General features: G+C 38.7%; 1 protein-coding gene across 2 annotated transcripts; it reads right to left on the minus strand.

Moving 5' to 3' along the window:
• Nucleotides 1-10,514: 10,514 nt before the first annotated feature.
• On the minus strand, nucleotides 10,515-60,310 carry mctp2a (multiple C2 domains, transmembrane 2a). 2 transcript variants are annotated; one of them, XM_039683805.2, is made up of 23 exons: nucleotides 60,205-60,310; nucleotides 55,761-56,490; nucleotides 54,856-54,915; nucleotides 54,659-54,770; nucleotides 48,080-48,222; nucleotides 47,639-47,715; nucleotides 47,419-47,530; nucleotides 47,129-47,164; nucleotides 41,771-41,917; nucleotides 40,938-41,068; nucleotides 39,693-39,879; nucleotides 39,476-39,569; nucleotides 39,280-39,382; nucleotides 39,094-39,196; nucleotides 38,899-39,000; nucleotides 38,733-38,807; nucleotides 38,348-38,467; nucleotides 23,200-23,319; nucleotides 21,732-21,773; nucleotides 16,868-16,977; nucleotides 15,893-16,002; nucleotides 14,492-14,589; nucleotides 10,515-11,103 (listed from the first exon to the last, which is right to left on the minus strand). In XM_039683805.2, the coding sequence occupies exons 2-23, from the start codon at nucleotides 56,451-56,453 to the stop codon at nucleotides 11,035-11,037; spliced, it is 2,844 nt and encodes a 947-aa protein (XP_039539739.2). In that variant the 5' UTR covers nucleotides 56,454-56,490; nucleotides 60,205-60,310; the 3' UTR covers nucleotides 10,515-11,034. The 2 variants fall into 2 exon arrangements, with proteins under 2 accessions (XP_039539739.2, XP_088972598.1); XM_089116472.1 differs by lacking the exon at nucleotides 60,205-60,310 and adding an exon at nucleotides 56,596-56,824.
• Between the last annotated feature and the right edge of the window lie 3,430 nt (nucleotides 60,311-63,740).

A 63,740-nucleotide genomic window follows, 5' to 3' on the forward strand; every position in this document is an offset into this window, starting at 1 on the left:
TGTTGCATATATATTTTAAACTTATTACATACAAGATCATGGAAAGATACCATAGTTGTATGTAACAATCATAATGACAAAACAGAAAATATGAGGATCATTGGTTTGTGTACATCATAATGTGACATCATAAAATTATATTTAGACACAGGAAAAAACAATAACAAGGCTAAATATCTTTATAATAGTTCTTCATACATTAAAAAAATGTGTTATAAGTCTGAGGGATGAAACGAGGTAAATTCATCAAGAAAAAGAGGAAAACTTTAAGGAGAAACTTTTTTTTGGTATAAAATAAAGAAATTAACAACATATTCAAGAGATGACGATTTTGGGGTTTCTTAATTAAAAAAAATATCGCTATAAGAATAAACTGTGGGTCACAACAGTAGGGTTTAAAATATAACAACTTAAATCAACCCTAAATGTATTCAAAAAATAAATGGGAAGCGGTTTCTTCAACAATACCACAACAAAATGAGCAAGTTTCATCAATATCAAGATATTTATAGATAGATGAATTAAACGTATCTTTATATCCATTATCCATATATTTTAAGTTGTTGCGCTTGTGATAACGCTTAGTAGGTCACATGATAAAGTCAACATGGCAGATGTCCGGTTCTCATTCATACTCAGCGAGATTTGGTTATAAAGTACCAACTCTTTTAGCGCTCGTTGAGTAAGTACTTATCGAAATTAAGTACCTACTCATGAAGTATGCAGTTTGGAACGCAGCCCATATCTCAGCTCTGGAAGGGTCTAGAGCCTCCATTTTTGCACTCAGGTCTAAGTCCCATGGCCCTCTATCAGAATCCAGAGATTCAAGAAGATCAGAGAAACTCAAAATTTCGACCCGCCAAAAAAAATGACAGTGTTACCCCTGTTGTTGTTTTTTTTGGTGTGAAAAAATAAGTTTCTCCAATCTTCTTGAAACTCTGGATTCTCATAGAGGGCCTTGGGACTTAGACCTGAGTGCAAAAATGGAGGCTCTAGACCCTTCCAGAGCTGAGATATTGAGATCCCACAAAGCATTTAGCCATTATAAATATTTCAACACCTCAGCTCTGGAAGGGTCTAGAGCCTCCATTTTTGCACTCAGGTCGAAGTGTCAAGGCCCTCTATGAGAATCCAGAGTTTCAAGAAGATTGGAGAAACTTATTTAACACCAAAAAAAAAAAAAAAACGACAGGGGTACCACTGTCGTTTTTTTCGGGTCGAAATTTTGAGTTGCTCTAATCTTCTTGAAACTCTGGATTCTGATAGAGGGCCATGGGACTTAGACATGAGTGCAAAAATGGAGGCTCTACACCCTTCCAGAGCTGAGATATTGAGATCCCACGTAGCATTTATGCCATTATAAATATCTCAATATCTCAGCTCTGGACAGGTCTAAGTCCCATGGCCCTCTATCAGAATCCAGAGTTTCAAGAAGATCCTGAAATTCCACCGTCCACAAACCCACTATTTTTATAATGGGATAAATGCTAGGTGGGATCTCAATATCTCAGCTCAGGAAGGGTCTAGACTCCATTTTGCACTCAGGTCTATGTCCATGTCTCAGCTCTGTGGTTTATGTTCTTTGTAAAGACGACTTTTCAGTTTGAGATTTTGTCTTCCACATCAGTCAATTAAACCAAAGCTTCAAACACATCTATAACTACGTAATTCGAGTTATTAACATTTCTTGATCATCATACCGCAATTTCTGTGATCTAAACGATGGCACGACTTACAGTGAGAGAGGTTCTAAGACAGCAAATGTCACAGTCTTTTGACCAAAGATAACCTGAGACCATTTTCCAAGAGTGTCAGGAATTTAGCCTAATCGTCTCACTGTTTGCTGCTACGACATATACGTTTACTGACAGCCAATAAAAATGCATCATGAAATCCTGAATTGATCAACGCGACATGACGTTAAAACTTAAAAATACTCACGTCACTTTGAAAAAACGGCACACCAAGATGGCCTCTTTTCCTTAGCCACAACCGCCTCTATATTCTCCTCTTTCGTTTCCTCCTCTTTTTTACAGCGCACACAAAAACAAAATTGCCAAAGTGTGATCCATCTTGCTTTATCTGTTTACCACTAGCGCATGCTGATGATGTTTTATTCATCTATACTAACTTGCGCCATAGCCCGATTCAGTAAGTGTCATCATAGTACAGTCTACATACCCAAGTTTAATCACGTCCTACAGTGAAATCGCACAGTAGAGAGAACAATTGCACATAGAGAACAAATAAGAGTTAATTATGTATTGCTAATGGCTCTACCTGTGGGTACCAATATAGTCTTAGCCAGAGTCTTGCCATGGAGAGCTCATAAATAGCTAGCTTAATTACAATTTCACACAAATCAAATGAAAGAATGAAAGAATCAATAAATCAGTAGATCTCTGGGTAGGTGTCTGTGCAGACCTTATTCCTTTATTTGTTTTCTCTCTTTACCACTCCTTCTCTCCTCGTCAGTAGGGAGCAGGAATCCCAAATTATCCACGGGGTTACAGGGCACACTGCCCTGGAGCCCCTCACCCCACAGCAGAGGTAACGTATTCAATGGCCCGGGGCGAGTGGTGCTGAGAGTGAGCCCTGCTGCATACTGATGGGTGAGTAAGGGAGGCAGTAATTGGTGCAGTGGAGGAGAGGGGAGAGGAGGGCAAGCACAGGGAGATGATGGCTTTGTTTCCCCCTGTCTGTCTCACGCCGAGACTCCTCCCCCCCCTGCCATCATCCACCCCGTATCCCTCCGACACTCACTCACACATGCTTCTGTCTGTCAAAGTCCTTAAAGACATAGTCACTCAAATATTAAAAAAGCAGTCATTATCAACTCACCCTTGTGTTGATAATCACCCAACTCACCCAACAGAACACAAACGGAGAGTTTTCAAGCTTCCTTTTGTCCATACAATGAAAGTCTGTGGAAACCTGGCAAAGCTGTGGTCACCATTCTTCAATGCAACTTGCAAACTCAAAATAACTAAAGCTAAATAACTCTGTCTCATGCAAGAAAGAAAGAAAGTCATACAGATTGGAAATTTCGTGAGTAAGGATATAAGTAGGATTGATGGATTATCCCTATAATAATAATAAAAAAAAGTATTTGTTGTCAGATGATGAACTTGGTAGACATTTAGAATACGACAAATCATGGAAAGTACATACCAACATGCAGTACTGGACAATGATCAGTCTTCTTCAGAGTTTGCTTTAAATCATTAATCTCGAAGAACCAAAAATGTATTCCAGATGATGATTTGGATGTTTAACAAGTTTTAGAAATCTTCAAGCGCTAAATTATCTTACTTTATGGTGTACATTAACTTCCAATTTGGCATACAAAACATTTTATTGTATAAATATCAAAATATATACACAAATTGGAACACTCCAGGCATCTTATTATTCAAAAATATTTATTAAAATATATAAATAATTCTTTTTTACAAATTGAATTCATTCCGTTTCAAATTCATATTCACAGATATTATCCTCATTTAAATCCAAATAATTATTTTATGCAGCAGACAGATAATACACATATATATGTATTGTTCTGAATTGAAGAGGAACAGAAATGTTTGTAATCCAGGAATCCTATATTTGACTATACGTTACTGTCACCATATGTCTGAACAGCGTAAGGAAGCACACCGCGGTTGTAGTGTAGGGGTAAGAAGAGAAATATAACCACACGGGCCTCCACTGCTTGTCAAGGCTAAAGAGGAGAAACTAACTATAGGCTTCTGCTCGCTGGCTAATTGGGCCCTGGTGGCTGACATCGTAGACTCATGAGCAAAACAAACATCATTTCAATATCTCCACAACTGGACCCTTTAAACCATGATCACAGAGCAAAGTGGTTCCAATGCAGGACCACATCTAATTAATCTGAGTCGGGAGCTTTAAATGAAGTTAAATCCCTTTTATATATATATTTATCAATGGTGTGTTCAATTACGATGTGTGCAGTGCCACGCTTTAGATCTGGAAGATAGTTCATATGGCTGTAATTAGCAGGCCTTGTTAATGAAAGACGAGGCCTGGAGATTGACTGTGCTATCAGTGTCAGTGGGCAAAGACCTCTGTACACCTCAGTCTCCAATTAGAATTGACACGTAGGGTAAATTCAATAACTCTTAGTTGATATTTTGGTGTAAAACAGACATTTTTTTACATTGTAGGAAAGACAAATGTAACACCTCTTTTTTTTTCTTTTTTTTTAACCAGAGATGAGACAGGAAGTGAGACCAAACCCTACAGTAATTGGTAAGAGGGAATGCATGCTTTTATATGATTGTTTTCATAGAAAAAAACGCAACGCTAAAGAATACAGAAGTACACTATTAGAGAATACGCTTCGCATGCAACATGGCTTAAAGGCGTAGTTCACTGTAAAAAAAAAAAAAAAACTTTTGCTGATAATTTACTCACCCCCATGTCATCCAAGATGTCCAAGTCTTTCTTTCTTCAGTCGAAAAGAAATTAAGGTTTTTGATGAAAACATTCCAGGATTTTTCTCCATATAATGGACTTCATTGGGAACCAAACGGTACAAGGTCCAAAAGACAGTTTCAGTGCAAACTGTTCAAAGGGCTTTAAATGATTGCAGACGATGAATAAGGGTCTTATCAAGCAAAACGATCTGCCATTTAAAAAAAACAAAACAAAGTTTAAATTTTATAAGCTCAAATGGTCGCCTTGCTCTGTTCTTTGACGCACGTTTGTGACTCTCCTGTTCGAACTCGAGTCAATTCGTTCATTTCGTTCGTTGAATGAACCAAATGACACGAAAAATGTTTTGTTCATTTTGATGAACGACTTCGAACAGGACAGTCACGAACACGCATCACAGAACAGAGCAAGGCGACCATTTGAGCTTATAAAACTTAAACTTTTTTTTTAAATGAGTGATCGTTTCGCTTGATAAGACCCTTATTCATCGTCTGGAATCTTTTAAAGCCCTTTGAAGCTGCACTGAAACTGTCTTTTGGACCTTGAACTGTTTGGTTACCAGTAAAAGTCCATTATATGGAGAAAATCCTGGAATGTTTTCATCAAAAACCTTAATTTCTTTTCGACTGAAGAAAGAATGACATGGACATCTTGGATGACATGGGGGTGAGTAAATTATCAGCAAAAGTTTTTTTTGTTTTTTTTTTTTAAGTGAACTACTAATTTAAGTTGTATATTTAAAAAAAAGAGTATATTCTACACCAAAATGCGGGTAACCTAAAATTGTTAAATAATAATAAATAAATAAAAAAAAAAAACATTTTTTACTACCCATTAAAAATGACTTTTTTGTTGCCGGTTTGATTTAGTCAGTTAAAACAACATTTTTAATACAGAGATTTGCTACATGTTAAAATTGGTCACTTTTTGCAGCTACACTGCACCTTCGCTTAAAAACTATTTGTGCTGCGCAGCTTGAAACCGACCGAATTGTTTGTCTTTTTGTGCAAGTCTGATTTCACCCTGTCGCTTTTAGTGCAATGGCACATTCCAGAACAGCAGATATACATATTCATCTGACTCCTATGGAATGTGTCAAATAGAGGTGTCCTAATTGTGTCCTTGATGAAAGGCTATTAATATTGAACACTTCTGTAGTCACCCACGTGTCTGCACCTTTTTTTTTTAAAAATGCGAGACGGAAAGCAGATCTCTGCTTATCTCTAATGATACCTGAATCCCATGAGGTGAGAAGAGAAACTGCGAGTGGCTCCAGTAGATTCATCAAGCCAAATATTGTGTTCTTTCCTCTGGAGGCTGAGAGTCACATTGCATTATATCACAGTTAATTAAAATGAAATATGCGGTTAAATTATTCTGTGTATTGTTGCCTGACGGGGTGTGCGCACGCTAAACGCAGACCATTGAGGCGACAGCAGATAGCTAACAAAGGTGTCTTTCTCTCTTTCTTTGCGCCTCCATATCTTCCTTTCTATCGTTTCACCAATTTCCACTTTCTCGCCGCTCTGTTCTCAAGGTCTAACCTCACGGGGTGTGCGACGCAATTCACGCTAGAAGGGAAAAAGAGAGATTTCCCATGTTTATTAAGCTACATTTTTTCTTGATTATTGTCATAATGCGTCACCAAGAGGGCTGTCCGTTTCTATCAACATTGTTTAACATTGCATTGCTTTGACGATAAGAGGGAAAGAAAAGGACGTAAAGTCAACACGCTGCACGCAACCAGTTATCAGCGCTGAGAGCTTGTCCGCTGCAGTCGCAGAAAGGGTGACTTTGTTTCGGAGGCGGTCAGCGGCCCTCCTCATCCTCCTTTCATCTAAGCCTGGCCTCTCTGATCCCTGTCAGGGCCGCACCTGTAACAGAGGGACCTTTGGCCGCACGCTGCCCTCAGACTCGCACTCGGCGTCTCAGCCCCCGAGACTGGCCACCCCAGCTGTTAGCTACATTCTAATGCACTCCGAATAATATTAAAGCCAAATCCATTGAATTTATTAATCCAGACAGGGCCCTAAGAGAGATGCTTTTAAAGGCCAGCGACTTAATTTAAGCTCTTAAAGGCTACCCCTGCACACTTGATGTATTGCTAGAAATTACGTCTCGGTGTCAGTGAGCGCAATACGCCCACTGTATAAATAACAAGCCAACAACAGCGGCGAGCACCCGCAGGCTCAATTGCAGTCATGACTTTAAAATATAATTAATATTTGTACCCGCTACTGGTTGTAATCTTTGCTCTCACGTTGGCTGGTGTTTGTTCGTCTGCGCACGTTGCGGATTGAGCCACGGCGGTTTTCCTTCAAAAGAAGGGGAAGCGGGAATCTCTTCGACAGGCTGTGCATGTAGGTTAAGGTCCTCGGCTGGTGCGGCCCACCCCGAGAAGAGTAAAAACAATCAGTCTTGTCATTAGTGATTCCAGGAAAGCCCTTCAGATTATTGGAGGAACTGAGGCCTGATCTCAATACAGCGATGGCGAGGCCCACAGCAATTCTGACTTGCTACCAAAGAAAACAAATCAGAAGTAAAAGAGACATGCACTTTGCATTAACAAGAAACTTCAACTTATGAAGATTCGTCGAGGGAGGGTCGTTTCACCTTGAAAGCACCCTTGTAACAATCACTGAGGAACAGGGGCATCTTATTCTAATGAAACTTGGCTGGCATTGCTTCTGAAAGAGAATGCGGCACCTGCAAAGAATGTATCGCAGCACTCTCACTATTTGGCGTTGTAGTTTGATGCCCGCTTCGGGGCTGCATATCAGGAAAGGAAAAAAAAAAAAACAGGTTGTAGGGGTCCTTGCACACAGTCTGCCCATGGTGCTGCCTGAAGGACTACCATGGAAACAAGGAGTGCGACAGGCTCTGGGGGACCTGCCACAGCTGCAGGCTCTTCCTTTCAGACAGCCTGATGAAGACATCAGCTTCATACTCACTATTGAAGGAAAACAGAGAGAGAGAGAGAGAATGATGCAAGCAGTGTTAACTGCTGTGTGGATGAGATGTTCATTAGTGAGTTTGGGGACCATATTGCCTTTTTAGTAATCTATAGAGATTTGATGTTCCAATCCCAGGAGACCGAGGCAAACCGATCATTTTTAAACATGATTTTGTTTATTAGAAAACACAAAAGGAGAGGGGGAAACGAGATTACACAGTGTGTCCATTGTCTTCGATCACTACCTCTGTTTCAAAAAATTGAAATATTGTAAAGCACGCAACATTTATTTATTGTGTTTTCAAGAGTGTAATATAGTCACTTCTCTGGGCAAATTGTCAGAAAAAGTAGATCCGCCTCAAGTGAGTGTATACATTTTTTTTTTACATGTTTCTATTCATATTTTTGTGATCCCAAAATTCATATAAAACGGTAAATGGTTAGTGCATTTAATAATTAGCATCTTTATTTTCAGGATTTTTTTTTTAATTTACTTTATAAAAACTTGAAAAGGGGTCATGAACTGGCTTTTTAAATTTTTGTATATTGTTGTCTGAGGTCAATTTATAACGTTCGCTTATTTTTTACATTAAAAAACATCACAAATGAATAAGTAATAGGCTATTTTCTACCCTAGTTTAGAAAAGTACTCTAGTTCTACCCTTAACGCTCGGTTTTAATGGGTTTTAATACAAATTACAAACATGGCTGATTCGCACGAGATTAAGATCACAGACAAACTCCGCAATTATTACAAAATTACTATAGGTCACCAGGTAATACTAATTATTAAAATTTGATTTCTCGTTTCATCACCCCTTTAATAGTAAAATGCAATAAGCAGCAAAATATTCGGGGTTTTCACTGAAAAGGCGGTTCACAGTTCGTAAGAGCCGAGTGTTAGACGCAACACTAATATTTTGTGTGTTCGTTTTTGACTATCAAGCTCACAATTTGACTTTTTAAAATGTCGTATGCATCACAGCACGATTTTAATCAAGGCAGTTTACCCGAAAACACTTGTCAACATGAGCTCTCTCTATGAGAGATTCCAATCGGCAGCCTCTCATTTCATCTGCGTTTTGGAGACGGTGGTCTTGAATTTTTGAAGACCGTTTCTCTCGTCGAGCACAAACACTTCACATCCACTTAGAGGCTCGCTTTCAAGTTTCGGTGCTAACCCGGCGACTAGAGCGTTCCTGCAAGCATTGTTTAATTGGTTTCACCTCACGCAGACATCTGATGGGGTCTCATTTACTGAGCTAAGGGACACTGGCCCTCCCCTCCATCCTCTCCCTTCTCCGTGGCCCCCCAGTGGAGACGGTGCAGGAGTTTGTGTGTGGGATTTCTCTCATCAGAGCATCGCGGGTCACCTCCACTCCCCCTCGCTTTGAATCGGACCCCCGGTGGCAGCTCCTGGGAGAGTGCCGTGATGTCTCTATCAGACTGTCAAAAGAGATAGCCCCAGGCTCCGGCAGGTCCCTGAGAGCCAATCAAACTCTTCACGCTGCACCAACCGATGCCCTTTCACCAGCACCAAACTGCAGAGGAGTGAAGGGAGGGGGGCAGGCTGGGACGCTGAGCACTCCAATCAGTCTGAACAAACTCCCTGAGCTGGGGTCTAGGGCTCATCTGTATTGCTACGGCTATTTTTACAAAGCGTCCGCTCGGTTATTTACCTCGCTCGCTAAATTATTGAGCGAGCAGACACCTTCTGGGGAACTTTTACGTTTCTTTGAACAACTTTTGCCTGTAAAGGACCAAACTGTAACACTGTTAACTTGGTTAATATCTTAGTAATCGCTTCATATTTGTTTCAAATCAACACTCCGAATGCCTATATTCAAGATGCACCACTTTGGAAATGTTGCTTTCTATAAAAATGACTCTCTGATAGCGGAGAGGCTGAAATATGTCTGTAATATGAATAAATAAGTTGATGAGGCAGGAAATCTCCATTTGCTCTACTTGAAGCCCCATCACTGGTGCTAACACTACAGAGTGATGGGTCTAGTAGAGAGCCATTAGGCACTGGAGGTGATTTTAATGAAAATGGGAGACGCTAAGTGCGGGGTATGGAGTGTATATACTCACTCTCTCTCTATCTCCCTCCCTCTTTATGAGAGATGAGCTCTCTCATCTGGACCTTGTTATTGTCAGCGAACTACAAAAGCGGTGCATTAGCTGACTGCTCTGGACACACTGAGACTTTGATGTTTTCCTCCAACAGTGACCAGCATCCTCGTCTGAAGTGTGGCCCGGTAATAATCCTGTGTATCCTTCACAAATAATGCAGAGTTAAGGATGCGACAGAAGAAAAAACACATTTAAGAAGTCAAACTTTTAGTCATCTTCTTCATTTCATCTTTATCTGCAGCATAAAAGTACAAAACATGGAAGATTCATATATAAAACAAAACATTACGGAATAAAACATCTTGAACAGTAGGCTGCTTTTACATGAATAACAATGTTTAATGACGTTTAGTATTTTCGATTGTATTAAAGGAGTAGTTCACTTAAAAAAAACAAAAAAAAAAACAATTGCTGATAATTTACTCACCCCCACGCCATCCAAGATGTTCACGTCTTTCCTTCTTCAGTCCAAAATAAATTAAGGTTTTTGATGAAACATTCCAGGATTTTCTCCATATAATGGACTTCAATGGGAACCAAACGGTTCAAGGTCCAAATGACCGTTTCATTGTAGCTTCAAAGGGCTTTCAACAACACCAGACGATGAATAAGTCAGTGTCTTATCTAGTGAAACAATTTGGTCATTTCGAAAATAAATAAAAACAGTTCAAGTTTTATAAGCTCAAATGCTCGCCTTGCTCTGTTCTGTGATGAGTGTTTGTGACTCTCCTGTTCGAAATCATTCATCAAAATGAACAAATCTTTTTTCGAGTCATGACTCGAAGGTTCCTAGATAAGACCCTTATTCATCATCTGGTGTCGTTTAAAGCCCTTTGAAGCTGCACTGAAACTCTCATTTGGACCTTGAACCGTTTGGTTCCCATTGAAGTCCATTATATGGAGAAAATCCTTAATTTCTTTTCAACTGAAGAAAGAAAGACATGGACATCTTGGATGACATGGGGGTGAGTAAATTATCAGCAAAAGTTTTTTTTTTTTTTAAAGTGAACTACTCCTTTAAGAGATATAAATATTTTACCCTCATTTAAATATTTCCTGCTGTAAACACAGTCAGCAGGAAGCACGAATGAGCTGTAAGTTGAGGCTAATTTTTCCTTTGTTAAATGAACCAGAATGTGGTCTCTGAAAAGACTTTAATATATGAATAGGCTGTGTCGTATTTCATTGCATTTCAGCGTGACCACATGCAGAGGCTGGTGAAGCCCGCCTTTACCTTCATATGCTCAGATACTGTGACCGCGAGTTCGTGAGGGCCAAAGACCCCGTCACCCCATCTCTCTCTCACACACACACACACACGGATACAAATATAAGCACACACACTCGATGAATACACCTCAGTGGCAATGCGGATGGCTTGGCACAAGGGGGCTCCTCCTCCACTCGTACAGGGGCAATATGACTTAAACAGACCGTGTCCTGAAACGCCGCCCGTCCCTTTCATCCGACACATCCATCGGGTTTCAGCGCAAGCGTTTCTTCTTCACCGGGCCCTGGTTGCCGAGCTCGGCTCTCAGTTCGCTGTACTGCACCTGTAAAAACAAACAGCTCTTTGGTCAGACGCAGGTAATCGGAGCTGAGGCCCGCTCACGGTAATGGCTCCCCTGAGGAGAGCCGGTGCAGGGGGAAAGCCAGGCGGGCGCGGCTGTAATGAATCATGTTTTAAACACAGGAGCAGAGGGGATTAATCACAAGGAGGAAAGATTTGAAAAGTCAAGGGTTCCGTACCGACACAGCGGTGACTATACCACCCCCACCTATAAGGGAACTATACTGGTTGAGCAGACCCGCTGTCTTAGGTCCTCGCAAACCGAGGAGTTGCGAGTTGTGTCCTTCCTGAGAAAAGTTTGTTGGAGACTAATTATAGCAGCTTGTAGGCAGGAGTAAGTGCCTGTATGGCTCCGGCTGGGGCATTGCGGTTACAGATGATCACACACTTCCCTCGTTTCAGATGAACATGCTGTTTACTTTACTTAAAGCAGGGAGTGAACTCGGGTCGGAGGTGAAGGTCGGTGTGATGAAAGTAGAGTTTCTCTGAGGTATGAGAAACTGAATAAAGATTTTTTTCCAAGGAGCTCACAGCGTATCCACGTACAACTTTTAGACAGCCATTAAACATATTCAGATATTTGGAGTTAAAGGAGTAGTTCACTTTTAAAAAAAAAACTTTTGCTGGTAATTTACTCACCCCCATGTCATCCAAGATATCCATGTCATTCTTTTTTCGGTCGAAAAGAAATTAAGGTTTTTGAAGAAAACATTCCAGGATTTTTCTCCATATAATGGACTTCAATGGGAACCAAACGGTTCAAGGTCCAAAAGACAGTTTCAGTGCAAACTGTTCAAAGGGCTTTAAACGATTTAAGAAGATGAATAAGCATCTTATCAAGCGAAACGATCGCTCATTTAAAAAAAAAAAGTTTAAGTTTTATACTTCGAACGAGTTCGAACAGGAGAGTCATAAACGCATCACAGAACAGAGCAATTTGAGCTTATAAAACTTAAACTTTGTTATTTTTTTTTTTTAAATGAGCGATCGTTTCGCTTGATTAGACCCTTATTTGTCGTCTGGAATCGTTTAAAGCCCTTTGAACAGTTTGCACTGAAACTGTCTTTTGGACCTTGAACCATTTGGCTCCCATTGAAGTCCATTATATGGAGAAAAATCCTGGAATGTTTTCATCAAAAACCTTAATTTCTTTTCGAGAAAGAAAGAATGAAATAGATATCTTGGATGACATGGGGGTGAGTAAAATATCAGCAAAAGTTTTTTTTTTTTAAGAAGTGAACTACTCCTTTAAAGTAAATCTTGTGTTCAATTATTAAGAAATTGCCTTTAAAAACTGAAAAGTCAGCCCTTCTCTTTCCGCAAAATGTCATAATGTGATGTTTCAGCATATGAAAAGGACACTTCCCATGACTTTAAATGGGCTGATGTACCACATTTAGTTTTACACTCCAGATGCAAAACTTGAAATAGTTTCGACCGATATATCACACAATATTTGCCATTTTTGAATTACTGGCAAATAAGGGGTTGGAAGCACCAGGAATTTTATTTTGACAGTGCTGGGAACACCAGTTCCTGAGTGCAAACACACAGAAGATCCTTTCTCCATCTTCACTGCTGTCAGCAAGTAAGACATGCTTCTGCTTTCCAATATAACATACATGAATTACCCAAAGCAGATTTATACAGGTGGAGCTAAGGAAGGTGGAGAGTTTCTGAAAGCACGCTACAAACTACTAAAGCAAACACTGTCCAAGTATTTGAAGGTTGAACGGCAAGCTCATTGGCATTTCAGACAGATTATGAAGCCCAGGTGCTCCTGGATCGCAAACCTCCAAAAACACTCTGATTTTCCTTTCACAGTTAAGAGTAACATCAGCCTCTGAAAATGGCATTAAAGGCATCTTTTCTTGTCCAAGGCCACCCTTCAGTCCAAACGACGTACACAGAATCGACAAATTGTTAAATATGGCATGAGGCTGATGGGACTCGAAAGTGTGGAGAATGCGTCCAAATGATTTTCTTGTTTGTTTCTCCTCGAAACAATCACCTGGAGGTGTATCTGCAAGGTAGGGACTGCACACTAATTACCAGGCCCTGATTATGAGAATGGGAGATGGAGCACAAGGGAACAAAGAGACGCGGCAGCCTCTGAACATGAAACTGTCCTCAGAACTGACAGATGCTGCTTATTTTAGGACAGAGGGCCACTGTATGAAGTCCAGTTTTGAGGGTTTGTGTTTGAAGAACTGCACAGGCACTAATTGCCAAGTCATTTTCGGAACCGTGCGATAGGAGTCAATTTGAGCTTTTGTAACGTGCTGTTTATTTGGTCAATCCTTTTTTTTAGCATTAAGGTTCGAACGTTGTAAACTTAACGGGGACAGCATGGATTTGCATACCTTTTTGGTATGGTTAATGGCCACTGTGTCGTTTTATTGGCATTTTGTTCTTTAAAAAGTGGCTTGCCTTTATTTATTTATTTTTTTTGCTAAAGATCATTCTGTCTTCCCATTTTTGGTGCGTTCCATTTAAATGAACAGCAGGCAGTTCATCCAACCACGAAAACATACTTCAAAAGGCTTAAAAACTCAGCAATGGTTTCCATCTTGTTTTGCCAACTTGCTGCTTCCACATGCCAAAACCAGTGTGTCATGCTGGCTTCATCTATCCACACTGACATATGTTAACGTAAAGTTGCAGAGGTTCATCCCAGGAGGTTTGTCTGAGCCAATCACTCAAGCTCTCCAGTATCTGAGCAGGACAGGAAGCCCTGACAACAGTTAAATAGCCATGTTGACGGAGAAAAGCATCCTATGCTGAACGCTTTATCACAGTAGGACCTGCTTTGGATCCCGACTTCTGAATCGCACTCGAGGTCCGAAAGACTCTCAGCGTTTGGCTGCACATCCGCGGGCTTATGATGTAACCCTGAATGACATATCAGCCATGGATAATGTTTCATCACATATGGCGCCCAGCAGGACAGCGTTGGCTCAACACTTCATTAATCGAGTCCTCCAACCTGATGTGACGGGGGCCGCCACACTGCCAGTGTGCAGACACCGACCCCTTAGCAATCCCTGAACCCTCTACAGCACCCTTCTTTTATCACAGGCCGACAAAACTGATAATCAGGGACAAGGCTGAAGCGTTACGGCCGAGGATAGATCAGAGCGGACCCCATCCAGGCAGCCGGGTGACTCCATCAAGACATGCTGGGAAATAATTGGGCCGGGGGCCGCCTTTAAAGGCACGAGTCCATTAATAATCAAACACAGCCAGAGGAAATATCCTGGGTAACACTTGGGAATTCTGTTAGAGCAAATAATGCAGACATCTTCAGGGAATTCCTTCCTTGTCTCCGTCCCTCCCTCTCTCTCTCTCTAAATGTAAAACTGGACCCTTACCTTTTGAACATCAGAAGGCACCCTCTTGAGAAAATCCAGTATTTCATTTGTGTTTACGGCATTTGGGTTGATAAGCTTCTTGGTAAATTTGGTAACACCTGTGAAAACAAGCATGCGTTAATAAATGCAGTTACCCGCTGCACTTGCAGGTATCTTACTGGCAAATCAAACCTTGACCAAACACACATTTGTCACTTTATCTGCTGTAATTCATATCGCCATGTGATTGGAAGTGCATATACATAAATACTAGGGCTGTCAAACGATTAATTGCGATTAATCGCATCCAAAATAAAAGTTTGTGTTTACATAATATGCGTGGGTGCACTGTGTATAATTATTTTGTATATATAAATACACACGTTATTAATATATCAAATATTTATATTTATGTATAATATTAATTTGGTATAAATATATATAAAGTATATACATGCAAATACTTCTTAAATATATACATGCATGTGTGTATTTATATATACAAAATAATTACACACACATATAATTATGTAAACACAAACTTTTATTTTGGATTAAGCGATTCATCGTTTCACATCCCTATTTTTTTGTTATTATTATTAAATAAAGAAATTATTTACTTTATTCATCAAGGACACATTAAATTGATCAAATAAAGCTACAGTAAAGACACTTATAATGTAAAAAAAGTGTATTTTAAATACATGCTGTTCTTTTGAACTTTGTATTCAATGTGTCAGTTTACACAAAAAATATTAAGCACCACAAATGTATGAATGTATGGTATGAATAATAATATACCAATAATACTCGAGCAGCAAATCAGAATATCACAATTATTTTTGAAAGATCATTTGACATTAAAGGCTGCTGAAAATTTCATTTTAAAATATATTAAAATAGATTTTTTTCTTCTGTATTTTAGATCAAATAAATGCAAGAGACTTTTTTCATAAACATTACAAAATCCTACCGACCCCAAACTTGTATATATTGTATATTATTCCATTTTTTTTTCAATCTCTTCCAATCATCAAAACTAATCATCATATACGTGAAACCTCTAATTGACATTTACACGGCAGAATAATGCCTATGCTCGCTACCTCTTTCTTTCTAACTGTACATACATCAAACTTTCACACGAGCCTCAGTGCAGCTGGTCTCAACAGCGGATCATGTTCATGATTCTGATCAGCTGTCACATGTAGAGTTATGGAAATGGATCACTTTTTAAATAGCTTTCGTCAGGCATCAGTAAAGGAGTCCGAGCTCAAAGCTCAGAGACAGTAAAGTGTGATTCTTTCTAAAACACCTCTGCATGACTTCCATTTAAAGGAAAGTGGAGACAGCTTAACAGCAGCACTGGAGTATCACGCATGATTGGGTGAAAGGGCTACACATGGTGTCTCACTTACTTACCCCACACTAAAACTATGTAGCGCAGTGGGATGAAGTACAAGGAGGTAGTCGCCAGAAACAGAACCAGGCAGGCCAGGAATGACAAGAACGGCACTGACCAGTTGAATGTGCTGTCAATGGAGACAAGTCATTAATTCATTTTCATAAATCATATATGAATAAATACATGCACTTAAAAATGCTGGGTTGTTTAAACCCAACTTTGGGTCAAATATGGACAAACCCAAACATTGGGTTAAAAATGTAATAAAAAAAGGTAACCCAATGGCTGGGTTTGTCCATATTTGACCCAAAGTTGGGTTAAAACAACCCAACAATTTTTAGAGTGTGTGTAGGCTATTTTTGGACATGTACGTTATTGACAGATCAGGTTCCTTGCTATAACAATGTTTTAGTGCAAAGTAAAATACAGATTTAAGACAACATAACATTACACTCTAAAAAATGCTGGGTTGTTTTAACCCAATTTTGGGTAAAATATGGACAAACCCAGCCATTTTTAACCCAATGGCTGGGTTTGTCCATATTTGACCCCAAATTTGGGTTAAAAAAAACAGCATTTTTTAGAGAGAATGAAGCTGTAAACATTTGAGAATAAATTCTTAAATGTGGAGATTAAAGGAATAGATAAAATAAAATTAACATTATATAATGAAAAGGCATGAATAATTACAATAGTTCAGCCAAGTAGTGGCAAAAACGCAAGAAATGGATTTGAAGATTTAGATCATTCTTTGGGATAGTTTACCAACAACGAAATCCTTACTTATGGTATATCAGTTATCATTAGCATGCATCTCATAATAATATGACTTAATTCTGAAAACGTCATAGATTTATTCTCTATTTATTCATTTAAATGTGGCACTAAACATAAAATGCGTTTAGTTTTTCTATTAATTAAGCTATTTGACAAAGAACAAGTACAACTGCATATGTGAGCTTCAGAAGAGGTATAAAATCCTCTGTTCTTACTTTTTCACTCTTTCCCCGATGCAAGCCACTTCATCTAAAGTGCTCTGAACTGTAAGCACAATTTCTTGAACCATGTGGATTTTTTCCATCAGTCCTCTTTTCTCTGATTCCTGAAGAGAAAGAAAAAAAGACAGAGACTGATGAGGGAAGTCAGCTGCTAGAAGCCTACAAAGGAAGAGCAGTTTATTTCCAGAGTGCCATCACCAGTATTTCATCTAGTCAATGGCCTGTAATGAGCTTCTGTAACATCTCCTCAGACGTGAAAATGTGTCAGCCTCTCCTCCAGAGCTGTCACGAATCTAGGAGTATTTCAGCATTTGTCAGGCGCAAACAATAAAGGTGCATCACAATCAAAGATTAAGCGGAGGAGGAAAAAGATGTAAAAATGGCAATCAGAACGCATACAGAGAGAGAGAGAGAGAGAGAGAGAGACGGACTCGGGAGTTAGAGAACACAGACGGCGCAAGACGCCAACTTGCGAGGTCGTCTAATCCACGAGTCTCTGCCGGGCAAGTCTTGGCTCGTTTCCTACGTTGCAAGCTTTTTCGAGTACCAGTTCTTGGCGTATGAAAACTCAGAGTTGCCCACCTTATGGCAAGATTGAGTGCTGGGTTGAAATCATTGGATTTATCGTTTTCTGTATCTGAGCTCGTGGGAGAAAGATTGCAATGTCTGAGTGTAATCATGTTATACAAAGCAATGTTTTTACTTCTTGTAAGAGAGATGGGAAATCCCATTGTCTTTTTGTATTTTGATGCATCACACAGTATTGGGTTGCCATGTAATTCAGAGACACGGGCTAAATGGACTTTCGATGAAAAAAAAAAGAGAGAGAAATTCTATTCCATTTTACTTAAAGAAGATTGCTAGGGTAATCTAACGTCCAAAGCAACATGATCACATCAGAGAAATCCTCCAGCATAAGAGCCCATGAGTATAGTTCTCCAAAGGGGGGAGAGAAGAAAGAGAAAGAGAGAGAAACGAGAAGCCCTCACATCAAAAGGATGGAGTAATGACAGGGGTAATGATGGATAGTATGGGGGGTGGGGAGACAAACGTGTGATCGAGCGCTATATATGTTTGTATTAGCAATCGTCCCCCAGACAGCGGGCCCGGTGAGTCGGCCCCTGGGAAAGCTCAGCCCGGACTCCCCACTGTCGCTCTCCATTCGGCCCCAGACACAGGGAACCATGGGAAGCACAACCCGTCGACTCCAGCGACACACAGCGTGTCTGTACACAGAGACTTGGATATCAATCAAGAGAAAATCAACATGCCTCCTGTTATGAGTCATTTCAAATCCCTCATTTGTGAGGAAAGTGTCAAAGGAGGATAAAGTGCAGAAGATGATATATTCTTTCAGTGTATCAACTGTGTTTGATTTCAGCTCAAATGTCTTTAGCGTTTCTTTGCTTAATGAGTCTCGACCAACCGCAAGAAAAATGAACTCGCAGTGCTCCCCAAAAAATATTTGAACACTTAAGCCACATAATAGATAACAAAATATCAAATCAAGTGGCGATTATTTAAAAGAAATAGATCCCAGTTTATTTTCGAGCAAAACGAGACGTTTTCTAGGTTTGCTGGTTTATTTAAAAAACAATAATAATTATGCTCAGAAAAAAAATCTGGTTCTTTCTACATCTCGTGTTTCTTTTTATTTCCTTTTTTTCGATTTTAACATTAACAAACAGATATTTGCATAAGTAAACTTATGAGCAATTGAGCTGGAGTAGTTTAAAAAGCTCGGTTTTGACTTTTTCAATCTTTCCTCAATGCAAGCCACCTAATATAAAGAAGGGCTGTGAAACGATTAATCGTGATTAACTGCATCCAAAATAAAAGTTTGTGTTTACATAATATATGTGTGTGTAGTGTGTATCATTGTTTTGTATATATAAACACACACATGCATGTATATATTTAAGAAATATTTGCATGTATATATATACACAAAATTAATATTATACATAAATGTAAATATTTGATATATTAACACATTTTTCTTGAATATATACATGCATATGTATGTATATACACACTACACACACATATATTATGTAAACACAAACTTTTATTTTGGATGCGATTAATGGTTTCACAGCACCTAATATAAAGTGTTGTAAACTGTAAGATTATAAAAGTCGCTGTTCAAAAATAAAGTGAGTTCATGCCTATAGATAATGTGATGAACTCCACGTATTGTTTTGTTTTGCAGGTGTCGACTTCCTTTAATATTATGTTATCAAACGATATTTTTTAGTTTCCAAAACTAAGGTTCACTGTACATGTGAGGTAACGTTTGTCACAGATTGCTTTGATAAGGCTGTAAAGTCTTAAAATGACAAACATGAAATATCCATATTAATGGCGACCAAAAGATGACAGTGAAAGCATGTGTGATATACACGTTCTCTGGACTTTTGCAATTCATCTTTCGGAACCCCCTTGAAGTCAAACATCCTTTTTTTTTTCGCCTCTAAGGTGGAAACACATTTTTTTCGCCATAAATAAACTCTCCGCGCTACATGTCTACTGATTAGAAAACCTGTGTCAGATCATATTCTCAATTCAAATGAAATTGTCACAACTTTTATGTTGGCTTAATAGGGAACAGATTGCACAAAGGCAAACAGAAAATGCGGTTTCACAGGGATGCTCGGCACAATAAAAAAAAACACATCATTTAACATTCCTGTAATTGGGTAAATGGCATCAAATTTGAATATTCATTCAAAGCTGGTGCAAATATTCGCGACTCACTTATTCCACAACGGAATAACCAGAGGAACGCACCTAAATAAAACACCTGCGTTATTGGCTAAATGTGTTGCAAATGGGTTCGTTAAAGCCGACAACCACCGTACAAACAAGCACAAAACACCCAGCGCTCCCTAATGGATGTGTCACAGGATTGTGCACTCTGGAATACACAATGATTATGACATCAACACTCTGTCCTTGTGGTGTGTGCTGAAGGTGATATGTTAGATGTGAGGGGGGAGAGGGCTTGAGGGTTAGAAGAGCCAAAGCCTGGTACTCTTAGGTGACCTGAGCCCAGGGAACAGGGCCTCTGGGTCATTCAGGACACGCATCCAGGGGGTTGTTTTCTCTTCAATCCTCTCGTTTTCTGATCTGATTTAAACCAGTGTCTGCGCGCTCAACACAATTGATACCGAAAGCCGAAGGGAAGTTACGTCGTGACTTGTACATTTCTCTCTCCCCCAGGACAAGATTCGTGCTCGTAGAGGAGATCTGTTATTATTTCGTGGCTTCTCCCATCAGCTTCATTCCATCGCAGCTGCAGGTTTACATATTCTCTTCCTCCAGGGGAAAACACACTGGGAAAACGGGCGGTAATCGTAACCTCCTCAGAGGGGACAGCCTTTATCCCCGTGTTAACCAAAGAGTAGGAAAAAAACGGCACCTTTGAAGCGATCAAATTTAACACCGATCATTCTCCAAGCCCAAAACATTAGCTGCGATGACTTTGATAGGAAGTGTAACGCTACACTGTTTGATCTGCCTGCGTGAAACTGAAGTCAAAGTGAAAAAACATAACAGGACTTTGAAACAAGCCACCTTAAATTAGAGCTGACAACTTAAAACAAACATGGACATCTGGGTAATTTGATAAATGAAAGGAGATATTTCATTTACACAAGACGTGAAAGGGTGTAAAAACATCTCGCTAGAAAAATGTGTGTAATTTTAATGAAATAATACAAATAAATACATGCACAGGCAGTCAAAGAACGGACATGCTAGGTCAATTTTTTATAATATTCCAAGCTAATTATACGTCATCCTAATTTAAACGCACATATTCCCAAATCCAAATATTTATAAGGCTTGTAAGTCGTTGTTTTTATATTTCATCTTGTTTCTCCCTCCAAGATATATTACAATTGTTTAGCTGCTGGGCGTAAACTAATGTGCATGCACACACATATCATGCGTTTCATCCGTGAATTATCTGCTTGGCTTGGATAGGATTTGGAAGAGGGAGCTGTTTTTAACAGAGGGGTTCCTCTCAACAGATGAAGCTAGCCTGCGGTCATCATCGCAGAATATATTGAGCACATTATGAATATGAATCCTAGGCCCTAGCCGTACAGCGCAAGGGTCAGCGCTCGGAGGCTTAGAGCTGCGCACTTCCGCACATCCGAGTCAGAAAGCAATAACACATTATCTTCCTGTTAACTCATTCTTCTCTGGACCAGACAGCGTGGCCTAAAACGATTATGAGCCTGCCCTGCCTCATTATGAATTTATTCAGCACTCAGCATTCAGATTTTTGACCATTATGACAGTTTACCATCCACAACGAAACCATACCAGCTTAAATGTTGTTAAGGATGTTTCTTTTCTTCTTTTTTTTTTAATGAGTGAATATTTTAAGAATAATTGGATCTAAGCAGATTTGGGAGAATATGTAATTAGCCTAATGACTCATCTTAAGCGTAAGAAAAAATAAAATGCTAAAGGAGGAGTTCAACTGCCGTCCAGCCTCCCTATTTAGCCATGCCTGCCTCAAAATCCTTACAATGCCTCTATTCCCCAGCGGAAGGCAAACTTCAATTAATGATGCCGTTCTGTGCTTATTTCTGCGTTTCAAAGCACCGCAGCAAAGCAACCAAATCCATTTGTTGTCTGAGCGAGGATTCCCAGAGGACTGGTGTGAAAGTACTGGAGGGAAAATGTGCTTGCTGAATCGTCTGTCCTCATTTTAAACGTATTTAAGTTAACGTATAATTAAAGGTACAGCATACAGTCCGTCTATGCAGAGCCCCAAGGACAGCTCAGAGAAGCTCTATGAAAGTCAGCGGTTGATCAAAAACCACGCATGACACCGGCAAAATACCTTTTCATCTTCGTCCTCGTCCTCAGCCACGGACATGTTCTCCTGTAAAAGAAGAGGAAAGAGACAGAGAACGGATGAGATTGAGACACACGTGGGCAATGGAGCATTTTCTTAACAAACACCTCGTAATGAAACCTTCGCTTGTATATACACCCCCATTGGGAGAGGCCTTGTTGCCGTAGCAACTGCCTCTCGGGTGACCTCGCACAAAAGGAGGAGGTGAATGAGAAGGGCCTTCCTCACAAGAGCGATGTCACAACCAAGCAATCTAATCTTCTTCACAACAAACACGTACACACAACTCACACATGCACCTGAAACCGAAAGGAATGCATTTAATCTTGGCCGTTCGGGTGCCTAGACCGCTCTTAAGTCATCCCTGACCCTTTCTGGCTATTGAATGTAACTGTGGCACTCTTTTCCGCTCGGTGCCCCGTCCCGAGCCTGAGATACGGCACATACACAAGAGTTTTGCTCAGAGACTCAAATCCGGTTTACACAACCCACTGGAGATGAAGGTCACGTTCAAACCTACGACCAAGAGTGATAGACAGACATCTTAACCCTTGTGAATGTTGAATTTATAGATGACGTGGACCTAATTAGGAAGGGCTGACCAATTAATGTCTTTGGAAATGGTGTGGAAAGAGTCTTCTAAGGTTTATAATGTGCTGTAAATTGTCTAATGACTCCCTAGAATACTTAATTCTGAGTGTTCCATAATATATACACTATATTGTGTTTCCTGCATTGCTGTTGCTCGTTTCATATCATCCCACAGTCGCATGCTCACGCTTTCAGCACAATCTTCATCGATGCATTAGTCTACGATCCATCAGATATCATTCTAGAATGCTGATTTGCTGCTATTAATTATTAATGTTGAAAACATTTTTGTGGAAATGGCGATTTATTCATTTGCATTTATTAAATCGAAATCTTTTGTAATATTGTAAATGGCACTTTTGATCAATTTAATGCATCCTTGCTAAATAAAAGTATTGATTTATCTTGCTTTAAAAAAATGTTACCACAAATGTTTGAATGGTATCATTGTTGCTCAACATTGATAATAATAATAGTAAATGTTTCTTGAGCAGCATATTAGAATGAATTCTGTTGGAATATTTCTAGAGTAATGATGCTGAAAATCTAGTTTTGTATTTTATTTTTTTTTAATAATAGTAAACAATATTTCACATTATTACTGTTTTTACTGCATTTTTGATTAAATAAATGCAACCTTGGTGAGCATAAAAGACTTCTTTCAAAAACATAAAAAATGTCTACTGTATATGACATCAGATATCTATAGACAGAACGTCTATTAATATTGATTTTTCAGTAGAATCTATGAGGTTTAAAACTGATGCTTGTCATTTCTAAATCCTGTGAGTCACCAGCACAGACTCTGACTTATGAGGGGCCATTTTCTGTGCAGCTGAGTGGGCGACATCACAGCACTCACCAAGTCCTGACTGGAGCTGGCCATGCCTGGTGTGATGTGGAAGTAGTTCCAGCCAATGAGCAGGAGGAGGAAGAGGGGCAACATGAACAGCTCCCAAAACCAGACTGTCAACACAAATATCTAAGAGAGAGAGAGAGATGGTTTTAAACAGGGTATGAGGATCCTAGACAGCAGTTGGCAATGCTGCCCACACATACACACACATATGCATTTCCTCAAATATTACATCGGAAATTAACTCTTAGAAAGTAGAAAGACCTTGTCATAACAAGAAAAACTGTCCAAGCATCCCTTCCAGGTGCCTGTGTCGGAATCTGTGTGTCGTGGTATAGGAGGTTTTAATATTTCAAAAAGCCATTTGCAATTGATTATAGTGTGTAATTCGGATGCGACAAATCGGAGCATCTGACAGGAGCGGGTCCTCCACACTTGCTCTGATGTACTGCGTTTCAAATGCTTCCTGACTGCACTGCATTCCTGCTGCCTGACCTATAGCACTCGTATGCGTTTCACCACTGCGGAGAGAGACTGCGAACACTCAAGACCCCTGGTAGAAATAAGATGAATAATCCTTCAGATTTCCATAAGAGAAATAGGTGCACAACACCCATAGCACCGCGCAGCACGCCGCTAATTGGCCGGCTGAATTTAAAGCCAGCTAGCGGCAACTTAATGAGCCTGAGAAATAATAAGATGATGCACAGGGATGACCGTAAAAACAGACATTCTCAGGGAACATTATTATAAAAATGCACTCTGCACATTACAACTCAACCGATCTGTAACATAACACTTGAGCATTTATGTCAGCAAATTTCGTCAATGTACTGCTAGAAATAACTGAAACATTGAAAGAAAACTAGGGATGCAAAATATAACGGTGCCATAATATTTACCAGAGAATATTTATATTGTGTTTCTATTGTAATAGTTGACATATATCAGCTGATACTGAGTATTTAATTGTGCACACTTTCTGTCTATTTTATATTTCGATTACCTTTGCTGCCACCTTCATCATTTTTAATTATGCTGAATAATTTATTTATTATTATCTCATTTATTAAACATGAAAAAATCTGCATTATACAATGGTAAATAGGCGATAATCCAAAAAGTCAATAAATGTAAAGGTTAAAATTGTACTACATCAGGGTATTTCCAAAATAAACTTTCAGAACAATGCTTGCACATCACATCTGTCTAACATGAATTTAAATGAAAACATCTGAAATTCTCACACTGCACGATGGTTGTAGATTTCATTTGAAGGTCACAAGAACGAGCTTGTACCTACACAGAACAACATGGCTCTGCTTCCATGGCATGCTGGAGGCTTGTTAGAGACAATATGTTTGACTTAAGTTAGACAGGGCCTGCAGGTCTTACTTTAAATCTAGTACAGTACCAGCATGTTCCTGTCATACCAGCCAGTGGCCAGACATCACGCTCTGGGCAGTCTACCTACTGCCACTCCTAAGCTAGGTTCACTTTCACACATGCCTGCACGCACACACAAACACAGCCACCAGGGATATGAGAATCGTGCTTAATGCACAGAGCACTTGGACAACAACCCCGCAGGCACAACAACAACAACAACAACAGTGCACACATCTGGGTCTTTCTTTAATAATTCATTACAAATTTAGTCACACTATCCTATCATAGATGGCTGAATCTCTTTAAATCCTTATTCAATCTGTACTAGCGCGCAGATTCAAGCTGAAAACCGTATTACAGCTCGTGAAGGTTGAATACGAGCGGCATATTGCTGCATAGATGGACCCCACGTGGAGGGGCCCGCCTTCATCCTCACCCTCAGATAAACTCGAAAGGGCTTATCAACAGGTTAGCTGTCATAAGTGATACCTTCCAAAGTAAGGGAGAAAGTGAGAGAGCCGAGTTGGGGGAAAAAAAACCTGGCGACAGCCCAGCAGGAATGTTGAACCTGCTTGCCCTGCCTGCAGAAGCTTCTACATTAACTACTAAAGTCTAATTGCCTGGTCCCTGTCTTCCCATGCGAGTCAACAGTAGGAGACCATTCATTTGCAGCCTGTGAGTCTAGAGAGAGAGAATCTGTCACAGGTATTCATAATCGTCCACTAATGCAAATTTCCGCTCAACTGCTCTCGGGCTTGGTGGACGAGATAAAAGCACACAGAAATACAGTCAAATGTATTGAGTCTAAATGTAGCATCTAAATGACTGGATGAACAAAACCTGTCAGAAATGTCTTCATTTCGTCCCCAGCAGTGTGAATCTGGAAGCATGCTGGATTTACGTGCCTTTTCCCCAGTGCTAATAAAAACAGAACAGTGAACATTTGGAAAAGTCTCCCTAATTTGGGTGTGAAGGCAGTGTCCGATAGCCTTGAGTCAATAAGCCGGGCTCAGACTACAGGAGTTTCAGGCCGATTTCAGCCTAATTTACCCCTCCCGACATTCTGAGAAAGAAATCGTATCAAGTAGGGTTGGGGAAAAAAAAAAAAAAAAAAAAAAAAATCGAATCGCGCATAGTATTGCGATATTTTCCGTGGCAATACTGTATTGATACACGGACGCCAAGTGTTTCCGATTGGGGAGATTAAAGCGGAGGAAAACTGAGAAAACCTGGATTATGGCAGAGTCTTTAAAATGTACTGTCCTCTCGTCTTTGAAACGAAAATTTCATACGTTTAGATATAATTTTATATATAGTTATGTTTATTTAATATAATTTTAAAAAGAAACATAAACATAACGAGGGGTGTCTGTTTTGTGACTAACGTTTCTTTAGTATAACCATGGATGGAGTATAAAATTCAATATAAATTCTCGTTATTGCATTGGACTCTATGATCAGCGGAAGTTATCGAGCATCCTTAGACCTTCACCGGAAATACTGCCGTGCATAGAGCCCATTCCCACCCCTAGTATCCAGCCCAGATTCTCTGATAATGTGAGGCATTTACAGATCAAATCTGCTAGCAAATACATCAGGGCCACCCTGACAATATCAAACATGTTTTAAATCGAAATGATTATGATTACGTCAGTACTTCCGCAATAGCCAATAAGAGGTGAGTCTACAAGGAGACGTGATGGAACTTTTGAAATGGCGACCGTGAAACAAGCAACGTGGTGGACAACAGCTGGTGGAAATGTGGCAAAAACACGACTGCCTTAATAATTTTTTCTCATATAATGTCTACAGCAAGTAGCCATTACATGCATGATGCAACCAGATTTCACATTTGGTTAAGATTTACAAACTCCTGTAGTCTGAGCCCGGCTTAAGTGGTTTGTGTTTTATTAGCGCAGTGATTAAAATCTGTCAGGTTTTACCTCGTCCTCGCTTTCCTTTAGAGTCAATTTATATTGAAGAAGAAACCCAGCTGTATATTGGTTTACCTTTTAAACACAGGGATGTTTTACTGCTTAAGTACATTAAGTGCAAACAGAATTGCTCATTTTTTATACATGGACTTCACATGTATTAGCTACAAAGCTACATAGCACTCAATTTTAGGCAACTTTTTCTTTTTTGCAGAGAACATGACACAGCTGGAATGAAATCTATGCCTTCAACACGAGGGCCACAAAGAGCATTCACTGCTAGGCCACACAAAAAGAGCCATTGACTGCCGAGATTCAATTGAGGTGGAACTACTACGAGCAACTGAAGTCAAGCCTTTTATACTTTTTGAACAGACATGAACCACACGTGTAACCATAGTGACAGTGCCGGAAATAAATATGAAAGATGGTGACTTCTTTAAGAAAAGTCTTAGTTAACACTTCACAACTGGTATTTTATTTATTTGTTTTACATATACATGAAAGGCAGCGTTGCTTTGTCCATATGCTTGCATGGGATCATTGACTTGTTGCAATGTTTTTGGTCTTATTTCCAGAATACAATCGTGAACTTGAGCTTATTTGGTAAGGAAAGTGAGTTATATTGGGTTTGTTTTATCAGACCCAGTTGCTTGTTTTTCAAGCGAGATCTGGCAACAATGAGCCCAGACCGACCACACACACACACAGAAAGTCTAAAACCTACTGATGACGCCGCTCATCTCCGACTCTAGATATTCCGACCACACCGACAAAAAACAAAAAACACAACACACACACTTAACAGAGCATGCATACAATGCAAAGAACCTATTTGCATTGCTGTCCAGCATTGTTTCCACAAAAGCCCTGCAATATTGCAATTATCAGTTTATAACTGTATATACACCATATTTAGCAAAGCTTGTACACACATTCTACTGCTATGTGAACCTAAAAATCATTTAGATTTAAAAATGTCGAGAGTCCAAAGAGGGAAAGATGATTTGGAGTGATAAGAGTGTGTTGTTGTAGATTGATGTAGATGATGGAGACGCCCTCTCCTCACACACCAACAAGGACCACCAGAAGACCGGCCAAACGGGGGGTTAAGAACCGTCTGACGGATTTGTTTTAGCGTGCGGCTAATATGATTGCACTAAATGTATTTCCGAGGCCTCTCTAGACGATCCCCTGTTCAGAGGAATTCCTATACCTAATAATAAAGCACTCAGCGATTAAAAGTGTGAATAAAATAAGTCCTGGAGCCGAAGCCCGGCTGGCAGCAGAACGCCACCCACGCTCTCCAGGGAGGGGGAGAGGAGAACAAAAGGACAAAGACGCCCTCACTAAGAGTTTATACAATCCTGCAAATTGATTAAACGGCAAAGGGGTGGAGAGAGGCTACCAAATCAGACTACTTACTGACAGACTAAACACAAGTGGTGTGGAGGGCTGGGAAAAAACACTCCACAGCTACTGCTAAATGTAAACATGCATCACTGTGGGAGTACAAGAACCTCCATCCATCTGAATTTCAAAGTCAGAACATGCAGAATAAAAATACATGTATACCATATATACGCCGTGTGAACTAGGGAAAATGTGTATATTTTGTCTATTTTAAATGACCTGTTTAAATTAACCTAATTTAAGTTAAATTGCTAGTATGTGGTTTGTCCACATTTTGCTTTAATGACAGCAGCACTCAAATTGTCATTACAGTGATGTTCATATTCTCTGGCATGATCTGAGAATGATCCAAAAAGCATCTGACCGACTGTTGAAAGTTCTCGTGATCAGGGTCACATTTTTTAATATTTCAACATGACATCATGACTTTTACGTAAACTTGACTTGAAAGTGGCATGTTATCTATACGCATTTTGAGCCATCCGCGTGTATGCGTGTATGTACACGCCGTTAAATGTCCGAGCGAAACGAAGCAAAATGTAGCTCTACATCTGGGGAGTGATATTTTTTTTCCTAGGATGGAAGGAGAAGACTCATAAATGGTATTAACCCCAGTGACGGGTAGGTTTAGGGACGGGGTTGGGCTAGGTCATATATTTATATATACAGTAACAGTAATGTAACGTTAAGTCAACGGCGTTCATAAACACACTGAAAAGCGATTATGCATGTTAATAGCACGCCAAAAATGGAAATACGAATTGGCGTGTCATATATACGCCATTTCATGAGATCAGTCTGAATATTTTGTTTATTTTATATAGACTACTGTTCAATTTTTTGGGGTCGGTCGGATTTTTAAAACGTTTTTTTTTTTAAAGAAGTCTGTATTTTGGTCACTGTATTGATTAAACTTACGTTAAAACTAGTAATATTAAGAAATATTATTCAAATTTAAAAAGACCTGTTTTCTAGTTTAATATTTCAGGTATTTTCATGGACCCCACTGTATATCAGCACTTCATATATAGAAAAGGACACAACACTGACTGGCTAAAACAACCCAGAATTTATAAAGGGAGATTAGTTCCACTAAAAGCATTTTCATAAGAGCAATATAAATTCATTCAGTGCATTAATGAACACAGAAAGACAAACTGAGCAAGGATCATGTCCAGTAAAGTTTGTGTTTGAATCAGAAGCAGTCTTAAGTCCATAAATCATCAAAACTGGACGGAGAATTAGCGAGATAACACCGGACATATTGGGCCATTACACAGTCAAACTAAACAAATCCCAGAGGGCTTGACTTTATAACAATTTAGATTTAAGTCAAATAACTTTACATAGGTAACTACTCGAAGCATTAACATTTCGTGCATATTGACTGGGAAATCTATCGTGTGTGGATGCTCTCAGAGCAAGTGAGCACTAACTAAACCATGAGGGGAAGTTTGAGTCTCTCGTGTCTCTCTCGTACATTTATCTTCCGCAGCGGCGAGACGCAAACAACGGCAGCCGTGCCTTATGAGGGTCAGGCGAAGGGCTGTGGACGGATGCCAGATTACATGAACGTATCTGTGCAAATCTAACAAGGCTGACTATTGGCTGCAGGCTTAATGTGTTTGAGAGAGACGATGAAACCGGGCAACTTTAATGCGAACAGAGCATCCTTACAGCGTTGCCACACTTTTCCCTCTTGCTCTGGCTTTTTTCCAAGGTGAAATGTAGGGCGATGCAAGACACATACATCGGGGTCTTGATTAAAACACAGAAAAATGACAACGTTTGCACTGAATCAAATGCCCCAGTGGCAGTAACAATCGTACATGTCCATAAGCAAAGGAGCTTGAGATACATGGAGAAGCTTGTCTCGTGTAAATCAAGTACACCAAGACCCGTTGAGCTGTGTTCAGATTCAGTTTCAGGATTCAAAACTGTGAATGGTGTGACAAAAATCAGGTTCTCATTTATTAAAAATCTCGCTATTCACCAATATGTCCAGTAAATTGAGTAAATGGTATTGTTGGGTCATTCATGAATGATTCGTTCATTGTGTCTGTTATGAGACAAAGGTGTTCCTCATAATTTATCTTTGGCTGCATTATAATGATTTTCTAATCTGAAATATGTTCAAATATCGCTTATGTCAACGTGTACGAGGAATTTGCTCATTGAAAATGCTAGTTCTTTAATTTTTCGCGAATGAGATCAAATTTGATTAGATTAAACAGCCCTTCCTTGCAGGCCAGACACATGACAAAAAAAATTAAATAATTAAAAGTAAGTAATTTTTTGACAATATGTGCTTCTTTTTAAAAGTTTTAATTTATGTTTTAAATATAATGTGTTTTTATAAAATCAACGAATATTTGCTGGCTAATTAATTCAATTAAAACATTGAATCTGTTGGAATGTACATGAAATACAATGAGAGCTGTTTTAATTAAATTATTTCTAAATAATCTTGCTATTGTGGATATCATTAACAATTTATTATAAAACGAAGACAAATGAAGACAATTATATTCCATTTATAATTACATCTTGTAGATCGAATTATTCCCAAACATATCCACACTGAACTAGAATGACTGTAGCATTGCATGTATAACTCGTGATCCTGCAAGCGCACTGCAGGCTGTGAGTGTTTGATACATGTTTGTGATTCTCGTGAGCGGTGGAGTGGACTGTGCGCCCAGAGGGAGCGAGAGAGAGGGAGAGATAAAGTCTCTCTGTCACGGGCGGTGTGGAGGCCAGTGTACAGAGCCCTGTGGTGCCTGTCAGCGGATGGCACAGCGACCCCACCCCGCCGCACTGGCCACCAGTGTTTAATCCATGTTGGGAGCGTTAACATTCAGCGACCTCACGGGTGACAGATCTGCCATGCGAGCCTTCTCCCCCGGGGCAGACGGCACCCCGAGTGTCAGCTCGGCTCACGGAAGCTCACACACACATACGAGCGCATAGTATACGTCACAGACAGTCGACCGCGGGCGCCCGGGGAGAGTTGTCCTCTGTGACTGTTGAGGTGGCGAGCGTGTTAGTGCTGGTCATTACGACACGCAAACGCACACAGACATGTGCATCAGGGTTAAAGACGGAGCATGTTTGCTCGCCGGCAGTAATAGGGAAAACAAAAAAAAATATATGAGAGCGGAATGCAAGCTGTTTACGCTAAAGCATGTTTATGCACAGATGGAAGGAGAATATTAAAAATATGTACAAATTATGCAAAGCAAACAATGAATATGTAAACATGCAAACTGCATGCGCACATTTAGGTGGAGTGATCATGAAAGTGTACACTCGTATGTAAAAAGCACGAGCGGAGTGAAGGGAGGAGCTGTCAGCGCCGCTACCGTCAGTGTCAAGGATAAGAGGGATGTGCGCGGGGTCAAGGCAGACTCGCCGTCGAGCCCCAGGAGCCGAACGATGACACGGAGCATACACGTCTCAATAACAACACTGACACTGTCAAATCTCCAGCCATCACTGCACTGTTAGCGGACGCTCAAATCCAGCTTTTTAATTATTAATCCCTTCCTCCAGAGTTTCAGGAAGAGCCCGTGCACATATATCACTATCAAGGGTTCGCCCTCCTGTCATACTCGCAGCACAAACTCCTTGACAGTTTCTTAAAGCCCATGAGGCACACAGCGGGACCCACACACACACATATGCGCACATTCATTTCAATGTAGCTGTCCAGGGAAACTTTCAGAGTGAAACGAAACAAAGGTAAGGGACAAAGAAAACCCTGACAGACAAAAGATCTAACACAAAGACTGGGACTGTCAATCGATTCAAACTTTTAAGTGAGCGAAGTGCGTGACATGTTCATTAAATAATCAAATTAATTGCATGGAAATTAGGGTATTTTAAGCCAAAAATATATAATTCTGGCATTGTTTACTTCCGAAACCTCTCTCTTTATGGTGGAACATAGAAAAATTATTTTTGACCATACAATGGCAGAACTGTTTGGTAATCAAATCTTCTTTAAATTCCACACAAGAAAGTAAGTCATACAGGTTTGGAACAACATAATGGTGAATAAATGATGAATTATAAGATATTAGATGTCGTATCTTATTGTTGAAGATTTCTTCAATTTATTGTTTATCTCAAACTAATTGTTTACAGAAGCATATATTGTTTCTTTCACGACTCTCTAAAAAACCTTTAACTTTTTTATTTTACAATTTCTTCTAATTTTCGTTTTGGTCAGCTCCCTAGAATAGTGATTGCTACAGAATTCTGATCGATCAATTGCGGCATTCTGTAAGTACTGACCACCCTGTTTGGGTTTATATTCCTCTAAAGATAAGCAAAAATGAGTGAACCAAGTAAATTATTGTTTAGACATAGACAATATATTGTGTTTTGTCCACAGCTAGGCTGACTTAGTTCACATAGGAATTGTTGTTGCATTCCATCTACACTCATTTTTAATTGTTTGCCTACATATATGCAGACACATGTATTTGGCTAATATGTTTTGCTCCTTTTTAGTGTTCTGCACCATGTTTCTTAAAAAAAAAGTTCAACTTTAAACGCATGCGTTGAGATTCCGTTGGGACTGCGCCGAGTGTGACCTTGTTGAAATTCCTTGCTGAGGAATTAAAAGTATTAATTTGGTTTAAGTGCATACATTTTTTTGAAGTAATTAACTGTACTGAATTAACATTAAAATGACAGGCCCAGCACAGACATGAAATGCCATGCAGGAAAACCCCTCAATACCAGGAGATCATTGCGTTTTCCTGAGGACATTGCGCGAGTTAACTGAAATAACGAATCGGATCGTGGAAATGCTGATAATCAGTCTAATCCTGGCTGTCCCAGTAAGCCAGTTAATAGCTTAGACCGTGCCCGCCACTTTATAGCGTTCCCTCAGGACCCAGGAACCTGCCTAGACCCCGTCCTGCTATCATCTGGTGCTGGCGATTCTGCTAGACAGAAACAGGAAGAGAGAGAATGAGAGAGAGAGAGAACGCTCCGTCACAGCTGCCAACTGTGTTTACAGCTGCACGGCATCAAACATTCATCAGATGCCATCTTTACAGTCTGTGATGTGAAGCAATCAGCATTTCACAGCCTGTCAAATGATGTCGAAACCGCTTGCTACCTGGCAGTGTCAAAAAGGGAAAGAAAAAAAATCTTAAACACACTCACACACAAACACACGTGCAGGTTTTCCTTTCTAGTCCGGACTACTGACAGACGAAGCAAGCTCATATGTTAAAATATTAATTCTACTTAAACACTTTAAAGACTCTAATGACAGCAAAGCTCCAAATCAGCTTTCAAGTGTAAATAATCTCTTTTTTCCTCACCCTTCGATCCCTTTCATCTTTATTGAAAAAGCTTGAAACTACAGAGTTCAGAAGCAGCAAATTTGGCCAGTTAATGCCTGGCTGGGTAACGCTCATTTAGCCTGTGGTGGAAACTTTTTTGGAGTCTGTTTGCTCTGTGTAATGCGCTGTAAGAAATTACTTTGCTTAATGCTTACCATCCGAACTGTCATCGGCCTGCTCTCGACTAATACCTGTTCTCGGCCCTGCGTGAGTGTGTGCATGCATGTTTGGACAGTGCTGTAGCTCCATCTACAGGCCACAGTGAGACACACAGCAGAGAACTCTGTGTGACCCCTCTGCAGTCTCCACTGATGTATGCCACATTCATCTTTCTCAGTAAGTGCAAGCCACATCTAAAATGTGGTATTTTATAAAGATTTTATCTGACACGGCCCTCCTTCTTGGACTTACTGTAGTTGTCGGCCTTTATAAGTGCTGTTTCTAGGCTCATTACTGTTGCATAAACAAGCAATAAAAAATAGTCAACTATGTAAGCAGTCTGGCTGGTTAAAAGAGCACGCCTGCATGCTTTTGGGAGATATATTAAGTGTTTTTTTTTTTTTTAAATGTATATATGCAGATGCTCCTAATGAGACTGGAAGTGTTCAAAACAGTGCCTTGGGTAGACGTGCATAAAAAATTCAAAGGGACACTCACAGTGGGATTTATACGATACGAATCAGCACTAAACCTCACAAAAGTTTCAAAAAGTAGTATGTAATACATGTTATTACTGATATAAATGGGGCTGTAAAACGAATAATCGCGATTAATCGCATCCAAAATAAAAGTTTGTGTTTACAAAATACATGTGTGAACTGTGTATAATTATTTTGTATATATAAATACACACACACACACGCATGTATATATTTAAGAAATATTTGCTTATATATACACTGTGTGTGTGTGTGTATATATATATATATATATATATATATATATAATTTGTACTATACATAAATATTTTATATATAAATAACATTTTTCTTAAATATATACATGTATGTGTGTGTTTTAATATATACAAAATAATTATACACAGTTCACACAAACTTTTATTTTGGATGCGATTAATCGTTTCAATTGTAATTGTAATTTATATATATATATATATATATATATATATATATATATATAGGGCTACTACATTTAATTTAAAGTTAAGCTTTTATTTTGAGGTAATATCCTCATAGTGTAATTATACAAATTAGGATTGAGTAATATTAGATAATAACATGTACAGACTGTACGGTTAAGGTTGCGCTTTACTTTGGGGTACGTGCCCTTACGTTAAGAAAGTATTGGGTAATATAAGGTAACTATGTGGGTTACCTAGTTATTAACCAGTTATTGCAATTGCTATAATAATTGCATAGTATGTACATATGGTACAGGCACTGTAAAATAAAATGTTACCAACTATAATAACTTAAATCATGACATATTTATCTTAATCATGATATCAATACCCTGTCTGATTTCTTATTGTAAAGTATCTTGTTTTAAGTTAGAGAGAGTTTAAGGTTTTAGATGTTTTTTCCTGGAAAACAAGTATTTTTTGCTTGTTGTTGTTCTTGAAACACCTTAGCCATTCAAAGTTATAAGCCACAACACTAAACTAGTGACTTTACAGGTGCACTTATGTTCAATTTAACTTCTCTCCTTCAGAGGTCCAATCAGAGTTTCTTTGCATAACAAAGACTATACTATTATACAATATAGAAAACTTTAGTGCGTGTATATATAGATATATATACATGCACATGCACAAAGCAGAGTATATTCAAACGAAAACACATGCACCCACACACATATTTCCCACTCTCCACAGATGAAAGCGGTGTTTTGCGAGAGGGAGCGTGTATATGCGCTCTGCTGTGTGCAGGTCAGGGTGGTGACCTCTGGGATTTCCAGCACTGGGGTGGGAGTGTGTTCCGGGAACAGGCACTGCCTGTGCAACCTACAGACTGGACAAAGAAACCGCAGCGCCACAAATGCATTATAAGTTGCATAAAGTGTAAAAGCTACAGGACAGAGACTCCATTGACTCTATGAATAATGTATTATAATGTATTTTAAATATATGTTTGTAAAGTAAATAGTATCCTCTCTCCAAGCATACAGGCCCACATTATAAATGAAACGGCTGACGTGACTACGATGACATGGATTGGATGCGAACACGTCGAGGAAAGCACGGTCTCTGCTAATTATGCTCTTCTTAGAGGCAAGCATCTGTCAATGTCTGACTCTGTTACCTTATTACGGCAGCCTACAGATATACATACACCCATAGAGCGAGAGAAAGACAGATATGTGTTTGTTAACCCCTGTGGGTTACGCGCTGTTTTATAGACGTTGTGCAACATGTGTGGTAATTATCAATGGTATGGTAATTAAACGTTGCGAGAGAGTCCAACAAAAGAATGAAACTGGTCTTTAAAGCCATAAAAACACACATAGTTGAGATTCACCCCTCCGGCCTGTTGTTTCTAAAGCCTAGACGATTTGCACAGGTGCCCTAGTTTCATTGTTCCTGTCATTTCCATAGCTCGGCATCACCTGCACAGCTTTGAACGCAGTGGTGCGGAAACAGGCCACATGCTAGTGGAGAAAAGATGATATTCGTTCTGTTCTCAACCCCACGTGTGCAGACAAAGATAGAGCGGGCAACAGGACGTCCCACGCCTCTTCCCAGCCTGACACCCCGTCTCCTCGGGTGGATGGGCGCACGCACACCTCCGATGACTCCCCTTCAGGGGGCACTGCTCATTCCAGAAGCGAGGCGCAGCGGCACGGGAGAATGCACATTATATTACAGCTTCAAGAAAGGCTTGAAAAAGAACTGCTTGTGTGTTACAGCATGGATTCAATGCTTCCTACATCCTACAATAAAACACAGATACACTCGCTGGCACATTCACCGGAAGGGCTGTGTCTGTGTATATAATAGTGTAACAAACAGATCGATGGAGGAAAGCAAATCTGATTCTACTTCACCACACTTTTTTTTTAAAGGAGAACTCCGGTCAATTTAAACATTGAGCTCATTTTTTTGTACATTTTGAGTGCTGTCAGTACAGACAGAAGTGACAAATATCGGTGTTGCCTACACCATGTTATCCTCTTTTTAAAATTCGCACCCTGTTGACTTCAATGGGGCATGTTCTAAACCTAATTTTAGCCTCTTAACCTCCTTGATTTGTCATTACGAGTGCACAGCCATGTGAGTGGTGTTATTGAAAATGACCACGGTCAATCTGACTGCAGTAGATGTGAAAGATATGTATAAAAATGATGTTAGCTCACATACCTGTATTTACTTCCTGTTTTCGGTCGAAGCCCAGAGAAGTCGATTGTCGAGTTCACGCACGCGATCATTGGTGAATATCATCTCAAACCTCCTCCATGTGTTCAACATCTGATTCGGACGAACTATCCATTTGAGCTGATATTCTCAGAACACCACACAGTGGTAAGTTTGAGATGATATTCACTAATGATCGCACGTGTGAGATCGACAGTCGACTACTGTGGGCTTCGACCGAAAACCCGAAGCAAATACAGGTATGTGAGCTGGCTGAATTAACATCATTTTTATTCATATCTTTCACATCTACTGCAGTCAGATTGACCGTGGTCACTCTTAATAATAATCGTAATGACAAATCAAGGATGTTAAGAGGCTAAAAGCAGATTTAGAACATGCCCCATTGAAGTCAACAGGGTGCGAATTATAAAAAGACGTTAACACAGTGTAGGCAACACCGATTTTTGTCGTTTCTGTCTGTACTGACAGCACTCAAAATGTACAAAAAAAATGACCAGAGTTCTCCTTTAACTTTTTGCCACTTTAATTTACAGGAAATGATTCAAACTTAAATCTGTCAAGGTTGCAGTGAAGAGAAGAGAATCTATGCGCAAGCAGTTTATAAACTCTTTCCCTGCCAGTGTTTTTTTTTTGTTTGTTTGTTTTAAAGTTGCCACCCACCGCCAGCATTTATGATAATTTCCACAAAACATTCATGGCCCCAGAATATTTTGTTGCATGAATATCTGAAAATTCAATATAATCAAAAGAGGGAACAGAGCCTCTGCTTTTAAACATTATTTTGCATCCCTTTTTTATCAACACTTGATTTGTGAGCAAGTTTCAGCAACATTTGAATATATATATATATATTTTTTATTTATTTTTTCAAAGACTGCAACGTGCCTAAGCAAAGCTTCCATCACTTGATTCTGCTCTTTTTTTGCCTGTGTTTTGATCCGGAGCTCCCAGAAAATTTTTAATTTTGCGTTGTGTCGTATAGAAAATTCCATCAATGGCAGTGCAAACAAATGACAATCCAAACAAAAAACTTTAAATCCAAACAGAAAGACGAGAACAATCCAATTGGAAACGCAACACCAGAAATGTAAAGTCAACGACTGACAATCTAAGCCTGAAACACAGGGGCTACAAGAGGCTAACAAGGCACTGGTGTGGTTAATGAATTAATATGGTGAATAACAAGGGCAACTAATGAAACGAAGGCAAACAGGAACTAAACCACAAGAAGCAGCAAGGCAACAGAATATCAAAATAAGAGTCCACATGGGACAAAACACATGGGAAACCGTGAAAGAATCGAATTGAAGAGCTCAATGAGTCTTGAGAAGTATTAACATCTCAGCCATGACTCCAAATACATAATTTCTTACAGTAAAACTCACTCCCCCCCTTTTTTTTTTTTTTGAACGTTCTAAGAAAAGCAACACAAAAATAATCCCGTAATGTGGATTAAGTTGTTGTGGGTGTTCAATAACAGTTATTTATTAAAAAAAAAAATCAACAAATTAAAAAAAAGAAATCATTGATTCACAACACTTTATAGATGCACCCTGACAGGCCAGGGCCAAATGAGCACGGTCTGTTTTCCGTCTTGTGAAAAGTTGCTATTAAGGAGCAGAGCGTTTTCTTCAAAGAAGGATTACTCAGATGCGGTCACTGACCTCAGGTTACTAAAAGGGCCACAGAGTTGAAATCTTGTAAACAGTGGTATGAAATCTTACCAGCAAGGCTGTAATACTCCTCCGTGTGTTCTCCCACTGGACGCAGCTGTTAATATACTGCAGCGTATAGAGAATGGCCACGCTGATCTTTCTCACTCGATAGATATTGCGTGCTAAAAGCTAATGGGGACAAAGCAGTAGTTAGCAAGATGTGCCTGAGGACGTAATGCTCACAACATGACATTCACTCAGGTGTAAAGAGGCTTTTAAACTGAAGGTTCATTGGTGATAAATATTAATAAGTCAAGTCATCTTTGGTGTCTAAAGAGCTTTAGGCGGTGCTGGAGGAAAAACTGAGCGTAATGAGTCTCTGAAGGTGCCGACAACAAAGCTAATATTAAGAGAAAGTGGAAAATATGGTGCTGTAATTGTTGACAAAGATCACCTTTTTGTTAAACTTCGGGTTGTCCTCTGCAAACATTGTTTCTTTCGGCTGGAAGGTTTTGAATCCCGCTTTGATCTGGGAAAGAAACAAGACTTTAAGAACTTTTTGAACGATCCATCTGATATCATTCATGAATAATCATATTTATTTTATATGATGCACTTACAGGGTTGTAGAGAACATCCAGCTCCACAGTGATGCTTCCTTTGGTCGCCCTTGATAGATTATTATTCTTCAGCACTCTGGTTATTTGTTGACCATTAGAAACCTAAAGGCAAAGTAGAGATATTGTAGTTTAACATTGGCACAATGATACAAATGAGCAACAATTATTATAAAAACGTATTTGTGTGGTACTTACAGTCAGCAAAGGAATGGCAACTTTTCCCAGGAAGTCTGGAGCTTTGTCCCCATCATCATGATAAACTGTCAGCACCAGAACGTCATGGATGTCCTTAATGGGGCTGAAGACATGTCAAAATGAATGTGATTTCAACACCATGAGCCAGCATAATGACATACTGAGACATCTATCATTTTAACTCACAATGTTAGGGCTGTTCTCCATTCAGGATTCAGGGTTTTGGGTATCGTGTGAGTTTGCAGTTTGCTATTACTGAGCTCAACGGTACAAAAGGGGTCACTTTTACCTGATTAAGATAAAATATGTTGACATTATTATGACAAATCATGACAATTTCCCTTACATACATTATGCCAGTACATTTCATTCAGATAAGTACCACTTATATCTGTTGATGGAAGATCTGTGGCTTTTATTAACTTGATTTGAAGATAGCCAACGTCCTTCAAGTCCCGCAGGAAGTTCATCGGTCTCTGTAAAAAAAAAAAAAAAAAAAAAAAAAAAAACATACAATCATATTTCTTTCATATCCTAATCATATTAATTTACATGGAGTTGGAAGGTAACAAGGTAAAATAGCACTATGTAATACCCACATATTGCTCCTGCATCCTTTTAAAGTTTTTGGGGTCATCTAATGGAGCCATCTGGATCTCTGAGATGGATGCACCAGAACACGGAGTCAGTGTGACCAAAAACACCAGTCGACCATTGTTTTGGTCCAGCGAATGAGTGTATAACTGCTTCTGGTTGGCAGGAAGTCTGGTCAGGTCAATATCCAGACTGTGAAGAGTAGAACCTATTAGTATTTCATCCATGGAAAAGCATATACAGTGGTTTTCAAAAAGCAGAATCAGAAACTCAGAATCAGATCACTGAGTCATTGAGTAAGCTTGAGTAAGTCTTGCTACTAGTGGTAGAAAGCAATGTCTCCAAATGAATTACTAATACAAATTTCACTAGATAAAATATTCAAAATATTAAAATGTCTGGTTTAGTAAAAGGTGAATATGTAACGATATGTTGTTGTTTTTTTGAGGGGGAGGGGGGCTCTGTCGTCTCAATGCATGCGCTCAATCGCTCTGGCTCGCGAGTCACTTTGATCGCACTTAACTAACCCAGTTCATTCAATATGGGCCAAGCAGAGAAGCGACCAAACACCTTCACGTTTTCCCTATTTAAATACAGTAACACGAGTAGAGTAACTCAACCTAGGACGGTGACACAAAATAAAACGTTGTTTTGTATGGCGGAATACCACAGCAAGTGGGTGGGAGCACTTTGACTCGGCGTAGTAATATCATCCCTCGTGAAAAATCCTCTCCCCCTCTCACTCTTCGGAGTGATGATATTACTGCGCAGAGTCCATAGATAAACATGCGCCGAGTCTTTTATGTCACCGTCCTAGGCCGAGTTACACTGCTTGAGTAACATGGAGGTGTTTGGTCGCTTCTATGCTTGGACCATATTGAATGAACTGGGCTAGTTAAGTGCGCTCAAAGTGTCTCGCGCGACTGAGTGCACGCACTGAGGCGAGAGTGGTATGCATCAACTCGTCTTTGTTAAGGGAATAACATAGTTTAATATGAAAAACCGGTGGAGTATCCCTTTAAGATGTCCCAACCTACTCCTAAAGTTGTTTCACTTCTATGCTATAGGCACATGCTTCAAATTTCATTTGATAGCAGACGTCCTGAAATACAGTATATTTAGGCATTTTATTATACCTCTATGCTTTTTGTAATTGACTAGTGGACAAACTGAAGCAAAAGCTGACACAGCTTGCTCCACTCCCCTTTTAAAACTTTTGAACTTGCTGAACGTGGCTCCAGCAAACTTACACTCCCCAGCACTCCTCTGACTTCCTGCCCCTCTTGCAGCAAACCTCCACCACGAGATTCTCCTGCGCATCCGGGAACTGGTTAAAGTCGAAAGACTCTCTCCACTGCGGGTTTGCCTTCATACACAGATTCTGAGACAGAAAGATAGACAGGCAGGAACAAGACAGAGAGAAAGTTGTGTCAATTTTAAGGGACTCTCAAAACAGAGACAGCTAACATGACAGGTGTATTAAGCCTTATTCAGTAAGACTTCAATGAGACATGTGGTGGAGGAGGAGCAGCCGTCTTTAGGAGAACACATCCTCTCTTCTCGCTGGGATTATACACTCTGACAGCATCCAATTAGAACTAGTTTTGTTCAACAAGCAAACATGCCCAAACAGAGCCAGGGGGCTCTAGAAAAAAGATGGCATGAGAACACAAGACTAGCTAGTTGGAACCATTGAGGGCGGGAGGTAGATGTGCAGGTATTCTGGGTATGCAAATGAGCCGAACAAGACGCGGTAACAGAAGCATCAGGAGAGACGCCCTGCCAGACACGGCCGATCTAATGAGAAACCTCCTCTGTCACCAGAGCAGTGAAGCCTGGGAGAAGCCATCCGAAAGAGGGGGAGGAAGGTGTGTAAAGCGGACGGGAATATCTAAAGCGAGGTATGTGAACAACTCAGAAAGTATGGGAGGAGTAAGAGGGGGAGGGAAGGGTTTAATGAGGTATTGAGAGAAAAAGAGGATAGCGCTTTAGAAACAAAGAAGGAGACGCAATGATGTAATGAGCAGGGCGAAAGAGAAAGCAAGAGAAGCAAAAAGATGAAGGGGGAGAGGGATGAGCTCACCTTGCTCCTGACCCTCTGGTCTCCCAATCTGAAGCGTACGTAGACGTCTCCATGACCGCAGTCGGGCATGTCTTGGCCTTCCACCAGGATGACGGTGTAAACTCCAGTCCAAACCTGATTCTTCATGATTCGCCCAGCCTGCTGACCCTGGAACAGCCAACATACACAATAAGGCATTCGATGTTTGGGCCAATTTCTCTCAGCTCATCTTGTTGATTATAAACATGTATTTTTTTTATGCTGTGCAAACTTAAACATTGAGTTTTTGGTGTTTTTTCCATTGCTGCTTATTTGAATATGTTACCAAGGTAACATCATACTTGGCTCACATAGATGAGGTTTTGACGAAATTGCGAGAAAGACTTGTGATAGCCTTGGAACCATGATCTAACTGAAGACATGTTTGTACTGTAAATAAATGTTTTGCAGCATACACCATCATTTTACATAAATAGTGTGGTTATGAATTTAAACACACACACACACACAACATATGTCTATATACAGTATATCCTTCAGAAATCATTCTAATATGCTGCTTTGCTGCTCAAGAAACATTATCAACTTCTAGATCAATGTTGAAAACAGTTGTGCAGCTTAATATTTTTGTGGAACTGTGATACATTTCACCAATTTTTATTTATTTAAATGTACAATTCTGAACAGAAAGTTTGTAATAAATGTCTTTACTGCCACATTTGATCAATCTAGATACAAAAAAGTACTGACCACAAACTGTATATATTTTATTTAAATTTAGTATTAAAAGTAGGGCTGTCAAATGATTAATCGCGATTAATCGCATCCAAAATAAAAGTTTGTGTTTACATAATATAAGTGGGTGCACTGTGTATAATTATTTTGTGTGTGTATATATATATATATACAGTATATATACACACACATGCATGTATATTTAAGAAAAAAAATATTATTCATATATAAAATATGTATATTTATATCTATATACAGTATATACATGAAAATATTTCTTAAATATATACAAGCATGTGTGTGTACATATATATATATATATATATATATATATATATAATTATACACAGTGCACCCACATATATTATGTAAACACAGACTTTTATTTTGGATGCGATTAATGGTTTGACAGCTCTAATTAAAAGCAAAGGGACAAATGCAATTTTGAAGCAAGGATCTTCTCCTTCTGAGTTATGACCTATTCTAAATGAATTTAATGCATGCATACATAGTGGAATATGGCATGTTAAAACACAATTTAAATAAAATTCTATTTCTGATTCTGTAACAAAATATATCACGAAATAAAACCGTTCTAAAAACTGCTAGTTGAAATGTGCAGGTGATCCCCACACCTCGGAGAGAGAAAACAGGTCCATCAACACGACTGCAGATGGATAAGTACACAGTACAGAGATGACTTGTGGGTTGATAGCCCTGCACTTTCAAAAAAAAAAACACACAGCATCAGGAAGAGGCTGGTCTGTTCTGCCAGTAATCACAGACCAGAGAGCTGTTTTCCCACCTGGCTGCTCGGAGAGTGTGACTGAGCCTTTGCTCCATTAGCATCACACACACACACACATGGCACAGCAGACAAACCAGCATTAACATTTAATGTAATGGCCACATCTCCATAAACAAGCCTCTTTAAAGAGAGAGAGAGAGAGAGAGGGATAAGGGGGGTAGTTATAGAGGGAGCTGAGAGAGAAATATAATATTCATCCAAGCCAAGTCTTCCCAAGTGTTTATTTTGGACAAATTTGTGATCGGCGTGGCCAATAAAACAATTCCGCTTAAGAGTAAGTGGCCCCTAAAGAGAGGCTATTCCTGGTGCTAAAAGAGCTGGGGGATTGACTCCATATGGTGGAGCAGCATGGGGACAAGGGGACAAGCCCAAAGCCATACCCATTTGGCTACAGCTTCAGTGCTGTCCGTCCACAGCTGTGATATTACATCCCAACATCTGGGTTTTAGCTCACCATGCCTGGGAATGAGCCATCACACATATCCTCAGCATCTTACACTGGCATAGTGCCTCAAAGACTACACACACACACTCCAGACACTGTCAGGAAGAAGAACCACATGCTATGTGCCAATACCGCTGCCCGTTTCCATCTTAAAGACAGCGTGGCATGGCTGTGAAGAAGGAAGTGTGATAGAGGAGGAGAGGTAAGAATTGAGAGACATGTTCTGCCTGTACTGATAGGTGTCAATGGAACTAGATCTCAGTTGATTTGGCAGAAGACACTGCGGTGGAAACACCAACCAAACACATACCGATCTATACCGAACAACACCTGTGCATTTGGGGCAGTCTCACAAAAACTGACTTCATGTTTCAGACATTTTAACCTAAAATCAAGATTTTGAAGCTATAAGATTGTCGCAATTCTATCATGGATTTTTGAAAATGACTGTTCATGTAGTGTGGAATATAGCTCTGGGAATATAATAAAAGGAATGAAAATATCCTGCAAAGATTTATATCTGAAAGTGCACCGTATATAAAGTTATTGTCTTTCAAAAGTGAGAGTCGACTCTGAGTCTATGAAATGAATTGTTTTTGAAACGAGTCATTAGCTGTTATATCGTGACGTAGAGAGGTCATTGGCCGCTCCCAACAACTGCGCGCGCAGACTTGAAGTGACGTCTAGAACACATTCAAATACTTCAGCTGAATCGCATCATGTCGAGAAGACGTTGTGTTCTACATTGCAAAGACAGTTCAGCCACTTGTTTCCATTGTCCAGGGACGAGCATGTGAAGAATCAGTGGTTAGAGTTCATATTTGCAACGCCCGACCCTTGTGTTCTCATCATTTTAATGACGAATCATTCAAAATTCAAAAACCTAAATTAATTCAAATGTGTTGATTCGCAAGCCGGTTGTTCCCGAAGGAGGGCTCAGTATCCAGTGTATATGGATCGGGTTTGTCCTCCTCCGAATCACAATCTGTAAGCATTATTAATAATGTTTGCGTAGGGATGTCCCGATCCGATACTCAGGATCGGTATCGGCTCCGATCCAGCCATTTTTGCGGGATCGGGTATCGATCAGACGAAGCAGATCCAAATCCGATATTGTTGTTTTAACTTTAAACATGTTGGTAGCTAGCTAGCTTTAAGTACAGTACTTAAGTACCTGCATTTTCTTATATATATATATATATATATATACAGTATATATATATATATATATATATATAGTAGTGTTTGAATAAAGGGTGGCAATCTTTCATAATCAACTGTTGTTGTGAACTATATACTGGAGGTATATTTTAAGGGGCTAATTGAGAAGATTGCTATATTTTTTATTAGTTTAAAAATAAAATAAAAATATCGGATTAATATCGGTATCGGCAAAAGCCAAATCTGCGGCATCGGTATCGGAAGTGAAAAAGTGGTATCGGGACATCCCTAGTTTGCTGTTATGTTTTCTGTAGCATGCACAATATAGTTATATTGTGTTGTGTACACTCCGCGCAGCTTCTAAGCGGGGTAAAGTTAGTTTTGTTTTTGATATTCACCAGACATTCATTGAAAAATGGCAATTACCTCCTAAACGTCTTAGCCAAATATGACTTCGCTCTATATAATAAGCACTGCCCTTCAAAAGCCGCCACAATGTGAGTTTCGCCGGGAAAGATCGCTCTTGACGGAGACGCGAGTAAGGGACCGTGTGGAAAGTGCACTTTTTCTGACACGTTTGTTCAAACACTATATACAATTTTCAACACTTGACAAGCTATAATCCTGGTTATGGGCGTTCCGTTGCCGACAGTCTCTGCCTACGGTTTACCAATAACAACTGACTTGGTCATTTGACCAATCGCCGCAGATTTGCGTCACTCAAAGGAGGCGTTTGGGAAAATGAATCGTCGAACGGATCATTTGGGAGTCGTTGAGCAAATCGGGTAAAAATAAATGCACATTATAAGACAAATAAAGTGTTTTTTATCCTTGCATGCACGTTAAACTGTTTTTGGGAACTCCTAAAACAAAAATAGGAACATTTCAAATGCTATGATAGGAGCTCTTTAAGCAGATTTAACCCCCATGTCAAATACGATTGCTAATGCAAATCAGATTTTATATTGTATCATTTGATATTTAGTTCATTTGAACATGTATTTTAAAGCTCATTCGTAAATATACATCGCGATAGTTCTTGTATACCATAATAAATGTTGCTAATTTTAATAAAGAGAAAGATATTTTGTCCTGACAATATAATATCATTTTCACAATTTTTTTTATTAGATAAAGGAATAGGTTATACGTTGCCTGCTTTATGCCACTAAAAATTTTGCCGATTTTAATAAAGAGAAAGATATTTTGTCCTGACAACATAATATGATTAAAACATTTCAAAACAGGCAAGTGGACAATGAAGCTACTGTGCAAAACAAATTTTGGGACACATTAAAATTTTGCATGAAACTGTAGGTTTAAACTTTGCCTGCTTTATGCCAATTTTAATAAAGCTAAAAATGTTGTCCTGGTTGTGTTATAGCTATTTCTGTATTAACAAGAATTTTATACAAATGTACTTTAAAAAAAAACAAAAAAAAACAATAAAGCAAAAATCGTGCATCTCATCCCCAAAGTAGCCCATTGTTTTTACACAAAATATAATTTGTGTTAATTTTCTATTAATTTTGGGAGTAAAATCTAACCCAGAAGTTTTTTTCAGACAACAATCTAACAAGATACTGCATCTAAACTTATCTAAATAAATTCTTTCCCAGTGTATTGATTATCCAAACCGGTTATCCCTTATACAATATACAGTTATAGGACACACTGAAATGAAATTAATTGCTGGTCAAAAATACAGTATACTAAAAGTACTCTACAATAGCATGCGGCAGAGCTTTTGTTCAGAGAAATCTTAAATTGCAAGCTTTCACGGCTGTGAGATAAATAAGCTCTCATCTATGAACTGACCTGCACAAAATGCTAGACAGACCATGTGCTTTGTTTAAATCACGGTGATACATTTACTTTGGAAATCATCGCAGACACAAACAAAAATCTCTTGCTCTGTTGAAGTATATGTTGAAGTTTCACTAACTAAGTGAAAGTGAATGTAAGGTAAACTCAAGAAACTTGAATACATCTTGTACAAAACATCTGAGGGGAAGATGGTGAGGATCTACTGCCCTCCAGTGGACAGATGTGATACAATAATAACCTTATTGTGGTGGTATATTTTATTAGATAGTTTATTTGATTAAATGCACTAAGTTACACAAAGTATTTTGTGTATTTTGGCCAGGTAGCAAATACTGTGTGGGTGATCTTCTCTCTTTTAGGCAGCTGGACAGAAGTAATATGGAGAGAATGTATCATGACTTACCTTATTGATGCTTCCCTTTCTTCTTAGAAGCCACTTCTAAAAAATGGTGAATATTATGTTAGAAAGCCTCTTGACTATTCCCACGAAAAATGAGACTATTTTAATAACAAACAATTATTACATTGTTTCAATTAATACATTTTTATCTAACTGTGATTTTGTATATGTACATTTCTGAAAAAATTAGACCTGTTAAAAAATTGTAATGTGGATGGATTTTCTGTAAAGCTGTGTATTGTGACGAGCGCTATACAAATAAATGTGAATTGAACTATTTTTAGGAGTCATACATTTCGTTTGGCAGGTTCCTCTCGGACGGACAGGCAGGTCTCTATAATGATCACTCCCATGTCGGTCTCCGCACTGTTGGCGTCCTCCAAAGATAAAGTCATTGGAATTGTTCTGTGGATAGAAACCTTTATCTGTTTCTCTATTTCTCAGGAGAAATTCTTTGACGGAAACTTTAACTACAACATCACGGAAGGTATGAAATAATAATGTTTTCCTCACTTGTCCAATTCCAGTTGATGGAGAGTAAAGCTGCTTGATCCCATGAAGTCATTGGATCTCAGGTCACGATCATACACCTGCATCAATTGTAATTGAGAGATGATGATGACTATTAGTGTTAACACACAAAACCAAACATAAATTTGTTTACATAAATCTTGAATCTCAAGATATAACTCTTTCTTCAACATTATGAATAGGCTTGAATATTATGGTATTCAACATTATGAATATCAAATAAATAACCATATTGTTTCTAGCATATTTGATTTTATGTATTATTATTATTATTTTTACAGAATTTGTTAGTTGTTTAACACAGTATTGCACACGTTCCTTTCTTCATACTTATTTAATGACTTAAAGTAGAATGAATAATGGAGATATTAAAGTTCATAGCTAAGCAATTATTTGCATTCTGTAATGATGTTAAAACCAAACCTTTAGACAAACAGTCTGATCGCGGTCTCTGACGGGGAAGGAAAAGCATTCATTCCAGGTGGGATTCAGGTTCTTGCTCACAACTTTGCTTTTGTAGATGTGTTTGCCATCTAACTTGAATTTGACGAATGGGTCACTCGTACCTGTAGAAAACAACAAACACTTATCAGTATGCTACTAAAATAAACCGATAGTAATTGTTGCATAATGTTTGCAAATGTATTTTTAAAGGAACCAGTCAAAATGATATTTTGTGGTATTCAATCATACGTAAGCCACAAATTCTGATGATTTGTACATTGTACGTTTCATATGATCGTTTCACTGTACAAGCTGATCTGGTCTTCCAGACATTGAATAAAACTCATTATTTAGGTGAACGTTCTTATCATAGGGAGGCGGACATTTTGTCTTATTGACGGAGTGATGGGAGCTGGCTGATTGTGAAAGAGTAAAAAATTATAGCCAGCGTGAATCTGTTAATTTAATGCCGGTGTATTAAAACCCCAGAAAGCGGCGGGAGCAAGCAGTGTTAATCTCCAAAGCCTGTTAAGAAAGTCTGCCTTGAGTCTGTCTGCGAGAGGGGAGGGCGAGCGCTCCGTCTTTGTCTATGCTGTGGTATGCAGATTGGCTGGTAGGAAGAAGAAAAAAAATATAAGAGAGAAAAAGAGTCCATCGCTTCATTTGTATGGATGGATAAAGGAGTGCTTGAGAGAACCTGCGGGGAGCCTGGAATCACATGACAAAAGCCCTGTGGGGACGGGCTGTCAGGCCTGTCAGCTCGCCTCTCCAAATGAACATCTCCAGGAGGAACTCCTCCCTGCCAGACGCTGACAAGCAAACCTCCAGGCAGCTTGACAGGAGGAAGGGGCTCGAGCGGCCAGGGGAAGACAAAACACTGACGGCGGAAATTAACACAAGGAAAATGGAGGACGGTCGGGGAGGGGACTCGCGGGCCGCTTTCCCCGTGTAGCGGCAGTCGGGGAGCGAGCTGTGGCCGGTGATTGTTAGGCAAATACAGGTGCTGGAGAAAACCCGAGACGGGGAATGCTGTCATGTCAGGCCAAGTGAGGACTCAACTAGTAATGCAAATGGCTGCGGGCCGAAAGAGAACGTCTGAATCCTATCAGTATAAGAGGGGTCAAACGTAGCTAGCACAACACTTGATAGCCAAAGCACTACACATAGTTCGCACAGGCAAATTATTGTCACGTGACCTCTCCAGAGACGCCATCTTTGAGGGCATGCTGTGTTTCAAGTTTTATCAGAGAATGTCCTTTTACAAACAAATATTTATTTCTGTTTATAATGTTACGCAAATCACGAAGAGACAAAGTGAAATAGATTATAAAGAGACTATTAAAACAAGACAGAGAGAGCTACAATGCGAACATTTCATTCTGGCGTGGATCCGTAACGTTATGTTGTAACGAAGGAAGGACTGAGCACGATTATGCAGCTTTGCCTCAGATACAGTATTTTCATGTGATGTGTACCGTTACCTTTATCTGCCATTGGCTAGGAGATTTTTTACACATGCGAGCAATTCCGAGCCTGGAAATCAATGGAGGCGTAATCAGAGTAGCGAAGTAACGTTAGCATGATGCTAGCAGGGATGCTACACTATCTGTTTATTAAAAAGCCATAGCCTGCACAACTTAATTCCTATGTTCCCCTCAAAACAGTCACCGGTGCTTTCTGTAATATGCATGTACTTATGTGTACACTGAAGAACAGGGGTGGAACGGTACATGTAGCTATTCGTATTGAAACAAACCGGTGCAGGCGTCATGGTTCAGTGCATGAATATAAAAATAAATAACTCGGAACTGCTTTATACGCGGGTTATTTAGGGACATAATCTGAGATTGCAATGCTGGAATGTGTGTGCGCGATCGAAAAGTGGAAACGATGTTGTTTTGTATGTTTTAATACCTCGTCATTTTGTTCATACAGGACATTATTCAAACAGCATAGTGTTAACTTATATTTGTTTACACTCGCAATAAAACACAACACAACAAATTCTTGCGTGTTTTGAGTGAGTTTCTTTCCTGATTGATCGCCAGTCATAATCTCCGTCGTTGTTCTGACAAAAGCTTAGGACTTCTCACATCCATGGAGTCTAATAAAATCCCGATTTAACTGAACCTCCGGCACGATTTTATCATCCATTGACCCAGCAGGTGAAGACCATTTTCCAATTTTAGCACGAAACTAATTTCACGTCGCTTCTTCTAGTGTTTTGCCCTCAGCAATGGCGCCGGGGTCGGCATATGCCCATATGTTGTGACGTCATGTGGGAACTATATATAAAGGCTCGCTTTTGTGTCCATCAACGCAAAATGTATGATAATCAAAAAGTTTCAGGATACAGAAGTGTTGCAATTTGCAAGATTATGAATCTGAAAGTGAAAATATTTCAATGTAAAGAAGAGGGATTGGTTAGACTTTTCACTTGGTCCACTTTAGACATTCTACTAAAGTATAAACTACATATTAACCGAGTATACTAAAAAAAAAAATGAACTGGGAAGGTTGTGCACTTTACATGATATATTTATATTTAGCTTACTTACAATAATTTTGTTTTTGCTGGAACAACCCCCCTCAGCCTGACTGAGTGGCAAAAGATCTGCTACGTGACTGGATTTAATAGGGGAAACTGCGAAAATGCAACTAAAACAAACAATTTTATCAATTTAAACTAAATGTTGGACTCAATATAGTGTTCCTATGTTGCTCCGCATTCCTATGTTGCTCTATCCTGCTCCGCATTTTATGATAAACTCTTGAAAGACAAGCGCACTGGCAAAATTTGGTTCCAGTGAAAAATACAAAACGGCAACAGAATGATGCTGTTGCACTGATCTGCAATTTTATGTCTTTTTTACATAGTTAACAATATTATTAAGTGTAAATACTTGTATTTGTGCATCTGTGGGTTCTGTGTCTGTCCCATATTCCACTCTGAGAAATCTGGTCACCCTAGGAGCAATGCACTGTATCATACACTGTATTATAGACATGAGATGGTGTGTCATTCTCAAAGACCACCACACGAGGTCGCAATTTCGCACCAAAAAAATCTAATCTTTTTATATTCTTCATAAGACATTTTTTTCCCCAAAGAAACTTACAAATACAATAAATTGATTAATCTTAAGTAGGCATCACAAGAAGTGCTAAGAAAAAAAAAGTTTGAAACACTGTCTAGAATATATATTTATTCAAGACAATATATATTAAAAAAATATGTCAGCTCTGAACAGTTATCTCGGGGAAAAGCTTTCCCTTCATTGGTCACAAATATTGAATATATGACCCACGGTTGAGAACACTCTCTGCAAGGACTAAGATTCAGATGTTTGTCAGTGATTTGGATAAGGAAAACATTTCGTTAGATAGTAGCCGGCAGAATATATCCTGAAACTACTAAAGTCACTGCCCCTTCTATGTGTACATGAAGATGAGCTTGGATTGGAAATTTAAAAAAGGCATTTATAAAACATACCACCAAGCAAATAATATGGATGAAGGAAGTTGCCCTTATAAGGTTACACATTATGTTTGGTCACAACTGCAATGTGTGATTTGAAAGACATCACTTGACATTCCAATGTCCATAACACACACACACATTATATATTAATATCATTAATTACAATATCATTTACTCAATTCATATGGACATGATATTTTGGGATTAATATACGGTTTCTAATTGACAACTAAATTACTATTTATTTATTTTCTTTCTTTCTCCTGCAGGTGGCAATGTATCCCATTTCATAACTCATATAGGCCTATTTATGCATGCAATTCACAGATTTTACAGTACATAAAGGAAGTAACAAACAAACTTTTTTGGTAACCGTCAGGTTGTTTGGGCTTCGATACAAAGGATTTAAAAGAAAGTGCATGGCCGAATCGTGAACAGGATATCTGGCACGCTATTGCCACCGAAACTTCACTCAGTCTATAGTGTGCACGACCATTTCATTAGATTCTGTTGGCAGAGAGGAATATCACAAGAATATATTCTAATTATGAAAAATAATGAGGTAGAGATGGTAATTAACAGCCTCTGGGCATACACCTGTGACTTTGAACATGAGAACGAGCCGCCCAATCAGCTTGCTCAGGCCTGCCAGTACACTGGCATTATGTCTGAAGAACCGCTCTGGGTATCAAATGGAAATTTCCTACAATCATATGCCTGTAGGATTTCAGTAAACCTTAGTTGTTTAAACCTATGTTCTCTCTCTCTCTCTCTTGTATCTATAGTCCTCTCGCATAAGCAAATAGTTAAGAGATAAAACAGACAACACATTTTACATTATGACACCAGGGACTGTGTACAGCCTCTAGGAAACAACACCTCAACATGACTCTATTTGCATCTGCGCCATAGTAAAAACAGAACAAGGCAAGCTCATTTGTTTCCCAGCTCAAGCCTGATATAACTGACGTGACTTCTATGCTATCAAGGTACAACATTTGAATGCAGGACAGTAAATGACAACTTCCAAAAATAGTTGTTTTTTTAAAAAATGTAACACGGTTACAATAGCCAGACGGAAGTTACAGAAAGAGATTCCGGTCAGACCGCATTCTGCAGTTTTGGGATGACTAAACAAACTGGTTTAACTTGGAAACATTCCGCCTCCCTGCTAAAGTACATTCATAATGGCCACAAACAAAGGAGCAATCCAAAACCTTTATATATAACCATAACATCATTACCTGTCGGTGTCTTTGTCATGATAACTTGACATAAAATTAAGTTAAACTGTCATGTGGTTGGCTTTGACACTGGCTGTCATGTGGCCATTATAACTGTGTCATGAATATTTTTCGTGACCTCAACTACAGTGATACTAACTGAATTTGTCATTAAAAAGTTATAATGGCTTTTAAACAACCACCTGACAGTTTAATGTATGGTTTGATAATTAATCAACTATGTCATGTTTATGACAGGTTGTGTTGTCTCAGTAATGTCACGTTGTCATGACAAAGACACTGACAGGTTAGGATGTGTTTATGTCAAGGTGTCATAACAAAGACAACTCAAACGATGTCATATTTGCATTAAAAACGTCATAAATGAGCGAATGACACTTAATGACAGTTGTCACAAACATGCATAAACATGACATGTCATGATTATGAAGGTGTCATGCTAGTCTTATGCACACCCCTTCACGTAAAGTGTTAGCACTTAAAATGTCTTTTTTTAATTTAAGATTCTATTTTATTTTTATGTTATATTGGATTCCATTATATTTTATACTATTACAGATACCCGAGTAAAAATGTATATTTGAGATGAATGATGCTAAAAAAAACAATCACAGTGAGTAAACATTAAATCTTCACAATCTAAAGAATGTTTCATTCATAAGATTCCAGAACATCCTTAAACAAGACATGTTTTTATTCACATGGTTACAGTACACTTAATCAGATTGACCGTGTTTAGGCTAGTTTAACTGATTAGAGGCGCAAAGAGAAGGAAGTGAATAGTTGAAATAAAGTCGTTATTTTTATTTTTGCGCACAAAAAGTGTTCTCGTCACTTGATAAACTTAAGATTGAGCCACTGAAGTCACTTGGACAATTTTAACGATGTCTTTAATAACTTTTCAAGGCCGGCAAGTTTCAATCCCTCAAGAAGCCTATGGACTAATATGGAGGAGTGATCCAGCTCTCAGATTACATCAAAAATATCTTAATTCGTGTTCCGAAGATGAACGGGGTCTTACGGGGTTGGAACAACATGAGGGTGAGTAGATACTGACAGGATTTTCATTTTTGGGTGAACTAACCCTTTAAGTGGCCTACACTAACTCAAGGTCAATAAGATGTTGAGGACTTACAGTAAATCACAAGAGAACATCACAAAAGGCAAAAGCTCATCCCAAGGCATGGCGATGCCCCACGCCACTCTAGATACTGACACACTGATACAAAACTTGACAAACCATCAGAAACTTTCTGTAGCATGCAAAAGAGACTATTTTTAGAAGCATGTTGAATGTAATCTGATGCGTTGGCTATGCGTTTATTACATTTTTTAAATGATCAGAATTGAACTTGTTGCTGATCTAGGAAACCTTGTAGATGTCAACACGGTCGAATGCTGCCATAGAAAAATCTTGCATTTCGACATTCTTTCTTTTGTTATCAGAAATGTTCCTTTTTCTAATGATTTCTGATACAGAGATAAAATGTTTTTAATATTTCATTGTATTAACAGTATAAGTAAATGATAGTGTTTATACAACGAAATACATAAGGGAAACTTCATTAATGAGTTTTATGTGGAATTATGCAGCTTAGCTAGTCATCGGCACAATAATTAAAGGTGTAAATCCTGTTTTGTGATTGTGAGTCAAACTGAGGTAAAAAATATCATGAAGAAGATCAGGATTTTTAAATGATGCTGAATAAAGTGTGTTAAAGTCATGACCTACTAACAACATTACTCGTTCATTGATTTCCTATGAGAAACCACACCACCCAGTGTTATCCTAGATTAAATATCTAAGTCAGTCATTGTTTCAGAGTTCAATACCTGAGCGGTCTCTGATAACCAGGTTTCTGCCTTCCTTTAGATTGATGGTGAGGAGATACTGGACCTTCTGCTGTGTTAGAGCACTTTGACTGTCATTTAACCCCTCTGAGATCTGAAAAGTAGTGCATAATAGAGTTGGTCAAGGCTATATTATCAAGCTTTTTTATTAACAATACTTTTCCATTTAAAATACTCACGTTTCGTTCTTGTTCTGTACAGGAAAGCGTATCATAGTCACTGGTTTCGTTGAGAATGTCCTGAGGGAGAGGTGAGAAAGTTCTACATTACTTTGCCTCTGCTATACTCAAATTGATGGAGGATTTGGCAACATGCTTTTTTTAATAGCATGAAATTTTGCTTAAACTTATTCTATTTATGTCTCAGATTTAAACAATAATAATAAAAACCTAGATATTCTGTATATTCTCAGACTTTTGGATACATATTTCAGTATATCAGCCCTCGGCCACTCTTTGAAAATATATCAGTCTAATAATTTCATATTAGCGTGGTTTTGGAGATCAAAATTCCAAATTCACTTTGTGCTAATATGTATTAGAATCATAGCACACATCATAATAAAGAAGATGATTGGTTTCATTTTATAATTAGTCTACAAATGTATAATATACCGATATGTTATTTTCCACAATTTACAGAACAAATATTATAACCCTGGCAATATTTCATTCAAATCACACCACTTATAATAATACAAGCTATTTTTATACAGTAAAAATGTAATATTTTATAAAATATCAAATAATTGTTTTCCATTTTAATATATATTAAAAAGTAATGTATTCTTGTGTCTTCAGTGTCATATGACCCTTCAGAAATCATTCTACAATACTGATTTGCTGCTCAAAAAACATTACTTATTTTTATCAATGTTGAAAACGGTTGTACTGTTTAATATTTAAGTGGAAAACGTGATGCATGTCTTTCAGAGTTCTTTGATGAATGCAAAGTTTAAAAGAACAGCATTTGCTTGAAATGTAAATACGTTATAATATTTTAAATGTCTAAACTTGACTAAACTTGTGAACAGTAGTGCATATTGATGTAGTGATAATAATTAGAAAACTTTGAGATGACTTACCATGTCCTCGGCGGACCCTGCAATGAACATTTCCAGTGGATCAAACTGCACATGCTCAGTAGGAGAATATAGGCAGGCTTTCTCCTCAGGTGGAGTAGTGCTGACCGACTCTGTGTTGGTCCATGTACATGTCTCATCTGAAGCTCGCGCAGGAGGCATTGGTCTTCCCGCTCTACTAAGGGCTGCAGCCACTTTATCCGAGGGGTTCTTTGGTCTCTGATTGGGCGATTTCCTCTCTGCAGGCACAGGTGTTATCAGTCTTTCTGTGGGTGTAGGTATAGATCCATCTGCTTCATCTATGTACCATGTCGTGGCTCTTGGCCGCTTATCCGTTTCCATTGGAAGTGTAAAGTCTGCAGGAGCTGATTTCTCTGATGGCGCTGGGCTGCAGGAGTATGACCTGTCGGCGACACTGAACTGCTCAGATAATCCAAGACTGGAGGTGTCGCTTGCTGTTTCATCCAAGTCACCTGGACCCAGGTTTCCAAAGAAAACGGAGTCTTGACCTGGTGTCCCGGGGTTATTTTCCAAAGCCATTCTCATGGCATGAGGATGACACCTGATGTCTGGTACTGACATACTCCTCCTGTGTTTCAGCGGGGTCTTTTTCTTCTTCCCCAGACCCTTCTTTCCAAACAGATTTAACTTTGCTTTATCACGGAAATTGGGCCAGGCTTTCTTCTTTTGCTCCATTGTGATTGTGGATGAGACTTCAGCTGAAATTTAACAACTGTCAGGCAAAAGACAATGTGTGTTAGACAGTTTAATAAAAACAAGCAAAGCATCACGTTACAAAAGGAAAGTTTAGACAATCTGTAAAATATTGTGAACTTACACTACAATCCAAAAGCTTGCGGTCAGTATTTGCTCTTATTAAGTTATTATAATACATGACGATTATTATACAAACTGCATGATATGCAATTGTACGCAAATAATAGGGCTTGGGCGTCGTGGCGTCATTACTGACGTGGCGGCCATGTTGGAGGCTTATGCGCATGTAAACATACAGCAAGTCGAACGAGGAGAAGCAGCAGAGTTGGGATAAAGAAAAGAAAAAAGATGTTAAAATCCCTAAAAGGTTGTGGAATTTACCTGGATATGTTAAATAGGGAAGCCAGTGACCGGTATGTGGACTAAACCGGCACTTTTCGGTTTGGATCCATATGAAATTTCCAAAGAGTCGGCAAACAGTGAGAACAGGGTAATCCAGACAGATAGTTAGTAACGTTAGCTGTCAACCCTCGCGTTTTTTTCTGGGTTTCTCACGTACTTGATCTCTTTTCCCGCTGTCTTCCCGTTTTAGTATAGTCCTGTAAAATATCCCGTATTTTAATATTCTCATAACATTAACATTAGCCCTTTAATCGGACCTGTCAGTCTCTGTTGTCCTGTTGCTAAACTGTTACCCTCTTGCTTTAAGCATCGTTTTGATTACTAACTTAAGTTTAAGTGCTTAAAACAGCTAACGTTACTAACTACACTTTTGAAACACATAGTTAAAAGTATGTTACATGTGTGAATGGTTGTTAGCACTATAACTGTCACTACTACAACTAGCAGCTACGTGGAGCGCAGTTTACCTTGGTTAGCGTAACGTACTGTGCTCCCACTGTTTGTTGGAAATTTCAAATGGATCCAATCCGTTAAAAGTGCCGTTTTATCCACATACCGGTCCCTGGTTTCCCTATTAATAAAATATCCCGGTAAATTCCGCATCCTTTTAGGGATTTTAACATCTTTTTTTATTTTCTTTCTCCCAACTCAGCTGCTTCTCCGCATTCGATTTGCTGGTATGTTTACATTTGCGAAGCCTCCAACATGGCCGCCACGTCCCAGAATGCAACGCGGCGCTCAAGCCCTATTTTAACCTTTAATATTACAATACCAACTGACTGAGTTGTGGGTTCCCTCTATAGTTTAAATTTATAGCATTAATTAAGAGATTTTTTGAGAAATGTGTGTATACCTGATATATATCCAAAAGAATCGATACTGAATCAAATTAAACCTTAATAAAAACACAGTACCAGTCATAGTAGTTGCCTATTGAGTTCTGAGAAGGACAGAAATCCTGAAGGATACCGGTCTGTCCAGTGTTGGCTCAAAGTTCATTAAAAATACATTTTCAGATTATTGCTATCACTTTACAATAGGGTTCATTAGTTAATGAACATTCATTAGGGTTCATTAGTTGACATGAAAATATCTTATTTTGTGATCAACAGAAGAAATAAATGCATAGGTTTGAAACAACTTGAGGATGAGTAAAAAAATTGTTTTAGGGTAAACACTGTAAAATCCAATTACTTGAAAAAAGCAAGCAAACTGATTGCACTCAAAAACTGAGTAAAGTGAAAAAGGAATAATATGTAGTACTAACAAGTGCATGTCTAGTAGTGTACACTTCAAGAGAGTTCATTTAACTTAAAATAATTTGTATACTATACTTGATCTTTTACTTTAGATGTACTCATTTATGCTAGTTGTGAAGTGTTATTATTCACTGGTGGTAATCTAAAGTCCTGTCAGCTTGCATTTTTGATTAATTGTTAGGTTACATAATGCTCACTTTTCAGCAAAGAATATGTAGTGAACTACTGCTGTTTGTAAATGAACACATGATGTTGGGCTGAAGGAGAAGACCTTCATTTTCAGCTTTCTTTTTGCATTCCTTATAACATTAGCATAGTACAGTGGATCCAGCCTGAAGAGCGTTCAAGCAGATGTTAGCATGTTATTGGTGCCCAATCTTGCTCCTGGAGGGCCAACGTCCTACAGTTTGGCTCCAACTTGCCCCATCACACTTGTCTGGAAGTATCGACTAATCCTGAAGACCTTGAATAGCTGGTTCAGGTTTCTTTTGAATAGGATTTGAGCTTAACTCAGCAGGACATCAAGCCTTCCAGGAGGCGGATTGGACACTGCTCTTCAGGTGAAACCACCAAAACACAGATAATATCAAGGGTTCACACTTTGATACAAAAGAGCGCGTATGTAGATAACAATGGCACATGAGTTAACAGCAAAGTATGCAGAAAAAGTGCTTGTTACGTCGTCAACTTGCAGACCATGCCGCTGTCGTTGTGGTCGAACTGTGATGTTTCTCAGAAAATGGTCACACATCTGAAGACTATAACATGCTTTCCATGTCTAGATCAGCAAGCCCAGAAGTGTAAAGGGTACTGAGAATGTTTTTTTAGTCATTAAAGTAAAACTACTCGTACAGTAAAGTTTAAAAAGTCTCTGCCATTTAATTATATTATACACATATAGAGTAAAGGTTTTGAAAATGATAAAATCAAGAGATGCAGGACATGTATTCCTTAAAGAAAGTTTGAAAGCAACCCGTTTCATTTCAATTTCCTCAGAACACACCAGATTTTAAAGTAAGAGTCTTGACTGAAATTAATTCAGCAGCAGCTTCAGCATGGAGGAGTGAGTGAAAAAAGTATTTGGATTTTTGTCTAAATTAAATAGCATGATGTAAAAATTAAATTGACATTTTTAAGAATAATCAAATTGGCTGTGCAAGTAATTTCAGCTCATTAAAAGAAGTTGAACGGTTACTTAAAAAATGAAATTTAAATTGGCTTTATGCCCAGCTGCACTGCTTCCTGAACTTCAGCCAGCTCCTTGTTTCCTGTCTGCCATTATTGGCCAAATTGATTAATTCAGGTGTGTCTGATTATTGTTGGCATGACTACTGAGGTCAGGTACACCTGAATTAATCAATTTGGCCAATAATGGCAGACAGGAAACAAGGAGCTGGCTGAAGTTCAGGAAGTAGTTCAGCTGGGCATAAAGCCCATTAGTTTAGTTTATTCTTTAGATGAGTGATGGAGGAAGAAATACCACTGTTCTGGCATTTCTAAGGCAAAAATGGTTGCCATGACTTCTTCAGATCATATCATTGTTACAGTGTATCATTTCTGCCTTAGAAATGTAAACACAAGGGTTTTAGTTTCAATATTAACGAACAAATTTCCAAAAATACACTCCACAGGAAAGCATACCAGAGATTTTTTTGTCAGCAACAGTTAAAATGAGAAATACGAATATAGAGTAAATGAATAAACATTATTTCTCTGTACAATAGTTCACAATTATGAATTTGATTAAGTTACACCATATATTGTTACTACGATACATACAAATGTTGACGAGGTGTTTACCTTGTTTTCAGATTTAGAGGTGTGTTAGGCTGGTTTCTAAATGTTGATGTAATGGCAGCTTAATTATTAGCACAATTCGACAATTTACAGCAAAAAGAAAGTTTGAGATTGTATCATTTCTGCAAATAGCTAAATATTCAAGTGTGCACAATGAAGTAGATTTACAGCACTAGCAACATCTGTAGCAGATATATTTTTGACAGAAACTAGCCTATGTTACCATGAAAACATATTTAACGAAGAGGACTATTAATAGTATTAGCTCTTACCTCTCTCCAGATGAACTACTGGACGTGTTTTCTTGTAGAAGACATGACTGACAACTGCAGCAAGTTTCACATCACCTGTAAATGCCAGTAATGATGTCTTCAGAGAGATATTTCAGCTTGGACCGGTTTGCCTCTCCAGGGCGGAGTTATGACTAGTTTTGCAGAGTTTTTTTTACCGGAGATTCAGGTTGTTAGCATGCACTACTGTACAATGCTTTGTTTGTTTTCTTCCGAGATACTTTAAAATGATTTTGTTTGCATTCTTGCTAGATAACTTACTTAAAAATGTCAAAGAACACTCCTAGTGGTGTTCATTTACATTTTACGCTTTGTATGTAGCTAGGCCTGTATAATTTGGTTGACCCAGGTAGCAAACAGACGTTGGGCCAAATACAACGTCTGTTTGCTACCTGGGTAACGTTTTTTTTTATTATTATTAACATTTATTTATTTTGTTAATCTAAAATATCATATCTGAAATAACTATTTACTTTCCAATGCTTCTTGGGATTGAACTTGCAATGCTAAAAAAACAAAACAAAAAAAAAAATCCATTTCTTATTGGGTTTGGTTCAGTGCCACCTGCTGGATCGTTTTCATATTGCATGTAAATGTGTCAATGACGTGATGAGATTTTATATTATACAAATATATACCTTTTTAAAATGCAGAAACCTTAATAAAATGTATTGACATTTGTAATTCAAAAATGTGTTAATAAAAACCATTGACCTTTAATATTAATTCAACTTTTTATTATTATTAAGTTTTAGGCTATGTTTTTTTTTTAAGAGTTTAAAGAGTTTTTTCAGCTTGTTTCAATAATTTCACAAACTTGAAGAGCTATACTTGATGACAGCATACAGTGTGTGTATTAAATTATTCATATAAACAAATGCTTTTTTTATGTGACTGGTAATGACTGTTTTTTTTTTATTTATTTTTTTATTGACTGTCTGGTACAATAGATGTGTTTCATAAAACCCTAAACTAGCTCATGGGCAATATATTCCCCAACTTCTACACTGAAGTTCCATGTGCACTGACTGTGTGTTTCTCAGAGATGCAGTATGAAGGCACATAGAGTGAGGATTTGAGGGTACAATGAGGTTTTTAATAAAGCGGACAGATTCTAATGTTTGGGACTTCACATGTGGACAAAGTCTACTCAAATTCAAAGAACTGTTCACTTCAGTTTGCACAGAATAAGCGAGAGAACCTATGTTACACAATAAAAGCCAATATCTTTACTTTAGTGAATGCAGAATACAAATTTGTACAACAATCTCTAGCATAATATCTTAGTCATTCAATAAAAAGTTCACTAGAATATTTATTGTATAATGAAGATAAAACAACACATTCAAGGGAAATATAATGCAGATTAAAGTTCTCTCTCATGTTTTACTCATTTTTTTTTGTCCTTTTTTTTTTTTAAATCATTTTTGAAACATCTTGTTTCAGTTATGGCAACAAAGTCCAGCTTGTGCCGCCAAACGGTTTGAGCGTCCAAACCGCAAACAGCTTCTTGAAGTGAACTAGTAACTACAAACAATTACCAAATACATAATTCTGATTTAGAAAAGCCATAAAGCAAAGCAGTGTACTCTTGCACAGCAAAGTGAAGAAAGTAAGCAACAAACAGTTGTTGTTTCCTCTTTATCCTTTCCTTTCACATTCAACAGTTTGTGACACCAAAGGATCGGCCTCCCCCCTTGAGATCTCTTATGTATTTCTCATGTGCATTTATAGGGACCGGTGATTTCGTTTCGATGAATTCAAAATGTGATGAGTGACATCAGATTTGATTCGCAACACTAGCAACTCTTTGGAATAAGGCTCTAATTGTGCATGTAGCAGAGAAACTCCCTGATTCCTAATCAAGCACTAATGTTGAGTGTTTGTGTGTGTGTGTGTGTGTGTGTGTGTGCATTCACCTCAATACGAAAATCCTGCATGTTTTTAATCCTCAGTGCTTTCAGAACACTGGGCTGGCATTATTGCTTGTCTACCCTGAAAAGCTTTGATCAACTTTAAATGATTTCGACAGACATCGTAGAAGTTTCTAATGGGTTTCAGACAACAAAGCTCGTACATCTGAGATTAAATCTAAAGCTATAGCTAAAGCAGTGTTTGCATGGCTCTTGTGGTTGTCATATTTAAGTCAGTGTGCCTTTATATGTAAAGTTAAAGGGATAGTTCACCCAAAAAATGAGAATTCGATTCATGAATATCAATGGGGTCGATACTGTTTTGGCTGTAATTGCAACAAAAAATAAAATAAAAATAAAATATCATCACCAAATTTGGAATGACAGATTTTTTTTAGTGAACTATCTCTTTAATATGCAAGCACTTAAGGACAAAAGGGTTAACAGTCATTATCTCATTCATCAACTAGGCAACATTGTATGGTTAATGGGTGTGATAATATAATATGCATGATTTTAATTTTTTTCCTCGCTCGATTTATATTTTATTTTTTATTAAGAATACTACTTTCAATGTGAATGCTTTGTGCTCTATGTGTGGGTTGGGGACTGCATAGATTAATATCAGCTTATTGCCAGTTGCTGTGGTGCTCAAGAGGGCAGGGAGGATGCGCACACCGACCGAATACATAACAAATCTGAAGAGGAGAGCATCCCATGGCAAACTTGAACATACAAACTTTTTTTTTTTTTGTGCAATCCAGTACAGATATCATGTCCAAGCTTGTTTGCATTGTCTAGTATTTCCATCTTTAGCTGCTGAATCCCCTGACGCTTTGCCACCTGAGGGGCAGTAAGGTGTGATGCAAGCCAGAGGCCACAAACAAACAGCCGCCGCACACGAAGAGCCCCGCGACGGGGGAGATATGCACATTGAGCGAAACGCGACGCCGGAGAAAGCTACAGCACCCCTCTCTTGTCCAGCAATACAGAACCGATGCCTCCTTAAGGTGTGTCCTTTACATTAGGAAATCTGTAGATGAGCCAATTCACAAAAGAACTCGAAAGGTGTACTGTACGTAGTATGCACGTATGCGTGAAGTAGGGTTACTTAAAGATATGGTATTTACAATTTCAGAGGAATTCGGTTGAAATGAATTGAACAGGGTTTCAACAAAACGAGCTTTCTTTACAAACTGTGGGAAGGTCTGTAAAGAGAGATGCGTCTCGTACTGGATGTCGATGAATAGTGCATCTAAGCTGTGATGGGTTAAAGGAGTCGTTCACTTTTAAAAAAACATTTGCTGATGATTCACTCACCCCCATGTCATCCTAGATGTCCATGTCATTCTTTCTTCAGTCGAAAAGAAATTAAGGTTTTTGATGAAAACGTTCCAGGATTTTTCTCCATATAATGGACTTCAATGGGAACCAAACGGTTCAAGGTCCAAAAGACAGTTTCAGTGCAAACTGCAAACTGTTCAAAGGGCTTTAAACGATTCCAGATGGTGAATAAGGGTCTTATCAAGTGAAACAATCGCTCATTTAAAAAACAAATAACAAAGTTTAAGTTTTATAAGCTCAAATGGTCACCTTGCTCTGTTC

The sequence above is a fragment of the Pimephales promelas genome, chromosome 10, assembly GCF_988280905.1.
Source record: "Pimephales promelas chromosome 10, fPimPro1.hap1.1, whole genome shotgun sequence".
NCBI classification, from domain to species: Eukaryota; Metazoa; Chordata; class Actinopteri; order Cypriniformes; family Leuciscidae; genus Pimephales; species Pimephales promelas.

What these genes read in the sequence shown, in the direction of transcription:
- mctp2a (XM_039683805.2), bottom strand. Translation starts at nt 56,453, where the DNA reads ATGGAGCAAAAGAAGAAAGCCTGGCCCAATTTCCGTGATAAAGCAAAG. An exon ending in ACCAGAGGGTCAGGAGCAAG is followed by an intron (nt 41,069 to 41,770) that starts GTGAGCTCATCC and finishes TTTCTGTCTCAG; the next exon opens with AATCTGTGTATGAAGGCAAA. An exon ending in AAAGGATGCAGGAGCAATAT is followed by an intron (nt 39,570 to 39,692) that starts GTGGGTATTACA and finishes TTTTTTTTACAG; the next exon opens with AGACCGATGAACTTCCTGCG.